This window comes from Equus asinus, chromosome 20, assembly GCF_041296235.1.
Source record: "Equus asinus isolate D_3611 breed Donkey chromosome 20, EquAss-T2T_v2, whole genome shotgun sequence".
Lineage (NCBI taxonomy): Eukaryota > Metazoa > Chordata > Mammalia > Perissodactyla > Equidae > Equus > Equus asinus.
This window is the reverse complement of record NC_091809.1, coordinates 29,555,017-29,615,754: the sequence shown is the minus strand read 5'-3', so window position 1 is coordinate 29,615,754 and position 60,738 is coordinate 29,555,017. Positions and strand designations below refer to the sequence as shown.

At 53.5% G+C, this 60,738-nt stretch overlaps 1 protein-coding gene and 1 long non-coding RNA gene across 9 annotated transcripts; one reads left to right on the top strand and one right to left on the bottom strand.

The window, feature by feature from the left end:
- Window positions 1–1,973: 1,973 nt before the first annotated feature.
- B3GAT1 (beta-1,3-glucuronyltransferase 1) lies at window positions 1,974–32,803 on the bottom strand. 6 transcript variants are annotated; one of them, XM_070489880.1, is made up of 7 exons: window positions 32,656–32,803; window positions 11,443–11,536; window positions 11,131–11,277; window positions 7,104–7,612; window positions 6,124–6,420; window positions 5,336–5,434; window positions 1,974–4,166 (listed from the first exon to the last, which is right to left on the bottom strand). In XM_070489880.1, the coding sequence occupies exons 2-6, from the start codon at window positions 11,444–11,446 to the stop codon at window positions 5,348–5,350; spliced, it is 1,044 nt and encodes a 347-aa protein (XP_070345981.1). In that variant the 5' UTR covers window positions 11,447–11,536; window positions 32,656–32,803; the 3' UTR covers window positions 1,974–4,166; window positions 5,336–5,347. The 6 variants fall into 6 exon arrangements, with proteins under 6 accessions (XP_070345981.1, XP_044608743.1, XP_014721443.1 ...); XM_044752808.2 differs by having other exon boundaries at window positions 11,426–11,536; window positions 32,656–32,786; XM_014865957.3 differs by lacking the exon at window positions 32,656–32,803 and adding an exon at window positions 32,033–32,501 and having other exon boundaries at window positions 11,426–11,536.
- LOC106846914 (uncharacterized) lies at window positions 32,437–56,070 on the top strand. 3 transcript variants are annotated; one of them, XR_006516607.2, is made up of 5 exons: window positions 32,439–32,575; window positions 33,650–33,808; window positions 35,812–35,983; window positions 36,547–36,633; window positions 40,888–41,190. It is a non-coding gene; the product is annotated as an uncharacterized lncRNA (long non-coding RNA). The 3 variants fall into 3 exon arrangements; XR_011495598.1 differs by lacking the exons at window positions 33,650–33,808; window positions 35,812–35,983; window positions 40,888–41,190 and adding an exon at window positions 54,614–56,070 and having other exon boundaries at window positions 32,437–32,575; XR_011495597.1 differs by lacking the exons at window positions 33,650–33,808; window positions 35,812–35,983 and having other exon boundaries at window positions 32,437–32,575; window positions 40,888–41,186.
- The last annotated feature ends 4,668 nt before the right edge of the window (window positions 56,071–60,738 follow it).

The following is a 60,738-nucleotide window of genomic DNA, read 5'->3' as shown; positions in this document are numbered from 1 at the left end:
AGCCACGAGCTCTGCATGTGAGTGAGCTGCAGTGGTGTTTCCTTTAAAAATAGCATCTGGATTCTACTGCCACAAATGATTTATCTTCCATAATAGTCAAAGTCAAATAGCAGACCCCTCCCCAGGGCGGTGCCTGCACCAGGAGCCCACAAAGACAGGGCAGGGAGAGGAGCAGGCCACGCGGCCCCCTGCGGCCCGCTGGCTTGCAGCTTGTGCTCGGCTGAGAAAGGGTTCTGCACAGGTGCAGCTATGGTGTGCAGCTGCTGGGCCCCAGAGCTGAGCCGAGTCAGGACAGGCAGTCACAGGGGGCTGGGCCCAGGGGTCCCACTGGGGGAAGAGAAATGGAGCTTATTAAAGTGAACGTCATGGACCATGACCAGGGGGCAAGAGGAGGGCAAAGTCCCCAGTTTTGCCGAGACTCGGCAGCTGTTCCTGAACTGCCTTGGAATGGAAAGCCCAGATCTCAGAAGTGGGTGGGGCCTGGGCTGCTGGGCATGGCCAGCGCTGGGTCTCGCTGCACCCCAGAGTGTAAGTGGGCTTCTGTTGGAAAATGTGACAGGGAACTGATATTTAAGGGAATCTTACTGTGAATCCTTTGTGAAGCGAAGAATCCCCTCAGATTACTCTCACATGAATCTGCGAAGATGCCCTGGCCCTTTCTTAGGGCAAGGTCCTCCTGCACCAACTTAATATTCTTGACCTTCTTATCTGCGAAATGACCCTGCAGCAACTCTCCATCAGAGCACCTGGAAGAGATCGTCCTCAGCTCATTCAAGGCTTGTCCAGACATTCCCACTGGACAGCCTCAGCTCAGTCTCTCTTGAAGACTACCCATGGTAACCCCAACCTCTAAATGCTGGAGGTCTCCAGAACCATTCTTGGGCCTCTTCTTCCCTCTGTCCACACCGGCTGCAGAGGGCCTCATTGACCCGGGCTTGTCAATAGCCTTGACACTAGTCCTCTGCAGTGTTCGTGTTCATCTCCATCCGAGCTCTGGGTATACTGGCCGCTGTCCACTCACTTCTCTCCTGCACATGTCTAATGGTCACATGACACCAAACTCCCCTACTCCCACGTGTCCCTCCTGCACTACGCCATATCTGGAAAGGGCAGTTCTCTTCCGTGTCTCAGATGATTTTGACTCCTCTCTTTCATATCCCACATCCCATCCATCAGCAGATTGTGCCTCAAACACTTGGAGAACCCGATCACTTTTCTCTGCCCCAAAGCTTGCACCCTCATCTTGCTTGCTGTCATCTTGTGCTGGCATCATTGAGGGAGCTGCCTCCTTGTCCCCTGGCCTGCCCTTGTTCTCTCTGTGCATTGTCAGCACAGGAAGTGGAGTGATTCTTCCAGAAGGCCAGTTAGATCCTGTCGGTCCTCTGCTCCAATCCCTGGAGTGGTTTCCCTTTTCACTCACAGTAGAAGCCAGAAGCTTTCCTCTGGCTCCCAGGATCAATGCATTCTGTGCCTCCCTGCTCCCATGTCTATCCCATCTCCCACCACCAGCACCCCCCAACTCCCCAATCTGCTGCAGTCACACTGGCCTTTTTGCTGATCTTTAAACATGCTAAGCACTCTCCTGTTTGGGGGTGAGTTCCCTGTTCTGGAATGCTCTGACGCAGATAATGCATGTCTGTGTGCTGCTCTGACCAGATGTCACCTTTTCAGAGCGGCCTTTCTGACCACCCTACACAGTCAATCAGCTCCTCTCCACAGCTGCTCTGTCTCCCCCACTCAGCCTCATGCTTCTCCTGGCACAGACTGCATCTGGACCACTGGAGATGTCTGTTGTCTGGGCGTGCCTCTCCCTGGAAGGCAAGCTCTGTGCAGACAAGTGCTTTGGTTCCTCACTGCTCTGGGTCAGCTCCTAGAATAATGCCTGTTCTTAGACGGCACCCAACAAATAAATATTGGTTGGATAGTTAAAGCAATAAATGAGAATAAAATAAGGCAGGGCTAAGGAGAATTAGGACTGTTAAAAACCATATTTGACTTTAATTTTGAAAAGAATTAAATACAGTTAAATTAAAACAGACCAGATGGTGCAGCTCACCCCAGACTCTGTTCTCTGGACTCCTAGGCCCCAACCTCACTCTTTTGCAGTGGGGAGCAGGGAATGGACTGGGTTTGGAGAACAAATTGTGGCCATGGACCCAATTCTGATTTATCACAAACTCATTCCCAACAAGGATGAAAGCTGCAGTCCACCAAGGTTATAATTATAAATAAATACACATGCAGCTGAGAGGGGATATTAGGTGAAAACAACTGAAGTAGCATCTGCCAGAAAAAAAAAAAAAAAGAATACCCCATTTTGTTGTTCATTATCAATTTCCTGAAAATGAGCCCTGGGTTTTGGCTGAGAAGGAGGCCTAAGACCAGCTGGGTTGACCTGAGCGTTCAAGGCTGGTTTCAGTGGGTGAGGCAGTGGAGTGCCTGGGCATACACTCACCCATTTGATGGGTGCCCTGGGCCCACCTCCTCCCTCCTGTCCCGTGCCACCCCACCTGATTCCGAGGGCTTGATTTCCAAAGTAACCATCCAAAGACTGAGGTTGGGAAACGTCCTGCAAGGCGGCTCAGGTCCTCAGGGATACCATCCCATCTGATGGTTTCATGACTACTGTGGGAAGTTAAATCCATCTCAAAATAGGCAGCCAATGCTATTTTCTGAATGTTAGGTCTCCCGACTGAGTCCCACCCCCGACACACCAGGAGAGGGTTCTCAGTGGTCCTCAGACAGGTACTGTGAGTTTAAACGGAGTGGGGGCTGTTAGCGGTTAAAATATAAACACCTCTTCAGTAGGCGCGGGCCTTTTCCTCCACTCGGGAGGAAAATTGTGCTTCCAACTTTCAGAGCATGAGTGGGATAACCACCAGGGGGCCACTGCAGTGGCCTGGAACCAGGGAAATGCCTTCTGTCCTGGTGGAGGGGCAGCACGCGCACACCGCTCTCTCCGGGGGAGAGGGGGCGGCCCGCGCACAGGGCTCTCTCTGGGGGAGAGGGGGCGGCTGGACAGGAGGCGGGCGTGCTCTGCATGCTCCCGACTGAGGGACAAGAGAGCTTTTCTTTCCCGTTTTGTGTTTAAAATAGAGTGATTTCCAAAGCAGTGTGTGCTCAGGTCTCCTTTCCCCTCAACGTCCAAATTATCTCTGCCCACTTTCCATCAATCCCTCTGCTAATCCAGAGTCCCCTCCCCCGCTCCCTCCAGCTCCCCTGACCTGGGGCAGGAAGGTGTCCTGGAATTGCCTGGCCTCCCTGCTCATCCGTTCTGGCCCACCCCTGGTCCCTCAAGCCCTGAGGTCTGTGGTCTCCAGGAAGAGGGCTCCTGCCCTCCCCAGTCCCAGCCGAGGCAAGGGGCCCTAGTGCCCGGTGGGCAGTGGGGATGCAGTGCATGGACAGGGCCCACTTGCTTCTAGTCCAGGTTAGTCCATGACCTGTGCTGGCTGGAGGGCCCACCTCCTTCCCTGTGCTGGAAGGAGCAGGCTTGAGGGACGTGGGGCCAGAGGAAGGGCCTCTGCTCCCACCACAGCCTGAGGTATAGGGGGAGCCTGTTGGCAGGCCCAGGCGCCCTTCATGCAGGGTTGGTTGCCTCTTAGGATCAAAGACAGCCTTATGCTCTGGAAACAGGAGCCAGAGGAAAGCTGGAAAGGTATGTCTACTTGGGAGGGAGGGGACGGGGGCATTCCCGATGCCTGGTGGGGGCTGCTCTCTGGCTTTCAGAATTCCCTGGCCAGGTGTCCCATGTAGTCGTGCTGGGCCGCAGGACCAGGAAGCTCAGGAGGCCACACTCCACTACCAGGGTCCTTTCACCTGCCTCCCAGCCTGGAGTCACTCCAGGGCTTGGGTGCCCTCAGTGTCTGCTCCCACGACCCTGCCAGTGCAGAAGGCTCTGGGGAGGCGTACTGGGGCACCGGCTCACTGGCTGGTGTGGCTTGGCTAGCAGATGTGCCCCTGGTCATGCTGCATGGAAGAGAACAGCAGGTCTGGGATTCCTGTGCTTGAAGTTCTCTGTCCTTTGTCCTGGCATCAGGCTGGGCTCTCTCTGAAGCCCCCAGAATAGAAAGGAGAGTGATGGTGATTCCTTAGGAGTTTGCCTTGGAGGGACCATCAGCTGTCGGGAGAGGATGGAAGGCCAAGAACAGGGTCTGGGAAGGAGGCTCCTGTGAAGGGGAGAGGAGGAACGGGTGAGGCCCGGCAGGGAGTGACCAGTCTGTCCATGCCGCCCAATCCTGAGCCCCCAACAGGGGTCACCCCAAGCTCTGCAGAGCCCATGCCCGAGTGCTCTGTGGACCCTTCTTGAGAGGCGGCAGGGAGCAGCTTCTTCCAGCGACCAGTGAGGGTGGAGGCAGGGGGCAAGGCTTGTATTGCATTCTCAGTGGCACTGGCCAACTTGATTTTTTAAGTTCTGGGAACAAAACAGGCAGACTGACAATGTATGGTCCCCTGTAGGCAGGGTGGTTGCAAATGCGATATAGAAGCTGAAGCTTAACTCCTGAGCCAGAGGGCAGATGTGTGTCCCACTGCCTGAGCTGCCACCACTGTGACCAGATCAGAGGAAAGCCCATAGAAAACTCCTGGCTTTGCCAATCAGCAGGCACAATTGACTTCATTTAGCTCTTCTGAACATCCTTTCTTTACCTCTAAAACATAGATAGATCCTGTGGCCTACATCAATAGGGGGTTTTGAAGACTCAAATAAAAATAGTAACACTTATATAGGACATAGTATGTGCCAGAGACTGTCCCTGGGGCCCCAACAACCCATTTTACAGATGCAGACACTGCAGCCCAGAGAAAGAAAGCAAGGTCAAACGGAGAAGAGTGGCAGACCTGGGAGGGGAACTAGGCTCTGGAGTCCGTGCTTTCACCACTGTGCTACGCAGTCACTGCCGAGAGACATGTGGACCTGTGCAGTGAGGTGGAGGCAGTGAGCGAGGGGGTCACTGTCACAGTGGCATGACTGAAGAGGAATCCACGGGGGAGACAGAGCCTGCAAGAGAGTCTACATAGCAGAGCCTTGCAATGGGACAGTGTCATGGCCAGAAGGACAGTAATAATGACAGGGAGTCAGGAGGAGGTGTCTGGAAAGTGAGGCCTTCCAAGGAGCTGTGGTGGAAGGACCCAGTGTGGGGGCAGTGGGCTCCTGGTGACCTGCAAAGGCACGAGGGGAGGGGATGTCAGCTCCACCTCTCCCACTCCTGCCTGCATTGGCCCCGTCCTCCCACAAGTGAAGACCTAGAAGATAAGCCTCACTCGGCAGGCAGATGTGTTCTGCGTGCAGACCTGGTGCCCTCACCCCGTGCACTGCCCGCCCTTGTCCCCGCCGCACCTGTATCAGGGCTCAGATCTCCACAGTGGGGTCCGTGAAGCCTTTTTTCCCCTCGTTCACCAGCACCGGCTTCTCTGTCCGTGTGTGCCAGACCAGGATCTGTGTCCAGGACAGGAAACAACATGGGGCAGGCCCCTGACTTCCCACCCCCTGCCACAGTTTCTCCTGCCCCTCTCATTCTGCCCTTCTTCCGTCCAAATTTCCTCCATTGTTCTTTATTTATACCTACCATCTCATTCTTGCTGTTAGTACATGTATGCATTCAAAATATCTGTTGGAAACAGAAAGTCTAGAGCTACAGAAAATAGACAAATCTCAAGATTTCCTCTTGCCTCTCATCCTCCCCCGGGTCTCGTGATGGGTCTCTCTAGAGAGGGAGAAAGTTCTTCAGGAGCCTTCAGCTCAGCTAAGTGATAGCCCTGGTCCTAGCCAGAGAAGTCCAAACTAGAAGCAGTGCGTGCGTACGTGCGTATGTGTTGTGCATGTGTGTGCACACGTGTCCGTGTGTTTGGCAGGGAGGTCGTGGAGCACTGCTGTTTGTGTGGGGAGGCCATCCTTGGCTCTGCCTCACGGGGCGCCACCCCCATCTTCCCCCCCGACCTTCCTGGGCTGCCCGACAGGTGGTAAGCTGCCTTCCGGGGTGTGCTCTGGGAAGGCGTGGCTCTAGGCTGGTTCTTCTTTGCAAGGCTGTTTTGAGGCCTTGATGTCCTGCTCCCTGAGCTGTCGGGCGGGTTTGGATGGGCTTGGACACACCTGTGTTGCAGCTGTCAGCTCTGCTGAGGTCTTACCTTGGTGCAGTTGGCTGCCTTGGGCTCCAGGTCGCTGAGGGAGACGAGCTCTCGGAGGAGACTGCTTTCCTGGTAGCCCCCCTTCACGCCACGCAGCTTGAAGTAGGCCTGGCTTCGCTGCAGAATGAGCCGCAGGTTGACTGCAAACCCAGCCATGTCTATTGCAAACGGTCGGTGTGGGTCGAACACTGTCTTCCAGCCAACCACCTTCCCTGCCCCATTGACCCGTGGGGCCTCGTACCGCAGGCCGCCGACGAAGGCAACGGGCCACACGGATACCCTCCTGGTGCTGCGCATCTATAGGTGGGGGATCCAGAGTCAGGACACCTAGGACTGCTGATGGGGAGTGATGCCCGTCCCCATGGAAGGTGAAATCACTGCTTGACTCTACGCAGACAGGCCATCTGAGGCCCCACTGGGGACCCAGGCCAGCCCTGCCTCGGGACGCATCTCTGGAGATAGGCAGCTGTGGAGGAACCTGCCATGGGCTGTGGGCAAGGCCTGGCCTCTCAAATCCACTCATCTTCCCCTCTTCACATGACCTCCTGCCCTGCTTTCTTCCTTGCTGCAAAACCTCCCAGTCGTCCCAATCAGAGTTCGAAATTCCCAATTCAGAGTCCCCCTCCCCCAGACTACCATGATGCACAAACCCCAGGGACACTCAAACCACAGAGTCTTCCGGCAGCCACACTGAATGACCCCACTCTAAGCCCTCATTCAGGCCATGCTTCTGAGGCCAGGACTATGGTCATGGGCTCCAACTCCAACTTTCTTCCATGTACCCAGTGGGGGCTGCTGAAACCTGCAGCGAGTTTCTCTCATCCCATCTGCACTGACCTCAGCCTGGCATCCCTCCTCTGGTTGCCCTGTGTGTATACCCAAAGGGCCCCTCCACGGGAGCCCCGGCCAGGAGTGCGCGTCTTCATCCCTCACGCCGCACGCCACAGGCCAGGCATCCGCGCCTCCTGCCCCATCCCTACCTCCTCGAAGAGCTCCAGACTGTAGGTGTTGTCGTCGTCCGCGAAGTACACCACACCGGGCTGGCTGGAGTTGCGGGGGAAGGTTTCGCGCAGCCAGCGCAGGGCCAGGTTACGCTGCATGGTGCCGCGGGGGATGCGCGGGTCCCGGGCGTCGCCGCGCAGCTTGTAGTTGCGGGGCGTCTCCACGTGCAGGTGCGTGTAGTTGAGGCCGGTGTCGCGCAGGAGGCGCGCGGTCAGCGGCGTGCGGCGCGGAGCGTCCTCCACCACCAACCAGTGCAGGTTGGGCACGTGCAGCAGAGTGTTGGCCATGCGCGTCAGCTCAGCCTTCTGCACGGGGCGGCTGTAGGTGGGCGTCACCACGTGGATGGTGGGCAGCGTGTCCGACCACGGCGGGGGCCGCGTGTACACGTACTCAGTGCGCACCACCTCCACGATGTCGCGGTCAGACATGCAGTACTCCCTGGGGTCGGTGCCTGGCGGTGCATCGCGCCGGGGGTCACTGCCGTCATCTGCAGGGTTGGGAGACAGGCAGTGTGGGGACAAGAGCGATGGCTTGGCTCTGGCCTCGGGTACTGGGCGGGATGCCACCCACCCTGCCACGACAAACCTCTCTTCTGCTCCTTCTGCAGGCGTGTCATCGGCCCCTGCCTGGGGCTCTCCCTGTTAGAGCTGCAGGTGAAGTCTGCACCCCTGGAATTCTCCCGGGGATTTTCCTAGCTCTGACCCCCAGATGACACAGAGATAACCTCTTCCTCCTCCTCACATTTGGCAGCGCTGTAGCTATTTGAGGGCAGCTGGCCATATTCCAAGACTGCATCCTCAGTTCCTAAGAGAGTTGGGTTTTATATGACAAAGCGTCCCAACCCTCACCACCTAGTGCCCTCCTCATCTGGCTGGAGCTGACCGCACTGCCCCACACAGGGTTGGGCCAGCAGAGCACAGGGACATTGGCGGCCTCTGTGGCGTGGCTGCTGCAAAGCCCAGGAGCAGGGCTAGTGTTGTGGCTGCAGCACAGTGTGGACCCTGAGGAGTCTGGGGTTAGGTCACCCGACTTTTCACAAACCCTCTAGTCAAGTGGGACCTCTCCCCTCCTGGCCTTATGTAGTCAATCCTTTGAATCTTGGTGCAGAACTTAATACATAACTACTGCATTTTATTCCAGGGTTTTGCCCATGGTTATCAAGATAATTTTGCATCCTGAATCTATCATTTCTGATTTGAGATAGTCCCACATTTTGGCATACGCAAAAGGATAGGGTGGAGGTCTGTTCCAGCTCTTCTGCTGGTTTGATGTCAATCTCCGAATCTGCACTTTCTGGACACATTGACTCAACTATCTGGAGGCTGCCTGTCCTGACCCTCAAGGTCCCAGCATCCCCCCAGTATCTACCCATCTCCACGAGGAGACCATGAGGGACCTGTGTGAAACTTTGCAGAAGCTGGCCTCTGGTGAAACACTGACAGGCAAGGGGAAGCCATTCCTTCCAGAAGGCAACCTGCTCCAACTGGGGAGCTCTAATGAGCACTCTTTTCCTTATATCCTGGACATCTTCCTCCCTAGTGAAGCTAGAAGTCCCATCAGGAGGAGAATTCAGGGCAGTTGGTTGTTTTGTTTTCTTTTTTCTGTGAGTAAGATTGGCCCTGAGCTAACACCTATACCAATCTTCCTCTATTTTATGTGGGACACCGCCACAGCATGGCTTGACAAGTGGTGCTAGGTCCACACCCATGATCTGAACCTGTGAGCCCTGGGCCACTGAAGCAGAGCGTGTGAACTTAACCATTACACTACCAGGCCAGCTCCATCCCCCTTGGTATTCTTGTTGTTAATGAGTCCCTTTTCTCCAAGTTACGTGTTTCTGTTTGAACAACTATGAGGCCCTCCTGCTCTCACTCCATTGCAGCAGGAGGTGGTGACAGAGGACAGACCTAGGAATCCAAATGCCTGGGCTCAGATGCTGCCCAGTTCTGTCACTTATTAACTATATGCCATTGAGCAGGTCATTTAGTTTCTGGTGCCTCGATTTTAGCAACTGTTAAATAGGGCTAATAATAGCATCTATTTTATTGAGTTACCATGTGGATTAATGAGTCAATACATGTAAAGGGCTCACAACACTGCCTGGCAGATTCCGTCATTTCCTCATGTAGAGAAGCAGGACAGTGTCCAGCCCTACCTCCTCATGGCTTCATGCAGCTACGGAAAGGATGACACAAGCAATCGCATGAAAGGGTTGAAGTGCAGTCCGGGGAGGACGCTGTGAATCAGCCATTCTGTGCCCTCCCCTCCTTCCCACCACTGTCATTAGCACATGGGGTGTGTGCAGTGCTTATGTGAGGGCTGACGCTGGGCTCAGGAGGAGATGCTGAGGAACCCAGAAGAAGGGAGTATGCACAAGCTAATGGTGCAAAAAGACACACAGCAACAGCGGGGAGCCTGTGATCTGGGCTGTAGACATGATGCCCATGGGCATGTGGCTGCAGGGGTGGGAAGACCAGCACAGACACAGTTGATCAAAGGCGACTTTGGGAAGGAGTTTTGGGTCAAACTGTGGAAAGAGAACAAGGTTGAGGAGCGAGAGACGGGCGATCGGAATTCTGCCAGGATATATATAAGGGTTACGTTATCCTGCGGTCAGTAAAGGTTTGGAAACCAAGGCCCAGGAAGGAGACTTGGAGAAGCTTTCCTCACCTTTTTGCCACTCAAATAATCCCTGACAGGTGGCCCTGCACCCTGAGAAAGTCCCCCACGCATTAGGCCTTGGCCTTCTCGCTGGCTGCAGGGACCTGGCGACCCTGACTCCATCTCCCCACAGCTTTCATTCAGTTCCTCTTGGTCTGCTCTGGGGAGACAGAATGCTAATTCCACATCCTCAGGCAGTGTCATCAGTGCTTAGAAAACAGCCTGACGTCCCTGACCCCAGAGCTCTGCCGAGAATGGAGTCCACACGATGTTATGTCCCTTATGGTTGTCTTAACCCCTCTGGATGTAGTTGTAGGATAACAACTCTAAAATGATAAGTGCCAAAGAAGAGATGCTGGAGTTGGGAGGAGAGGATAAATGTCAGGAAGAGAGGCTCCAGGTGCCCAGCACTGGGCAGTGGGAATTTAGCCATCTTCAGCTCAGTCCTTCCTCCCAGAAGCTTCAGGAACAGCAGGGCTGAGCAGGACCCGATGTGTAACTGTGCAGCAACCGGCTTCAGACTGTGATTTTTGGCTCCTGCCTGCATCCAAATCACTTGGGGTTACAGGCTCCATGTGCATTCCCAGACCCTACCTGGGACCCATCATCTCTCTCTGGGAGGGGCCGGAGGCCTTCATGTGTTGCCATGCTCCCATCAGATCTTATGCATGCTTCAGTGGGAGAATCCCTGCCCTAGAGAACTGAGTCTATGCGTGCACTGAGTGGGGAGGGGAGAAGAGCGTGAGACTAAGGACTAAGGAATTAGGGGGCAGGCCAGATGCGGGCCATGCAGAAGGATTTGGGGTGTAGGGAGCCCCAGTGTGGGAGGGAAAGGTAACCTGGTGGAGGGAAAACTCTGGACTCGGAGCCAGGAGGAGCCAGTTCTAACTCCAGCTCTTCCCCTGGGACTTTCCCTCTGAGAAGGAGCTCATTAAGTCCTGGGACTTTTCCTCTGCACAGGCTTGATCTCACAGAGTAGGACTAGATCCAGGCTGCCCAATTAGGAAGAGGAGCGTGTAATAATACTCTCCCTGAAAGGTTTTAAAACACAGTACAGGCCAAGAATCTTATCCATTCATCCTTCCTGCTCAGCGCAGAATGCTCCAGTCCTTGCACATCCTGGAACTGGATGCAGAGTTGTGCATGTGTGTGTGTGGCAGCATTCATCATTCCCAAAGGGGCCAAGACCCCCAAAATGATAAGCTCATTGGCCTGGATCATTCACTCCTCCCAGCTGCCTAGTAAATGAAAATAAGAACTCCATCAGAATGGCCATGGTCATTCTTATTACTGAAGCTGGGCTGGGAGACGGGACCGGGGCTGGGGCCAGGGGCAGGGGCTCACCCTTATGCGTGGCCAGCAGAGGTGTGATGGTGCTCTGGTGCCACACTGTGACGAGCAGCGTCCAGGGCAGTACGATGAGAACGATCGCAAGGATGTCCCGTCTTTTCGGCATCTCCAAGGCTGGCTGGACCCACAGCTCCTCGTTACCTGAGCGGTGGCAAGGTCAGGAGAGGGGCGGCCCCAAGGGCGGCAGCAGCAGACAGTGGCGAGCACAGGGGAGAAAAGAACAGGAATGGGCTGGGCAGCCCGGGCACGGGGACAGCAGAGAAGCCGAATGTTGGCTAGCAGGCCTTACCAGCACTCACAACCCACCCATTGCGGAAGCAGGTTTGCGGAGTCCAGCTCAACCAGAGTCTGAGAGGGGTGGCTGCCCGGGGCACGGTCAGGAGCCCTGCGAGGTGGACACCTGCAAGAGAGAGCAGAAGAGGATGGCCAGAGACCTGGGCCGGGGACGGACGCCCAGAAGGGCCAGGCCCGGCTCCAGGACACAAGCAGCAGGGTTTTCACAGTAGGGCCCAGACCACCATCTCCCTGCAGACGGCCTCTGCCTGCCGCCTGGGCGAAGTGAGGCTCTATCTCCCCAGGCCTGGGGCACGGTGCTGCCTGCTCACGAGAATCAGCAGGGTGCACAGGTTAAGGACACAGACTTCAGACACACCTGCCCTGGTTTCAGTCCCAACTCTGCCACCTTTGCCAAGTTATGGCAGCTCTCTGTACCTCAGTTTTCTCATCTATGCAATGGGGTAACATCAGTACCTACTTCACAAGGTCGTTCTGAGAATTAAATGAGTTAATGCCCACAAGCCCATAGGATGGCGCCAGATATATAGACAGCGGGGGCTCAAGACAGCTCAAGAGAGTACTCTGTGCTCCTGTGATGTCCACATGTTCGTGCCCTGATACTTTTTTCACAGCCTGGATAAAGGGGTCAGCATTGGGGTGAATGCTCTGAAAACCAAGAAGAGATGTTTTGGGGACAGGCCCTGGGAGGTGCCCTCCCTTTGTCGGCATCAGTAGGAAACTCTCGTGAAGCACCTACTGTGCATAGGGCAGAGCGTTGGGCACTGGAGCTGAGTATCAGCAGGAAGGAGAGGTGGTCCTGGTGGGGCTGCCACACCCTGGGGAGACAGTACTCAAAGTGGCAGCAGCAGGCGCCCTAGGAGAGGTACCCCCTGTGTGAGGAGGGGAGCCTGCTCAAATTTCCTGTCAGTTCTGCAGAGGGTCTGCCGGTGGCATTGTCCTCTGGGCCTTGTTCTCTCATGTGACAAAGGAGAGCAGGCATAGAGACCTCATGAACACCACGGAAATGGTCACATCCTGCTCTCTGCCTTCCTCTTCACTCCTGTGCTGAGCACTGTGCAAGACGCAGGTGGGGTCTGTGAGGGAGGACGGCAGGGAGCAGAGCCTTGGGCAGCCCCTGGTGGGTCCTGGTGTGCCTACCACCCATGCCCAGCACCGTGCAGTGATGTGCCTCAGGGCCAGCTGCCTGCCCAGCCCAGGTGGCGTGTGCCCTGCAGCTCTGCAGATTTGAAAGCCGTGGCTTAGGGGGAGCTTTGGAGACTGTGTTCTGCTCTTCTTGTCTGGCCCTATGTCCAAACAGCTCTGATGCCCTGGGGAGGAATCAAGCATTGTATTCCAGTAAAGAGCACTGTTTTCCTGGGGGGGCGGCCAGCAAGCCCCTGTCTGCCTCCTACTACCAAAGGCCCACTCTGCCTCCACAGTCTCCTCGTAGGCAGATGGTAGACAGGCTGCCCCTCATTCCTCAGGGAAGTGGAAAGCCCACCAGGGTTACAGGTTACAGGCAGAGACAAACAGTGGGGCACAGAACAAGGAGAATAATCCTGGGGCACATGCTGTGTCTCCTACAAACTCCTCTTCCACAGCCCCAGCAGGTGACAGAGCCTAGTGTCCCACCCCAGGATGCCTGTCCGGGTCTCATGTGCTGAGTATGATGAAGCAGAGTAAGCTCCTGCCACACCCCAGCCCCAGCCCCCGCCCACGCTGTGGGGCCACCGACAGGGCCACAGATGGCTGAGCTGGGGCCTTGGTTTGGCTGGGCAACCTCAGGCCACACCTGATGCAGGACTGGGGAGCTTCTCAAAGGCCTGGCTGGGAGATTGCCTCTGGTTCTCAGTGACTCCCAAAGAGCTTTGCCAAATGTCCTTCACATTGGGGAGAGTTCTAAGCTCAGGATGGAGAGGGCAGTGGCAAGGTCAGCTGCGTGCCACATGGCGCACACACACCCAGACTCTCCTGGGCACCTTCTTGCCTTTACAACTGTCACTTCTGGGCAGGCTCCTCACCTGAGCCCACACCTCTGGCCCCACTCAGCCTCTCACTTGTCTGCTTGGGCTGCCATTAGTAATAACACTGTTAGGCGGCACTGGTGGTGTTAAAAGACAGCAGCCCACACTTCCGTTCGGCATCACAGCACCCCAGCGGGAGGTGGGAGTCAGCGGGGCCAGCCCCTGAATCAGTTGGGACGTGGTGGGGCCAGACACCAATCCAGACCCTTTGGCTCGGGCTGCCATCAGGAGCAGGGAAGGGGCATGCCCCAGAGCCCCCAGACCTGGTCAGGCACAGGACGAGCATAGGGACACACACAGGCCCTGGCCCAGAGCCGCTTTAGAGCCACCCTCCTCCATGAAAGCCACCTCCACAGCGGGGTCCCAGCACCTCCCTGGACGCAGGAGCAGGAAGGGGGCAGGAGAGGAAAGTGGGGAGATGGAGACAAGGGTGCAAGGGGGCCATGGAGAGACAACTCTGATCCCATACAGTCTGTTTGGTCAAAACATCTATGAAAGCAAGGGGAAGGGAGGATGAGGGAGGAGAGCTCTAAAAATAAACTTCGCAATAAACCCAGTTGTGCATTAATTACTCTGGAAGCCATTACAGCTTGAAAACCCCATAACTTTAATGGAAGCTATTATAAGCATAGTAGCAAAATCGTGAGGCTAATTACCAGGCGGTTATTAAGCAGAACAGGGAGAGCCCCCAGACTTGGAGGAAGCCAGCTGGCCCGCAGGTGGCAGACTTGTGGGAAGTGGGGCTTGGGCTGTGTTGGGGCTGAGGCTGTGCCCAGCCCACCTCCAGAAGATCTGAGGCCAAGTCTGAGATGGGGCTGCAAGGATGAGCACCTCGCCACCGCCTGCCGCTTCTGCCTGGGAGGAGCAGCAGCTTGCCTGTGGTCCAAGGCTTGGCCCTGCAGGCTGCATCTGCCTTAGACCCCAGAATTGCTTTGGGCCCAAAACGTGGAGGCTTGGCCACACCCAGAAGCCAGGAGATAGCAGGGGGCAAGGGCAGGGAGAATGGGATGTTTGAGGAAGGGTCACGTGGAGGCACAAGAGGTGGCTGACAGGAGACTGTGCAGGCATGAATAAGTGTGGGGGCCCAGGGTCCACTGTGGTCATGACTCCTCATCAGACACTTGTAACTCATGTCTGTGACCAGCCTCAACTGTCATTTATCCCTCGGCAAGTGCAGACATGAGGACACCCTTCTGCCCCCCTGGGTGCTGTCAGGAGCCTCCACTGGACATAGACAAAGGCTACAGTGTGGGTAGAGTGTGTGAGGCTGCCTGGGGGATGGCCATTTGGTGACCGGAGCAGAGCGCTGAGAGGCAGCGGCAGGGAGGTAGTGGCCTGGACAGTGCTCTGGCCGGCTCTCCATTGGGTGATGGGATCCCACTGCTTGTCCTCCTTGATCTCTGTCCTCCTCTTCAAAATATGAAGGCTGGATTGGGAGAGTTCTAAAGAATTTTCAGTTCTGCCGTTTTAGCAACTTGAGGTTAAGACAAGTAGGGCTCTGTGAGGATGAAGCAATGTCTTACGTGAGAAAAGCAGGGGTCTGGTGGGCATTCAAGGCCAAACCTCACAGCTTTCCATGAAATTGGTCATGATTTAAAGTCCAATAAGCCATGGACATTGGCCATGTATGGGAAGATCTATTTATAAGAATTTGTCTATGGATTTTAGGGTGTCATGAACTATGCATGAGAACTAGGGAGTGTTTGGGACCTAGATGGGAGGGATCCGATGTGCCCAAGGCTGGGGCCAGGCCAGCCAGGCGGGACAGCCCAGGAGAGGCTGGGCCTGAGGAGGCAGGGCTGGGTGTGAGGTCGGCTTCAAGGATGGCTGATTCCAAACCTACAGAGAGGATTTCTTCTGAGCCTGCAGGTGTTCACACAGAAACCTCATCAGTGCCCCTAGTCCCTGAAGAGGAGGCTTATGAATTCCATTTGATAAATATTAATTCAGCATCTGTAGTGGACAGGTGCTGTGTTAGAGTCCGTGGGCAGCACAGCCAGGAGAGAGGGAGCAGGGGCTTCCTTCCAGCATCTCCCAGCCCGGAGATCTCAGCTCACTCTGAGGCCTCCATCACATCACTCATCAGTGAAGTGTGATCAGTACTGATGTTGCAGAGATGGTGTCTGTGTGTGTGTGTGTCTGTGTGTGCGTATGTGTGATGGGAGTCGGTTGCAAACAAGCTCAGAAACCATCCAAGCCACTCATCTCTAGAGGAGATAAAAGCCATGTTGCCCGGTAAGGCTGGGAACAGTAGTTAGTTGATTAGTCAAAGAAGTACGTTCACATGAAGAATCTCTCAAAACGATGCCTACATGCCCCACACATTTCAATTTGAGAAAGTAACTTTCAAAGAGCCAGGAGTTCAATCGATGATGTTCCCCACTACTGTGCAATATGTAGTCACCGTCCCCGAGTCCCAACCATGCAGCACTGGCCAGCTGGCAGCACTTCCACCTTTTTGATGCAGGCTGAGGCCTCTTCTTGGGGGACATCATCCATGCCCAGACATCATCTATGCCGCGATGCACCGCCTGTGACCTCCAGTGTTGAGTTATTTAAGATGACCTGAGACCTGAAGGACACTGGTGACTAGTCCGAGTGTAGTGTCCTGCAGAATTTTTATGGCTTTTCCCACCAGTCTTCACCTAATTTGGAGAACTTTTTTCAGACTCACCTTATGGAGTCTTTTGAAAACATTCAACTTAATTTTCATAGAAACAAGACATTTACTTCTTTCTAGATTGTATTTCATGCTTTATATGATACTCTGGGATGATGATAATAAGCATGACTGTTGTAAACAGGCTGAGAACAAACATTACAGACTCAACAGGATGCAGCTCAGCTGGTGTGAGGGCATGGCCACCAGAGGGGACCCCGGCCTTGGGCTTGCTCAGCATCCGACAGCACGCTTTCCAGAGGCAATGAAGAACATCGGTCAATGTGCTGAGTCTATGGAGGAGAGGCTGGTTAAGAGAGCTTCTGTTGTAACTGTGGAGGAAAGAAGCCATCCGTCCTCTGTCCCTGGGAGGCTGAGTGGCCCTGGGGCTGACTGAGGCAGACTCTGAAGCCTTCTCTTGCAAGAGCACAGCCAGCTCTAGCAGCTGGACCAGGAGAAGGTGGGGTGGGTGGGGCGGCCTGGGGGCCAGGGCAGCTGGAGGAGGCACCTGCTCTCTGGGCTCGGGAGCAGGGATGTGGCAGCAGAAGGCAGGAGGAGGGAAAATGTTAAAAGAAGTTAGCAGGAAGGATGCTGGTCAAGCCTCCAGCTTTACCCTCCGGCTCCAGACAGTCCCCTGGGGAAGGGAGGCACAGACTTTGTCCCAGAGATCCCCCCAGGAGCTCCTAATGGGATCAAGGGATTAGTACTGATGCCGCTGCTGCTGCTCTGGAGAAGCCCAGTGCCAGAGCTAATCAGCCCCTGGTCCAGTCAATCCATACTTCATTAACCAGCCCCAGGCCTCCTGCCAGCCCTGGACCCCCACCTGGTTTCGCTCCAGCCACCAACTCCTGCTGAAGGACACAGGCATCAGCCTCTCTCCACTCATGGCCCCTGGAATACTCCGGGGGCTCCAGGGAGCCCTCTGCCCAGGCCTCCTGCCCCTCTTCCTCCAGCTCTGCCCCATCATCTGGAGTGCAGGGGAGGGGGGGCGTCCCATGCTCACTCCACTCAGAAGTGAGTGAGGCATTTGAGGGTCGCTGGCCAGCAGCATTCGTTTTCTCATACAGCTCAGCCTTCTGTCTGCACAGCAGCCATGTGAGGCAGGCAGGGAGATTTCACCCCCGTTTTACACATGAGGAACCCGAGGCTTTGCAGGCTGCATGATCGGCCCAGGGTACTGGCGTTAGCCGCCACCAGGGCCGCTGGCGCTCAGGCCTTGGACTCTGCGTGGTGCGCCCCCACGCCCACGCTGCCTCCCACCCTGCTTCGGCTCTCCCAGCCCACCCCTCAGGCCCAGCCCAGGGCACTTCTGCCCCAGGGACAGAGCTCCCTGAGCTTGCCAGGGCCACCCCTGCCCTGCCCGCCCTGTGGTCAGCCGAGTGTCCCAGGAAGGGGCTCCCCACCCTGCTTTCCTGGTGCTCGCTGAGGAGAGAGGGGTCCAGGCAGCGGGGGAGGTCTGCGTTCTGCCTCCGGGCCCACCACTGCTGGCTCTCACTCCTGGGTACTTCTGATAGGACAGGCGGTGCAGACGGTGCGTGGATTCGCACCATCTTGCTCCCTTCTGACCAGGAAAACCAAGCCAAGTGTTGGGCAGCAGGAAGCGCTGTTCAGTTCAGATGGCCCAAAGCACATCCTCACACTCTGGTTTCCTTCCAGCCCAAGAGTGTCAGAAAATACAGCGCACTGTTGTTTGTTTTAGGTAGTTCCTTTGTTTTTCTTTCTGGTTTTTCAGAAATAGCTTTTGGATTAGATTTGGGTTCTGATTCAGTAAAAAATGAAAATTGGGGTTTGGCCTCGTGTGGTGCTCTGCAAGTGAAAATCCATGCTGGTCCACCGCAGGAACGTGAACACAGGCGTTGGCCCAGCCAGTTTTCCTGAAGTCCCCTCAATGCTGCCGCTCCTGGTCTTCAGGCAGAAGGGTGTCCACTCACCCATAGCCTCCACGAGGGAGGCCCTCAGAGCAAAAGCCCAGTGCTCCCTTTGTGGGGAGCTCACATTGCTGCTCTCGGTTGGGGTCTGCGCAGGCTGGGGCCGGAGCACACAGATGACCCACGGCTTGGCTCCTCAAGAGTGGGGACACCGGGAGGGTGCAGCAGCCAGGGAGACAGCTGGTTGGAGGATACAGACCTGACGGAGAAGTGTGGACAGATGAACAATGGTCAGCCAGGCCCGTGGAGCACCCCCATGAAGAGCCACCAGGTGGCAGTCATGAAGGGTGACCCCGCAGGACTGCGTGGGGGCAATGCTGGGTTGCTGGGTGGGGGAAGGCATTCAGCAGAAAGGTGCTGATTGCTGACAGGACAGTGGAGAGTCCCAATGAGCCAGACGGAGAGCAGCACGCAGCCCCTGGGTCCTTGCCTGCGTGACGGGGGAAGGCAGGGAGGGTCATGTCTGGCTTTGGAACTTTCGGGACTAGGGAGCAGCCCTGCAAAGACGCCTGCAGCCCAGCTCCCAACTTTGGCTCAGGCTGGGGGCGAGGAAGGGCGTGGCCTTCCCCACCTCCACTGCCCTCCTTCCTGGCTGTCTTTCCATCCTTGCCCGGGCCCATCCTGGCAGCCATGCCAGCCTTTTGAAAAGAATGTCATTGCTCCCAAGACAAGTGTGTTAGTTTTCTACTCCCAACAATCACACACTTAGCAGCTTAAAATGATACACATCTTCAGTTCCTCAGTTCCTGTGGGTCAGGAGCCCAGGCACGGCTGAGCAGCATCATGCTCAGGCTCGCAGGCTGCACAGCACTGGCTGGGCTGCGCTCTCCTCTGGAGGGCTGACTGGGAAGGACCTGCCTCCAAGCTCAGGGTGTTGGCAGAGTCCACTGCCTCTCTGCCGTAGGACTGAGCGCTGTGCCTCCTGCTGGCTCCTGGCTGGGGGCTGCCCTCAGCTCCTAGAGGTTGCTTACAGTTCCTCAACACATGGGTTTCTCCAACACAACCACTTACTCCCTCAAGCCAGCAAGGAGGGAGTCTAGAGCCAGGCTGCTAACAAGATGGAGGCCGGGACAACAGAATGTAACCGTGGGAGGGAACATTGTCTGCCACCTTCTGCTGATTAGAGGGTAGTCACAGGTGCCGCCCACACCAAAGAGGAGGAGGTCACACAAAGACATGAACAGCAGGAGTCACAGACACCTTGGAGTCTGTCCACCACAGCAAGGAGGCCAGGTCACATCATGCCCCTCAGCTCCCATGTGATCCCATAGCCCCTGAGGGTGGGGCAGCATCTAACCACAGTCACAGCCTTCCGTTACCTCCCTCCCATCTTCCTTTGCTCTCCTCTGCCCGGAGGAGTGGCACATGGAAGGACAGTGCAGTAGTGGAGAGAGGCTGGGCCCTGGAGTCAGGCAGCCTGCACATCATACCACAGGCTCTCCTCTGCTCTGTGACTCGGGCAAGGTAATGTCTCTGGGTTTCGGTTTCCCATCTGTAAAATGGGAATAAAAATGGTGCTTTCCCTGCTAAGGTTGTTAGGGTGATTAGAAAAAAATCAACATAAACTCTCTGGCACATGGTTGGTACCAATAAACAGAAGCTGCTGTAATTGTCAATGTTGCAGCCCTGGAGAGGGCCTGGAAGGGGCCTGCTCGGCCTTGCTTCCCTCCAAGTCCCTCCAGCGGAACTTCTGGCTGCTGGAAGGCAGGATGGAAGCCCCAGACCCTGAAAGCCCCATATTGCCGCCAAAAGAAGAGGTAATGAGGAGCAGCAGCTGAGACGGTCAGAAGGGACACCTCTCCATCTCAAAGGCTAATGGCAGCCTTACACAGAGCGAGCCCTTTGATTTCTCTTTGCTCAGTGTCTCCATCTCCAGGGTGGAGCTGTCAGGCCTCTTTTATTGTCTGGCATATTCCACTGTGGTCGTAAATTCAACATGACTAAGACCCAACCATCGTCTTTCTTCCTAGAGCGGCTCCCCATCCAGGCTCCTTCTTTATGTTGTCCGTCTTGGCAGCCGACGTGGAATCCCAGGGCTGTCCTCAATCCTTCCTCCTCTCTGCATCGGTGCCTTTGGCCTGGCCGGCGCCCAGGCCTTGGGCTGCATCCCTCCAATACTGGTCCAGGTCCCATCTGTGCCTCCATGGCCTCCCATTGTGATCTCTCTTCAGAGTCCACCCCACTGCCTGACCCAACTTACTGACTTGCTCATGCTCAAAATTTCATGTATCTCCCCAACTGCAGCTTACTGAGCCTGGCATTCAAGGCTCTTTGCCATATGGCCCCCACCATACAGCTCTAACCACATCCTCTCCTGTTTCATACCCACCTCTGCCCAAGACAGGCTCTGACCTCTGCAGCCCAGCCCAGAGCCTTCTCCTCTCACTGCAGTGCCTATGAGAGCTCTGGAAGCAGGCAGACCTGTGTGGTCCCTTCAGATGGTAATTCTCTATTCCCACTCAGAGCCAGGGTCTGGGCCAGCCCCAGGGGAAGAGGGCTCAATGTCGAGTAAGATGCCTAAAGAACACGCCAGGCCTGGCCCTTGCAAGCTGGCTTCTCTTCATTCCCTTCCAGCTGCAACCTTGCTTCCTCCCCTTGGCCTCTGAGCCCTGCTCTCCTCTTTGCCAGACCTCTGCCATCACCCAGTGTGAGAGTGTGTGTGTGTACCTGGGCCTGCTGGCTGAGGCTCAGTTTGGGCATTGTGCCCTTTGCTCCTCTTGCTCATCACTCTCTTGATGCTGTCTGATTTGGCAAGATGTCAGCCTGGCTAAAGCGACTGAGGCACCCTGCTCCCCATCCTCCTGGATGTGGAGTTTGTAATTTCACTCAAAAGAATGGCTGGGGCTGAGGCTTCCATTCTGACAACTCATCGAGGCTGTCTCAGCAACTACAGAGCCCCCTCCTGAGTGATTTCACAGGGCCACGCATGCACGTGTGTTCATGACCAGAACCCCATCTGAACGAGTGCATGTGTGTTCATGGGCATATGTATGGCATGCCCTTGGCTGGGCCCTGGCAGAGAATCCCGTGACTGGGTCTCTGATCAAATGACGATTATCTCATGTGCTCTTGGCATCCAACAGCCTTGGATCCTAAAACACAGATGGGGTGAGGTGAAGAGGCCAATTCCTTTCTCTGGGTGCTGGGGGTGGGGAGCAGCCACCCCTACAAACTACTGATGACACAGTGGCTCACACTCAGTAGTGATTTGTGGCTTCCCAAATGATTTCACATTAGTTATCTCACTACACTCTTGTAATTCCAAAGCCTATTCTTGTTTTACAGGTGAAGAAACTGAGGCACAAGGGGGTTGAGTGTGCCCACTGTCCAATCATACAGTGGCCTGGCCACACCCCTGCCTGAGGCCTGCTCCCTACTTCCCTGGGGAGCGGTGGACCCAGCAGGGGCCCGGGCAGTGCAGCCAGTACAGCTCTCCTGGCCTGCACTCACTGCTGGCTCCCTCCCAGGGGAACTCTCCTGCCTCCATGCTGGTCCTCCTCCTGGCCTGTGCCTGGTGTGGGCGTCTGTCCTGAAGTGGCCCTGTTCATCACAGTGGGTATGACCACAGACTTTATCCAAACTAGGGCGGCTGAGAGTGCGCTGGGGTGATAAAGCCAGACCTGGGAGTCAGGGCATCAGCAATGGGCACGATCTGAGATGACCCTGGGTGCAGTCGGTGGCCCCAACAGACCCTTAGAGCCCACGGCCACCCGGTGGGCCAAGTGCAGACCGGGAGCTTCTCCCCTCTGCCCATTCCCAGGTTTGGTCTTCACTCCTGCATGAAAGCTGTGCTGCCAACCTCTGTGAGCAAACTAAGGATGGCTCCTGGGCCCTGCCCCACAGCTCTGGGAGCAAGGGGTCCTCGCTCACTGCCCCACCTCGCCTCCCCCTTCGAGACAGGCTGAGCAGAACCAGGGGTGCATTTCATCCTAGCGCAGGGCCTGCCCGATTCCACATATATTACAGCCAATCACTCTTTCCCAACCTCTCCCACTCTGCGCCTGCCTGCTGCAAATACTCAGTGCCATGTGAGATGCCGGCAGCTCAAGACAGCGTGGGTGGAGCTGCCCCTCACATGGTGCACATCCATGGGGTCGGGCCACCACAAGCACCTGCCTGAGCTGAGGGAGGGGGCAGGAGTGGATGGCTTGGAAGATTCTGATACAAAATGAACAGCAAGGGCTGGGGGCCACACAACCGCATCAACAGCCACTAGAGAAACAGGAGGTCGAGAGCCATGCGATAGGTGGGCAGCCCTCCTCTTCTGCCAGGCTGCCCGGACGAGCAGTGGGGGTGGCACATTCCCTGACAAGGCTGAGGTTAGAGAACAGTCCAGAACCCAGAAAGACTGGTACCCTAGCATCCTGGGCTCTGGGAGCTGAGCTGAGAGGAGTGCATTCCTGTCTCCTCGACTCTCATCTACAGAGGAGGTCCAGAGAGGCTAAGACAGGCCTAAGGCTGCACAGCCCAGGGTAGGTGCCCAGTGTTGGTTGCAACGAGGGTCTGCAGTGTGGAGCCAGACACAACTCATGGAGATTGTTTTGGTACCCATGGGACCCTGGCAGGCCAGCAAGCAGGGCATGTGGTCTTGGCAAGGCCTGGGGACAGGGACCAAGCAGGCCAGGTAACCTGGCGGGCCTGGCCCTGGGACCAGGGGTCCATGGGCAAGGCTGGGGTTTGGAAGCCCTGGAGGGTGGGCATGAGCAGCCAGTACCAGTCTGTCCCTACACTGCTGTCCTCCCACCCTTGTGTTGTCCAGGCTGCTCTCTGCCTCGGTTTCCTTTGGTGCTGATGTCCATGTGGTTGTGGATGAGGGGGCTGACTAGGGGAGACTGTCCTGAGCTCTGCATGGTCTCCTCTTGAAGCCTTCCGCAGCGTGCCCCTCCCCAGGCCTGAGCATTCACTGTGACCATGCAGCAAATGTCCAGCCCTGTGACCTGCTGGGCACTTGCTGGTTTCCAGGTTTGCCCTCAGACCCCAGGCCATGGGCTCCTCTAGGGCACCAGGCCCTACTCACCTCGATCCCACCACAGGGCCCAGGCCCTACACAAAGCAGAAGCTGCACCAATATCTCAGACTCAGTTTCCCCATCTGCAACACTTACCAGGCTATTTTTGGGATCAAATGAGGGAATCCATGGAAAACATCTAGCTTGGGGCCTGGCACACAGTGAACACTAAAAATGCCCGAAAATATAAAATATAATAGTAACTGTAACAGCAGCAACCACCTTGTTTTAAAATTCAGGTGAATCCAAGTGCCAGCAAGAGAAGGGAACAAGCAAGAGGGCGCCTGGCTGCTTCCTGGGGGCCAGCTCTGAACAGCCTCTGGGGCAGTTCTTCTGGCAGACTCCTCCCTCCCAAGGATGCGGCTGTGCTGAGCTGGGCTCTGTGGAAAGCAGGCACGCTGGCATGTGGTAGTGTGATAAACGGGGGTGTGTGCACGTTCCTGGAGTGCCAGCAGCTTGCCACACGCAGGGCAGCCATCCCCCTAAACCCTGGAACTCTGGCCCAGCTCTCCCTGCCCTGCTCTGCTCTCCAGGCTGAGCTGGCTCCCTTCCTCCAATCACGTCCACAGCTTCCCCAGCGCAGCCTCACACAGCCAGGCGGCACTGCTTCTGTTGTCCCTCTTTTACAGATTTGGACACCAAGCTGGGAACAGAAAGGCCTTGCGACAGGCAGACAGCTGGGCCTGTCCTGATGCTGGACGCCTCCCTGGGCTGCCTCCCCTTGGCCCTATTAGTCCTGTGTCCCTGCCCAGGCCCCAGACACGCACTCAGGGCAGGACTGGGGACTGTGGAAGGTCAGGCGTGCCCTCTCCTTCTCTTCTTCAGCCTCCAGACCTGTCAGAGAACAGAGACTCTCCTCTCCAGCAGTCTTGGGGCTGAGACCTGGCCATCGGCAGGGGTCTAGGCCATGTGCCCCTGGGCCCCATCATTTCCGGCCCTTTCTCTCTGGAAGCAGGCCGGGTTCTTGGAAAGTTCCACTCTCACCACCTCCCACCTCAGAGGCTCCCCCACCTCCTCTGTTCCTCCTGCCCTATCCCTTAGCCCCTCCCCTGTGGTGTCCTTGAACCCTATTGCCTGGGTGAGAAATGATTAACAAAGGTGTTGCAGGGGGTGGGTGGGGACCTCAGTCTAAGAAGGCCCCTGAGCCTGGGGTGGGCAGCCTGTGCTCCCCACAAGAGCAAGCAGGCAGGGATGTGATGAATTGAGGGTCCCTAAGTCTTGGTCCCCCAGATGGCGGATCACGCTGACAAGATCTGTACGGTTTACGGGCCGTGTGTACAGTTAGCGACAGGGCGCCCGCCCCGAGGAGGAGCCTGCACAAGCGAAGGCACATGCCGGGGCACGCTTGCCACATACACAGGGGCTCCAGGCCATCCAGGGCTCCTGCCCCAGGGAAGGGCTCTGGATAAGGGGCAGCGTCCTCTCCAGGGACCAGGAGGCGGCAGGGCAGGGAGGGGACAGGGTGCAGGCAGCCCTCACTGGCCTGTCCCTCTGCCTGCAGTGCTTGTCCCTCACCGTCCCTCCACCTGCTGAGCTGCTGCTCAGCCTTTGAGGCCGAGGCCGGGCCCACTCATCCTCGACTGGCACACGGGGCTGGTCCCTGAGGACACGTGCTCGGTGCTGGACGGTGACGGAGCAATCAGAGGCCCAAACCAGACACTCTCCTCAAATTCGATGGGCTCCTTCCCTCTGTTCTCCTGTGACACCTGGTACGGAGGTCGACTTGGAGCAGGGATGTACCTGCTGGGCCCTCCACTAAGGCAGCCCCTGCAAGGGAGGGACGAGCGGGGAGAAGCACCATTACTGAGCACTTTTTTCTCCATGGCCTGGCATCAAAGAACCTGCCAGCTAGGTGACTGGAAAAGCAAAATGTGGCACATGCCTGCAACAGGACACTATTCAGCCAGAGAAAGGAAGGACATCCTGACACAGGCTACAGCACGATGAGCCTCGAGGACACGATGGTAGTGAACTGAGCCAGTCACAAAAGGACAACCACTGTGTCACTCCCCCTCAATAAGGAGGCACCTGAGGTGACCCAACTCAAAGACACAGGAAATAGAATGATGGTTACCTGGGGCTGGGGGGATGGGCTGGGGAGTTGTTTAATGAATACAGTTTCCAATTTGCAACACGAAAAAGTTCTGGAGATGGATGGTGGCACGATATGAATGTACTTAATACCACTGAAAACTTAAAAATGGTTAAGATGGTAAATTTTGTGTTGTGTTTTTTTACTACAGTGAAAAAAGAACCCATCATCCACAACGTCTGGCTGGATCGATCTGTCAACAATGACACAACCCTTAGGGCTGGACCTGGGGCTGGGGGGTCAGAGGGCTTCCCTTGCAACAGGGCTGGGTGGGCACCTGTGTGTGGCCTCAGGTGGGGCTGCTGGGTGCACCTTTCTGCTCGTTGTCATGTGAGCGTGTCACCATGAGAAAACAGACACAGGGCACGTCTTGGGGAAGCACCCCGCCTCCCCGAGGTTCCAGACATGCCTCTTGGAGTGAGCAGGATGTGGCCGGATGAGTGTGGACACACACACGACAACACATATGCTTGCACACACACAGGCATGCACACACAGGGCAGCCTGCTGTGTCTCCCAGTCCTGGGACCTGGGGAGGGGTGGGCAGTGAGAGCAGGTGGGACACTTGTTCCGAGAGAGAGAGAGAGAGAGAGAGAGAGAGAGAGAGAGAGAGCGAGCAAGAAAGAGAGAGAGAGAGAGAGAGAGGGAGGCTGATTTGTAGGGTAGAAGAACGTAACATCAACAAGTGATGAGCTAGGCGAGAACACTTCAGCTTAAGTTCAGAAACTCTTGGATGGAGAAAGAAAATAGCACACGGAGAGGCTGTCCATCAACCTGAGCAGGGTGGTAGGGGGATCGACCTGGCACCCGGAGCCGGGGTTCTGGGGCCATGAAGGTCAATCTCCCTTGGAGCGCCAGCCAGTCCCTCCCCTTCTGTGCTCTGTGCCTGAAGCGGGCAGGGGAGAAGACAGCATGGGGCTGAGCTGGGAACTAAGGACGTGCCCAGGAAGCCGTGGGAAGGAGGTGTCCCCTCATGGTCCCTGGTGTGGGCTGCTGGCACTGGCTGCATCATTCCAGGCACTTTGTCTCCAGGGGACACAGTGCTCACACCTCTGGGAGTCGGCACTTACCTCAAGGGTGTCAGGATTCTGGTGATGGGTGAGGGGTGCTAAGGACGAGACCAGGATTTCCTCAGGCTTAGAGGACACCCCCAGGGAGTCCCCAGTCAGCAAATGGGGACCCTGAGGGCTTCAGGTCTGGGCTGAGCGGGAGCTGGGCAGTCCCAGAGCCCAAGTCTCAAGCCATCTGGGGTCCCAACAGTTCCCCCAGCCTGAGGAGCTCCAGGCTGACCTGTTCTCCCGGTCAGAGTGTGCACGGACACAGCATAGCAGGCCAACGAGTCACTGATTTAATTAAAGTTTTGTATGTATTTTTAATTCATTGCCTGGGGCCTGAAGGATCTGACCTTCCCCAGGGCGATGTCAGAGGTAGTGCAGGCTGGTCCTCCTGGGCCAGCTGTCAGGAGAGAGAAGGCATGTTCCAGCCTGGGCAAAAGGGGCCCTGGGGTCTCAGCGCCGGCTGCTTCCCCTGACCTGGGAGGCTGCTCCTGCCGCCCTGCTACACTGCTCTGTCCTGCCAAGAGGGAAGGCAGCTGGACAGACAGCCAGGACAGGGAGTCGGGAGACTTAGATCACAGTCAGGACACAGCACTAAAGGGCTGTGTGACCTGAGACAAGAGTGGAACCTCTCTGGGCACCGGTTCCCTTATCTATGAAAAGTAAGAAGCCACCTAGAGTCACAGAACCCTAATTCTGGGAGAAGCCTTGCAGGCCAGACAGCCTCCTGTGTCCATCTCTAGTTTGTGGCTAGGGACGGCCAATTCTTGATCTCGGTTCATTTCCTCTCCCCGTCTGCCTTCCAGCAACTTGGTTGGCAGGCTCCCTTCTCTCTCTTGCCTCCCTCTCCTGGGGTGTTCTGTGGATTGCATACCGAGGTAAGTGGTATAATTTGGGAGGGAAATGTTCACGTGGTTCATGCTCCTCAGAGTTTAGACGAGACTGAGGCTCAGGGAGACTCCCTCACACAGTGAGATGCTGACGCTGCTGTGCCTGTACCTGATCGGCCAGCTGATCTCTGAACCCTGGTAGGCCCAGGGCCCTTCTCCCTCCTGGCCACTTCCCTCTGCTGAGCTCAGGGCATCGGACTCCTGGCTTTCTTTCCCTCAGGACCAGGGAGGGGGTGAGCCCAGCAGAGGGCCCCTCCAAGCCCCTGCTCCATCCCTACTCAGCAAGATGCTGGTCGCAGCTGGGACCTCATATGCTCCTTTTATTTTGAACTTCCAAGGACTTAGGAAATGCTTTCTGGTGAGAGTGATTCCAAAAAAACACAATTTCAGTTGCATCCACTTCTGAACATGTTAGCCCCTGTTTACATGGCAGTGTTGACTTACAAAGGAGGACACACTCGTCCTGTCCATTTCTCTCCCCAGGGCTGAGTGGTGCAAGTTATCATCTGGCCACGTTGCCATCACAGGTGAGAAAACTGCAGCTCAGGAAGGGTCAGAGATGTAAGCAAGGTCACATGCCCATTACTGACAGCCTGGCACCTGGCTTCGTGCCTGGCACAAAGCAGGCTGTTCAATGAGTGTTTGTGAAGTGAACTGTTAAACGAGTAATAAACGCTGCTGAGCAAAGCATTCACCGTCGCATGTTCCAGTGATTCACACAGTCACCTGTCATGGCCTAGGCCCGCCTCACAAACATCCTGTTATCAGCCCCCTTTTAGAGACGAGAAATCTGAGGCACACAGAGGTTAAGGAATGTGCTATGGACACACAGCTAGTAAGTGACAGAGCTGGGAGCCCCGTCAGGCTCCAGAGTCCATGCTCTTTGTCCCCTTGCTAAATCTAGAGTCCAGAGCAGCACTTTCCAGTAGAACTTTCTGTGATGCTGGGAATGTCTGTATCTGTGCTGGCCGATACGGTAGCCGCTGGCCACGTGAGCTCTTGAAATGTGGCTGGTGTGACTGAGGGACTGCCCCTTATGGGAAGAAAAGCAGCCCGTCCCACATCTAGTGTTGGGCTCTATGGTTTCTTAATGATGGTCAAAGCAACAGCCCAGAGTCTTGAACCCAAAGACACTCACAGCCTCAGAGGCCAGACTGCTCAACTGCCTTGTAAAGAGGCAGGAAGATGGAGAGAAGCGAAGGGGAGAGGTGAAGGAAGGCACCCAGCCACACACAGTCACCCAGCAAGGACCCACAGAACCAGGTCCCCAACCTCAGGTCCTGTCCACTCCTAATACCAAGGCCATGCCCTCTTGTCTCTGCTCCCTCTGCTTCCTCCATCCCTCTCTCCTTCGTGGAGCAGTAATGATGGTTCACATTTCCCACTTTAACAAGAAGAGAGAAACCCTGCCCACGGTTCTCAGACTGAGCCGTGAGATCCACGGCCCTGCGGGCTAGGTTCACCCCCAAATCCATTCAACTCTTGGTGATCCAGACCAACACTCTCCACTCTGGGCTTATCAGTGGCAAAGCTGCAATCCCTGCCAGGCTTGTGGCCGGGAGGCGCTGCCCTGCTGTCAGCTGGAGTGTACAGGGAGCGCAGGCTTGCGGGCTTGGTTTAACATTGGCTGTAGCTAAACCTCATTAGAAAAGTAAATTTGCTGTAGCTGCAAAAAAAAAAATGCAGCAACCCACATAACCCTTCCAAAGCTAAACAGAAAACTCTGTTTCTGGATATTTGATGCTTTATGTTCCCAGCACTGGCCCAGAGCCTGAAACACGGTAGGCGCTCAGTCAGCATGTGCAGAAGCAAACGGAATTCTGAGCGATCTCTGTCCACCTTGCCGTCTTTCAGCAGGAATAAGAGGCCACAGAACTGGAGTTCTGGTAAATTGCATGCATTTTTAGACAGCCGTTGCCTGATAAACTGGGACGATTACATCGACCACTAATTAGACATGGAAAGTTGTTGCTGTCGCTCGGCAAGGAGACACTAGAGTGTCCTTGCAAAAGAGTGCACCCCAGGAGGGCCTGGACGAGGCCCAGAGTCTGCAGGTGGGGGAACCAGATGGGGGGCCCCATGGGAGACAGGAGAGACTGCAACGATTCCCACGTGATGACTCCAGGGTTGGCCAGAGAATTGCTACTCCAAATTCTACAGCCATCCAGATCCTGGAAGAATGTGGGGGAGGGTATACAAAATAAACACATTAACATTCAACTAGCACTTCATGGGAAAGTGGCCTGGTGAGAGGAGGGCTCCTCGGTTTACAGCCTGGGAAACCAAGGCTCAGAGGCTCCGTCTCCCCAAGTCCACTCAGCTGGTCACGAAGGGAGCAGAGACGGATGCCCTGGCCCGGCTGCCAGCCTGTGCTCCATGCTGCAGTGCTTCCAAGCTGGATGCACTTCAGCAGGGTCCCCAGAGGTCTTCTTGCCTGGAGGCTTGGGGTGTATGAAGGGGGTTTTTCTTTTTCCTTCTCCCCAGGTGTCAAGCCTCCTCGGAGCCCACACCCTTCCCCACCCCACTGCATCCCAGGACCAGGAGGGTGGTGGGTCAGGGGCCAGGACATGTGGAGGAGCCCTCAGCACTGGGGAATGGGCCTGGGCAAGGGGTCTCCATGAATATCCTGCTCTCACAGCCCGTCCCCTTCTGCCTTTGGGCCTCCCTCCCACCCACCTGCATTCCTCAGAGCCACAGAAAGACCCTTCCTCAGGAGACCATGCCACTGCTCCACTGCGGGGCCCTGCAGGCGGATGACTGCCAGTACTGGGGATCTTGGGAAGCAGGGTTCCTGGGCTGGCTCCCACAGCACCACTGGGCGAGCCAGACTTCTGCCTTGGGGCCTCCCTCCTTCGTTCTGTGAACGTGCTTGTGTCTTTGTCTGTGGTCTCATGCTGGCTTCTTTGCCTGCCTCAGACACTCTCAGATTCTTTCTCTTCCTGAGCCCTGCCTCTCTCTCCAGTTCTCAGTGGAAGAGTGCTCTCAGGCACCTCTGTGCCAGCTCACTCCTCTCTTCCAGCCAAACTGAACCCACATGCCCCCTGTCCTAGAGCCCGACTCCCGCTCAGCTCGCCTGCATCTCTTACCCGTGCAAAACTCCCGCCCTGCCTCATCGCCCTGTGCTCTGCAGCACGGAAGGACAGTGACTTGGTCCCCCCGCCCCTCAAAAACTACTGTGGGACAGTCCACGCCTGTCCAGGGGCCTGGGGCAGGGACTAGGCTAGTCCTACCAGCATCTTCCTCTGAAGCCCCTGGTCTCTGCTGCAGGATCCAATCCTGTTGCTGGAGCTGTCCCACCTCAGTGATTTATCTCGCCACGCTTCAGGAGGACCAGTCAGTGCCTGCTCCCCTAGAAATCTATATGCACTCATCCAATCCAGCACATATGAGCTTCTGATACGCCTGCACATGGATGATTCCCAAGCGTCTCCAGATCAGGCACAGAAATGGCTCCTGTGCTGAACGGGCACAGACCCACCGCCCCTCCCTGTTCCACTAACTCTAGCAAGCCTTCTTGCTCCCACCAAAAGGGGTAGAGGAAAATGGCACACAGCTCCAAAACCTTTGGGGGTGTTGGCATGGACGGGGCAGAGTGGACAGTCTGTTTGAGGGTCTCATGGGGAAGAGTCTTCATTCCGTATTAAGGAAGGACTTGATGTTTGGTCCAGCAAGGCCAATACTGGTCACTAGCTAAGCAGGTTCTGGGAGGAAATGTCTCAATCCCTGTGGTGGCTATTGGCAGAGGCAGCAAGACATGAGGCACAGAAGACAAATTTTAGAAACTCTAGAGCAATGGTCCTGCAAGGCCACCTCGCTCATAACCCCAGTAACTTAGGAAGCTGTGTGCCTCTCATCTCCACACAAACATACACGACAACTTCACAGTGCTATGCACTAGAACATCCCTACCCCATCCTTTTACACAGCGCATGCCACACAACCCAAGCTCAGGGTCCCAATGGATACTCCATCCAGATTGGTACCCTTGCAGGTGGAGCTGCACCCACCAGCATGGGGCTAGCAACTGTCAAGGCCCCCTTTAGAGTCTGTGAATTAGAAATCCCCAGAGTTCCTCAGCTCCAGCTTCTACAAGAATCCATGTACATGGTGCATGGCTGAGACTAGGCCCTCCTGGGAGAGAGAAAGGGGAAGGGGAGGCTGGTCAAGATCTTGTTTATGTGTGTGTGAGGGGAGGGGGGCTCTTGACTCTAGCTGCTTGGTACCAGGCTGTCACCTCCTCTCCCTGGCACTGTTGGATCCTGTGGTTTCCTCCTTTCTTCTTTCCTGCCTCATCTCTCAGCTTCCTTTTCGGAAGCTGTACCCTCTAACTCTGGGGGATCAGGATGTCAGGTCTGAGCTCGAGTGCGGGAGGAGGGTGGGGAACTTGACCATGCCTCCTTTCTTCTCCTCGGTACACTAAAGGTCCCAAGGACCCTTTGCCCCCTTCTTGCCACCTCTCAGCCCCTTAGCCTCCCCAGCAGAGCTGCAGAGCCTGGGTCCCCTGAAGAGAGTTAACTTGCCAGTGCCTGCAGCTCAGAGCCGTTGGGGATGACTACTGGGAGGCAGGGGTGCGGTGGGGGTGCTGGCCCCTGACTCCTCTGGACCCCCAGGAACTACCTGCTGAGATGGAAACGGACCAGCGAGCTAAAAGCCTGGCCAGTTGTTGGAAGCTGCTGAGAACCAGCTCTCCCCTAATGCAGCCCAAGGAGGGCAGGCGGCGCCCAGGTTTTGTTTCTCAGCCCCTTGGTGGCAGCGCCTCCCAGCCCGGGCCTCCTTCCTGGCCCCCTTTCCAGCTGCTTCCACTGTGCGCACAACCCAACCCAATACACAGACACACACACACACACACACACACACACACGCACCCGGGAGGACACGGCGTGGTTACTGATGGGGACGCATAAAGGGGCTCTGTGCGCGGCCGCGGCGCCCGCGGGGGCGAAGGCGGCGTTGGGGGCACTGACCTGCGGCGGCGAGTCCAGATCGCTCCCGGCGCGGTCCATCGCGGGCGGCGGCCGCTACGCCCCGACCCCGGCGTCCCCCGGCTGCTGCCCTGGGCCGCGCGCACCTCCCTCTCCGGGGTCTCTCGGGCTCCGGGCCCCGGGGGGCCACTTCATAGCCGGGGTCCGCGGCCCGCCCGCCTGCAGCCCCCGCCCGGCCCCGCAGCCCCCGCCCGGCTCCTGGTGGACTCCGCGAGGCGACGGCCGGAGCCTGGGAGCGCGCGGGAGGGCGCGGGCAGGGCGGCGTGGGGGGCGGGGGAGACGGAGAGGGGAGGCGCGGGGGGCGGGAGGAAGCAGGGGGCCGGCACCAGGGGCGCGGAGAGGGAAGCGCGGGCGGCCTGGGCGCGGGGCCGGAGCCTAGCCGAGCGGGCCGGCGCGGAGTCCCCTCGGCGGCGGCAGATGCGCCGGGGCCGCCGCGGCTGTGACAGCGCCTCCCGCCCCGCCCCCACGCGCGCCCGCCCCGCCCCGAGCGAGCGCGAGCTGCCGGCGGGACCCGCGCCGCTAATGGTCGGTACCAATCTCGGCCGCAGAGGCGGGGGGCGCGGGGAGGGAGGCCGGCGAGGACCCCCTGGGATTGGTATCATCACCTCCGCAACACAGCCTCCGAGCGGAGGAGGCTCTTGCTGTAGACTCCGGAGCAGGGGCTGCGCGCGGGGTCCCGACGCCCCCGGGCCCCGGCTCGCTGGAGTTAAAGCTCGTCGCTCCGCGGCCTGCACCCCCATCCCACCCCGCCTCCACCCTGGCTGTTCCTGGCGCCCGGCTTGGCAGCCTTTCTCAAAGGATGATTGTTTCCGGGCTGGGCAGTTGGGGGGCGGTTCTCTGGGACCGAGAGCCAAGCTGGGGAGCAGGGAGGATGCAGATCCGTCCTTGGCTTCAGGCGTCCCGGGATGGGCGATGGCTGGTGGGGGCGGATGGTATCTGCCCGATACAGGGGTGCCTGTGTGGGGTGGAGATGGGGGTCCTCAGGTGCCGGCCTACAGGGCGGCCCCACCTGTCAGGTACTGCTGCCTGGTCGAAGGGCGTGGCAAGTGTCGGCCTCAGCCCACCTCCCACAGTGCCCTGGTTGTTCCAAGGAGCAGGCAGGGAGCAAGGCTGGGGTGGAGAGGGAGGTGGAAAGGGATAACGGAGAGGCAGGGATGGAGCAAAGCGGGCCAGCGGGCTATCCAGGAATTTACCAGGGATCTTGGGCAAAGAAGCCTCTGCATGTTCCTTGCCTATGTGAGCCGAGTGGGCTGGGGGATGTGTGACCAGTGAGTCCGTGTGTATGCACATGTGTGTGCACGTATGTGTGGGGGCAGGTGTAGCCACGGCATGTAACCACCTATGGAGATACTCCCAAATGCTCTTTTGTCAAGTTGCCAGAGACTTAGAAGCTACCCTTGTATGTTTTAAGGATTTGTACCCCTGACTGGTCCTCCTCCTGCACACCTGTAGGCAGAGACACCCTTTGTCTTCTTCCGAGCCACAGGAGAAGGCCAGCTCCTGTAGCTGAGGTTCTGTTCCCAGCAGGGCCCAAGGATGTCAGTGCTTTTTCCTAGCTCAAACCCTCCCACCAGGTCTGATGCCTCCTTCTCTTCTCAGGTGCCCAACTGTCAACCTGCCATCACACATTGCTAAGTCAAAATTGTGCCACCAGGCAAGGTGCTTATGTCCTGTAAGCTGATGCTGAGGACACAGGACCCCTCCTATCACATTCTCTGCTCTCGTCACTACCTAGCCAGGCCCTGCTCCTTCTGCTGAGTATGTGTGGTGGGTGTGGGATGGGGGGAGGGTAGGGGCAGGGCTTTAGAATTAGCCAATTTGGTCAAGACCTTGAGATGAGGAAGGGATGCCACCATCCATACCACCTCACAGACATTTGAAACTATAATTAATTGCTGCCTTTAGGGACAGCTGTCCCTCCCTCTCACTCTCTATTCCTTTCCTGTGTTTAATAGCCCTCTTTGCCAGAGAGGAAGTTCTTCCAAATCTAACCTGAGTACCTCCTGCCCAGTGCAGGATCATTTCATTATTCTCTTAATGCAGGATGAATTACAGCAAGCCCTGCTTTGCTTTTTCCTTCCCTTATTGGAATAACCCTTGCTCCTTTAAACTCTGCTAAGAGAAACTTTCCTGAGACCATGTTTTCCTTGCCTCCACACTCTGCTTCTCCCTAGCACTCTACACCATCTGGAGAGAGGGGAAGAGCAGTGCAGGAACAGGAAAGGACAGCTCAAGAGAGTGCAGAGGAGGGACCTGCCCATCAGTGTGCATGGAGTACCAACTGCCTCTCTCCCCACTTGCGCAGCCAGTCCCAGTCACAGAGTCACCAAATGTCAGGGCAGATATGACCTTGGAGAGTTTCTAGTTCTAGTCCCCCATTTTACAAACAAGAAAACTGAGAACCACAGAGGGGATCATCAACAGCATGTGGTGTGTGTGTGTGAGGGTGTGACAAGTTTACACCCATTTCTCCATCAGTTTCCCAGGACAAGGTTCAGCCCCAGGTGCTGAGCTTGGGGAGGGAGGCAATGAGAAAGCCTGGGTTTCAGGCCAGTTCTGAAGGCACCACCTGAATGGCCACCTCCCTTCAGAGCCAGTCTCTTCAATAGTAAAACCAGGGTTGGACTAAATCACCTAGAGTCCTGCCTGGTCCCCAACAGGCTGTGGCCACTTGGACCCTCTCTGCAGGCATCTCAGGTTCTCTCCCTTTAGCTAATGGGAGGCTAACCAGAGGGAGCACAAAGGGCAACAAGCTTTACCCTCACCATACTCTAAGAACAATAGTGGTAGTAAATCCCTTTCTAGGGACCCATCTTATTACTTAGCCCCAGGCTCTATTTACAGAATTTTTTAATATTAATTTTTTGAGCCAACTTAAAACAATAATGTGGGATTAAAATTAGTGTGATAAGCCTCAGTGAACACAGAACAGCCTGCCATTACTTTTGGTGGGAAGTTTTGGCAACACCCCAATTGCATGGACACACACAAATATACAAACAGCTATGTAGACACAAAACACACACACAAAGGCAGATATGCATGCAAACACACACAGCTATACCCTCCTATACCTCGTGTGTATGTATGTGTGCATGTACGTGTGTGTACTTGCAGAGACCCGCACATCTACAGACACATGTGCACACCCCCCCCAGTCCCCACAAGGTGGTTGGACCCTAAGTGGTGTCTTTCTACCCCTTTTCTCTGTCTTCCTGCTTGGCCTCTGCAGGTCTGTAGACACCCTTCGCTTCCTTCCACATCTGGATTTAGTGGATCCCCAAAACTTAGCCCTTGCTCCAAACGCAAGGAGCCCCTGGGTCTCCCTGAATGACTGATCTTTCCCTCTTCCCTCTTCCCCTGCCAAGAGTGAGCCCCTCTTCTCAGAGGCCCCCAAAGCCTAGCACCAAAGTGTTTAGTATGCAAAGCCCAGATCTGTCCTCTGGGACAAGCTGCTATCTGTTTATTGTGTAGTTAAGCAGGACAGCAGCCCTTCCCCCACTCTAGTCCTGGCCCAGCTCCTGCCATCTGATGCCCAGCAGGGTCCCATAAAACTGTTGTCTGCAATGCAAATCCAGCAAGACATCTGGGAGGGTCTGTAGGTTTTCTACAAATCACCTGTGCCCTAATTTAATATGAATGACAATTAGTTGACTCTTATTGGCTAATTATTCCCCTTGTGAGTTCCCTCTGCCTTGGCCTGTCTTTTACCAAGGAGCCTTGGTCTGCTCCTGATTTGTAATGGTGCTTCCTTTTCCAAGGAGCCCTTCCTTCTCAGCTAACCACCCCAGAGAGGAATCGGAGCACAACTGAGCTGCCACCTGCCTGTCTGGGATTCGGCGCCTGTCTTAGCTGTCCAATTGTTGGGGCCCCACTTCTAGGGAGCATCGGATGCCCCCCTGGAATCTACAGCAGTGATTTTGCTGTGAGCGGGTAGGTCCAAGGAGAACGCCCTCATTACATGCTGTGGGTGCACACCTGTCGTTGCACAGCCCCTCCCACACCAGAGAGTGGGGAGCAAGAGGAAGGAGAGAGCCACTCTGCTAGGCAGGCAGGGTGAGCTCCTCAGGGCTCAGTCATGCCTCCAGCATCCGCAGACACACGTGAAATGCTCCTGTGGTGGCTCTCGCTGGATGTGTGTGCATGTGTGGTTTTGGGTGGTTGAGCTCAGGGCCCAGGGACTGGAAGGGGAAGAGACCTTTTAGCTCTTGCCTTTCATCAGGAGGCTTCTGGTCAGAGCTCTAGATCTTGAACATGCTTGTTTCCCCATAACAAATTGAAATGGTCTTTGGTCACCAGGACTCTCAGCCCTGGTCTTTTCCCCCTCCCTCCCACCCCAGCAGGGCCAGCATTCCTCCTGAGCTGCAGCAAGCAGGCTGACTCCTGCCTTCTGTCTCTGCCCTCTCTAGCCTCTGTGTCCACAGGAAGGGCACAGTTGCATGGCTCTAGACGGCTGAAGTGATGTAATTTTTGTTTTGTTTCTCCTGTGGCTGAAGGAGGCATGAGACGCGATGGGAGAAGAGCCCTGCGGTGTGGGGGAGCATCTCCCTGAGGCGAACTGGGACCATTCTCTGTCGCCTTGGGTAAGTGTAAACAACTCAGGTTGCCCCTTGACCTCCCCAGCCACTCCCTCATGTCTCTCCAGAGCCCATTCCTCCCAAGTCCCTCTAGAGCCCCTTCCAGCCTGGGCCTGAGTCAACTGTAGAGCAAGCCCTAGGGGCTCCCTCAGTTCCTTCAAGGCTGCCCTGGCCCTGTTGCCCTCTTCCTGCAGCCTCTCCTTATTCCCAGGCACCTCAGGAAGCAAGCTGCCTTCGCTCAGTCCCATGGTGCTTTCTCTGGATGCTCCTACTCACATGTGCGTCTTTCACTTGTTCAGCTAATAGTATCTGCAGGTGACCAGCTCCTGTTATGTGGGCTCCTGCTGTAGACCAGGCTGTGCTGGACACCAGGCTATACGGTAATAACAGACAGAGCAGTAAAGAACAGCAATTAGAAACGTTAACTTTCTATCTACCAGGTGATGCTCTAAGTCTTCCTGTGCGTTAACTAATTTCACAATGTTTATTTATGAGGGACTGTGTAAGATAAGGTTCTATTATCAATTCCATTTTATAGGTCAGGAATCTGAGGCGTGGTATTCAGGTAATTCAGTCAAAGTCACATGTATACTAGGTGACAAAGTTGGCTTTGATGCCGGCAGTCTCGTTCCGGGACTCGTGCTGCTCATTGTCTGAGTGTACCTCAGAAGCCCGTGCGCTAGCAGCTGTAATAGGCAAGCAGACAAACAGGATAAACACAGGTGTTGAGTGAAATGTTGGACGGGGAATCAACAGGGTGAAGAGCTAGGGAAACTCTTGGGAGGGGCTCTTTAGAGGGGAGGATTGGGAAAGCCTCTGTCAGGAGGTCACGTTTGAGCTACAACCTGCAGGATGAGAAGGGCCTGGTTCATGAGGAGCTGGAGGACAGGGGCCGGGCCCAGGGAACGGCAACAGGCACAGCTGGGAGGCAGGAAAATGCTCGGTGTGTTTGAGAAACAAAAACAAGGCAAGTGAGGCTACAGCATGGAGAGAAGGACAGTGACAGGTGAAGTGAGAACGTTCTCTCTTGGAGTTTAAGGATTCGTGTGCATGACTGACCTCCACTCTAGTGTCTTCTAGAGAGGAGCTGTTCAATAAATATGATGGATGTAGTTGCTTAATTTCCTACCTAGGCTCCCCTCCACAGCCAGGGTGATGGGCAGACATCTTGGACCTTTGGGTGTTAGCAGAGCTTCTGCAGAAGTAGCTTCCTACCCCTGAGCCTCTCTCACCCTTTCTTTTTGAGATTTGGAAGATGTAAAGGAGGAGCCAGGAGTCTTCCCTTGTGGGTACTTTGATTTCATTTATTTGTTCATTCATTCATTCAACCCAATTTCTGGGAGCCTCCTCTGTGCTAGGAGCTCTGCTGGGTGCTGAAAATAGAGAAATGCAAAATCCAGCTCCTGCTCTCAGTCCAGTGGTCCTCTCACCCAGAGGTTTCTGTGTTTCAGTTCCACCATCTGCTTTTCTTCATGTACCGTACCACTGGATCCTTCTGAAGGAAGGAAGAGATGGGCAGGGCATTGGTTGTCTATGGGCAGACCGAGACCTGGTCAAGGGCTGCTGCAGATGCTGAGGAGGAGGGGAAAGCAGTGGGCAGTGGCCGCTGAATTCTCTTTGTTATCACCCAGGATGCTGGTTATAATGACATTTTTTGAGTGGGAAAGGAGGAAGAGGAGGAGAATATAATGGTTGCAGGTAAATTTCAGACTTAGTGATTTTTGATCAGGCACATTCTGAAAGAAAGATTTTATGTTAAAAGATTTGAGAAATCTTTTTTTGTGCTGCATGTATCAGAAGCAGGCCTCTCTCCTTCCTCTCTAGATTCCTCAGTCCTGTGATTTTCTTTCTTTTTTTTCCCCTAGAGCCAAGATGATGGCAGAAGGTGGGGAGGGATGATACTTACAATTAGCAGACCCTGATGATCTTTGCCTAACCTGCATGTGGCCTGATTAAGTGTTATGGCAGATGGGAAAAGAGAGAACCCACACTAAACACTACCTGACAGCCTCCTTGATCATAGGAAGCTGAAGGGGCCGAGGAGCATTTACTTGCTGGCTTTATGGAATGAGTAAGGGTCTGTTAGGATCTCTGGGCAGTGAGAAGGAGGAGGTATGGACATATGAATGGAAAGGATGCTGAATGTTGGAGACAGCTTTTCCTCAGACTTCAAGAAGAAATAAGGGGGACAAGGCCACTTGAATGCCTTGACACAGGTCAGCAGCAGGCCCTCTGGTGATATTCCAAAGCTGGCAGTCCTGAGCCTCCTGCCCAGACAATTAGCCCCCTGGCCAGTGTGGCTGCTCACAAGGTGCCATGCCCTAGAGATAGTTGCATACAGACGTGCAACTGAAAATCTGCCCTTCATCTGACAGCCACTTCCTGGCTGCCTGCATTCAGGGTCTCTGCAGGGGAACTGGTGATCTGTCCTCTCATAGCCTAGTGATGGAGAAAGGGTGTCAGGAGTTAGGGAGAGCTCTAATAGGACCCTCTGGGTTAGAGCACGCATCTGACAGTTGTAATTCTCCAACTCCATTTTCTGCAAATGGATGGTCATTTTGGGTTTTCTGGTCTCTAATCCCTCATTCAGCAAAGCAAACACCCTAAATCCTCTATAATGTAGGTTTTACAGTCTCACATCTACAGATCTATGTTTCAGCACCGAGGCCAGCGCCACTCATGAGAGGCATATGTTCTCGCATCTGGACACAGGCAATATCAGGACACTGGAAGCCCAACTTGGGCTTGGCAGGAGGGCATCACATTGTGGAAGCTAGGCTGACATCCACATAGAGCCTTGTTTCCAGGCCCTGTAGCTGTGTTTCTTTGAAAAAGACAGGATCTTCTTTAAAGTGGCAGCTAGATAAGGCGTACTAGTAAAAACAAGATTTTTGGGGGAGGATCAGAAAAGGTAAGACAGCCCATGGTCCAAATGAGGGGACTGAGCTAGATCAGGGATGTCAAATGAATTTTATTTGCATTCCAATTTCAGGAAATTGGTTATGGATGTGTGAAGCGCTGTGTGAAGTGTTCTGAGGCTATGTGTGTGGTAAGCAGGACACAGTGTAATGACCCATTAGTGATGTTTGCCTTGAGTGGGTGGTGCTGGCCATTTCTGCTAAGTAGTTGATATCTAAGATCCTTTTAATTTCTAGGATTATATGTCTTTAAAAATCAGTGGTTCTCAGTATTCTCTTCTTTAAGTTCTTTTTTAAAAAAGAATCCATTCATTTGTTCACTCATTCAGTTAACGTTATTGAGTGCCTGCTAGGTGCTTGTTACTGGTCAGTACGTTTTCCTTATGCTCATGAGCTTACAGTCTAAAGAGATTCAATATGGTGAGATAAAGATAGTGTTCTATGGAAGTGTTGATATGTTCTGGGTGTAGTGAAGGTGTGATGAAGTCCTGGTGCAGTGGGTCCCCTAAATCAAATTGTAATCCTCCCTACACATTGGTGGCCCAACTGGCATAACTTTATAGTGAGCTTTCCACAACTTAGCTCTGAGATCCAGAAAAGAGGTCCCAAAGGCTGGGTCATCAGTTTTTTGGTAAACCTACCTTGTTACTTGACACTTGCCTATTTACGTAGCCAGGGCAATCACAAAGCCCTCTCCTAGGCCTGGCCTGGCTGTCGTCACCTGTAGACTACCTGGTAGAACTCCACAGTTGATGCACAGGAGGGCCCAGCATTTCCCCCATTTGAGAACACCTTTAAAGCTCTTAACATTTTTTTGAGGGGCGATCTGGAACGTCCACATTCTCAATTAAGGATTGAGGAGAATGATGGGAGTGTTCTGACAATGCGAGGACTGAGGATATCCCTGGAGATGTAGGTCAGACCATTTCCAATGACCTTTTCCCTTGTTCTCTAGTAAACTAATGTCATCTTTGTGAGTCTCAGAAGATTTGTTTGTGATAAATCAGGCTCAAGGAACCTTAAGCAATGGGAAAGTGGATGTTTTAGTTTTATACCTGGGCACACTGGGACTCAGGAAGGAAAGAAAGCTGCCCAGGCCACATTACATGGCCACGAGCCCACCTGCATGCTCTGACCCCCAGCAGACCTGGAGAGCCAGGACATTACAGTGGTCAGGGGACCTCCTGAGGCTGAAGGCTGAAACTTGATCCATTTATCTCAGTGGTGAACAGTGAATCTCTCTGCCTTTCTTGAAGATCCCACAATTAAACAGGCAGAGAAATGTATTTCATAAAATATGTATATTGTTTGCCTCATACAAAAGCATTTTAATTTCTCTTAGCTCATAGCCAAGATGAGCGATGGGAGGAACAATCTTTCACTGCACATTAAAATCAAGTACTGGCCAGCAGAATCTTCTGAGGTCGTCCTCGTCATCATCATTACCATCACCACCACCAGCATCTCTGCTATCTATTAGTCAGCATAATTCCTCCTGAGTTCCATGGGAGTTCAGACTGTGTCTTGTTCATTAAATCAGCTCTTCCACCCAGCCCAGTGTTTGGTACCTGCTCGATACCTAAAGAATATTAGATGTTATAATAGTTTATTAAAAATGAATGAATAAATAAATGAGGTTTCAAACAAACTGTGTTGTTTGATTTTTCCTAAGTATAACCTCATGAGATGGGCAGTGGAGGTCTCATCACTCTTCAATTATGTATAAGGAAACTGAGGCACAGATGGGTGCCTTGTCTTGACCAAACCCTATCTTGGGGTCTGCTCTCACAGAGGAGATTGTCCTGCTCTGCTAAGGTTTTCCTCCTTGGGCAGAATCTAATCCTTGGCCCCCTTGCCCCTGCCTCCCTCCTGGCTTAGCTGGGTGCCTCTGCTTTTGCCTGAAGCCAGTCCTCCAGCCATTTGCCTCCTCTGTTCCAACAGACTAGCCTTGCTTCCTTGAGTAATGGCTTCCCACCAGCACTAGAGCCTGAGGAGCAAACTCTTCACTAGTGGATGGAGCTGACATGCCAGAACAATTGGACTGAAGTGATTGTAGTTCTCAAATAGTTGCCCAGCTTCTAATTCTATCTGTGAGATGGACTAATTTGAACAAGAATTAGTTTCTAACTTGAGAATCCAAGCCCTGGACCAGGAAGGGAGAGAAGGGCTTTGTGTAGTCCAGGCAGGAAAGAGGTTTGTGGCCTGCAGGAGGCCCAGGGGCTTTCCCAGAAAAGGTCTCTTGTGAGGAGGGATGGGCCTGGTCCCTTTCCTCTGCCCCACTGCTCTCTTCCACCAGTATGTCTGTGTCGGTGATGGTATCTCAGAACCGGCTGAGTGGAGTAGTGTGCTGATGTTCTGGCTCCCCTGGCCCCTGGGTAGAGCCGAGGCAATGAGCAGAAGTAGAATCTAAAAACCATACAACTCAGAGTTGGAAGGAACCACAGCTTATCCATCCAAACCCCTCCAGGATACTCCATCCCCCTGTGCAACATCCCTGGGAGGGACCTATCCTATTTCTGTTTTGCCAGAGACCCTTGTGCCTTTTTACGCATCCCATTCCATTTTTGTTCTGCTCCCTAAATTAGAAAGTTCTTTTTACTGAAACTGAAAACTGCTTCCCTTGACATCTTTGGGCTGTGTCCTTTAGGGTGGTGACTCAAACTGTAACGTACTTAGAAATCTCCTGAGTCTGATTGGCATCTGACTCAAATGTAGGTTCTGACTCAGTGGGCCCCAGACCCATATTTCTAAAAGGTCCTAAGGTGATGCTGATGCCGTGGGCCCACAAGATCACTTTGAGTGGTAAAGGCTCATGGGCACAAGACAGGGTAAAGTTTTAAAGGCAGTGATAATGTCCATCTTTTGATTCCTCTTCACCAAGATAAACATCCTACATTCCATTAAATTCATAGTAAACAAGTTTTATAAATTCATAGAATGTCAAGTTTAGAAGAAAACTTCTCCTTTGAAAGAGATCTTGTCTAATTTATTTTCATTTTACAAATGAGAAAACTGAGGCCCAACAAGGTCTGGAAATACGCCTAGAATCATAAGGCTGGCAGAGCAAAGAATAGCTAGAATTAAGGTTTGTTGAGCCAGGAACTTTTTCTCTTAAACTGTGCTGCCTTCAGATATGGGAAGTAAGAGGAGCAGGTAAGAGAAGATGACAAGATGTGGTTCCCCAGCTGCTGAAGGAGGCAGAAGCACAGAAGAGGTAGTCCTGTCAGTGATGCTCCATAGGGTTCAGAATAGTAGGGTGTAGTGGCTCCTGCCAGGGAAAAGGGGAGGGAACAAGAGGGAAGTGTAATAAGAAGAAGGCAACAATCAAGAGAGGGATAAATACCCATGGAGAGCAGAGACAGGAATAATGCAAGGCTATTAGACACGCTTGTTGAATAGGAAGAGATACTGAAGGTGGAGGGAAGAAAGAAAGGATTGGGCCCCTTAACAGGTGTCAGTGAAAATGGGCACCCATCCTCCCCATTCCCACAGGACTCGTCCCTGTTCCCACACAGCACAGAGCCCTCTGCACAGTATTTCCTGTTTACGTATATAGAATAAGTATCTTGAGGGTGAGGACCACGATTTGTTCACCATTTGTTCACTTAGTGGTCTAGTGGTTAAGATGCTCTTACTACCATGGTGAGGTTCATGTCCTGGTCAGGGAACCACACCATCTGTCTGTCGGTTGTCATACTGTGGCAGCTATGTGTTGCTGTGAAGCTAAAAGCTATGCCACAGAGATTTCAAATAACAGCAGGGTCACCCGTGGTGGACAGTTTTCAGCAGAGCTTCCAGCCTGAGACAGGTTAGGAAGAGGGACCTGGCCACTCGCTTCCGAAAAATCGGCCATGAAAACCCTGTAAGTAACAGCTGGGCATTGTGTGATACAGCACCGGAAGGTGAGAGGATGGCGCAAAAGACTGGGCAGAGATGTATTTGCTAGGCACAGGGTTGCTCGGAGTCAGAATCCACTTGTCAGCACCGACAAACTTTCCGAACCTAACTCAGGGCCTGGCATACAGCAGGTACTTAATATATATTTTTCAAAAGCATGAATGCCTGAATAAATAATTAGGAGTAGGAAGCAAAAATCTAGGACTGTACAACCTAATAGAGGAAATCTGGTTACTGTGGACATAAGAAAAGTGTCTTGTCAGAAAGATGTGGAAATTAGCCCTGGGATAACCAAGAAAACTTGGCGAGTTTGGATGTATGTGATGAGGATCAAGGGTAACTCCTAGGTCTGTGGATCAAAGAGGTAGGGAATAGTGGGCAGAGAATCAGATTTCTTAGGAAAAACAAGAGTTGTGTTTTGGACGTTAAGCTTGAGATGAATGTTGGGTACTTCAGGGAACATTCTGAGTAGGCAGTAGTATGCGGCTGGCGTCGCTGAACCCAGAGAAGCTGCTGGAGACTGTAGGGCTGCGCTGAGTCCCTCCGCACTCCTGGAGCTGGAGAATGTTACTCTAGCAGCCATGAGGGTGGAAGCAGAGAGTCTCCCCTCTGCAGCCTCAGTGGAGGACGGACAGCTGACCGCCAGGACTCACAGGCGTCCCGGTGTGCCACTGCTCAGGGAACTCCAACAGCTTGAAAGGGCCCATGAAGTAAATATGGGGCAGCAATGGAAAACTGAAACACAGTGAAGGGGACCCTTCAACACGAGAGAGAACAATTGGAACGCCCAGCGGAGGCAGCTCCGCTGCAGGACGCAGATGCAAACCAACAACAGGAGTGACCAAACCAAGCCCCCAGGGGATTAAAGCACAGCATACATGGAACTTTCCGGAGCTAAAAGGCACACATTCCAAGTGGAAACATTAAGTAGCTGAATTAAAGAAGAAGGTGGCAACTCCTGAAAAGTAAATTGTTGACTTAGAAGATCAAGTGGAAGAAATATCTCAAATATGGAGCCAAAAATATAGAGCTGGAAATTATGAGGAGAAAAGAAATAAGATATTTGGAGGATACATTCTGGTGAATTCACATGTAAATAGTAGGCGTTCCAGAAGGAGAAAAAGGAACAGATGGAGAAGCAATAAATAAAAAATAATACAGGGAATTTTTCTTGGTTTGTCAAAAACTTGAATTAGGAGCTTAAAAAATCTCACCGAGTTCTAGGTGAGACTGACGAAAATCTCCCCACCAGGCACGTATTAGGGACCATGAAAGACGCACGTCTTCATCTTCCCTGCGTCCGCCTCAGAGAGATGACTGCCTTTGTCTAAGCGTGTTGACGCCTTAACACTGGCCCTGAGAGGAGCTCTGGAAGACTCCTTTCCGCGGGTCCCGTCTTTAGGGCACAGAGATGATGGGGAAAGCGAGCGGCTCTGGACCGCTCTCCTGCTGTGAAGGGCAGGACTCAGGCCTGATCGCTGTCTCCACAGAGACATACACGGAAGCAGACCTCAGAAGCACACTGAAGAGCGGGGTGGGCCTAGGCTCGGTGGACCGAGGGAAATGGGCATTTCCCAGACCTGAGGTTCTCTTCATCCAGACCACACCCTCACGTTCAGGTGTGCGGGTGCCAGTGTCCCCAGGTGGCCTAGTAGCAGAGCACAGTGCTGTGGGCAAGGCTTGGTTAAGAGTGGGCCATGCTTCCATGCTGCTGGCCTAGCATGGTTAATGTACTAGGGTGGAGACACCACAGGATCAGTGTAGACACCACAACAAATTCACCAAACAGAAGAGGGCTTTACCAAAAGTGCAGGAGCTTTGGGCATGCTGAGAGTGATACAGCTGCTGACCAGCCAGGATCTGTACGTTCCTGCAGTGTAAACAAATTAAGAGTCTTCAGGAGCAGAGGTGTAGGGTTGACTGGTGATGGAATGTTGGAGTTGTGTGCATAAAGGAAAGGTTCTGGAGCCGCAGGGCTGTGTGGCTCTGGCATTTAGAAATTTTGATGTAATCTCTTCAGCAGGAGGACTTGGGCCTACCAAGGGGAGGCCTCCTGTTGTGGTCTTTACTGTGCTGGGAGCAGGTCGAGTGAAGAAGTGAATAAGCACATGCAGGCCATGCAATCCAGCCTCGTGAGGCAGATGTGGAGGACCTGTCAGGACGGAGAGGTGCCTGGTCTGCCCCTGTCCTCCACCTCTCCGAGCTGATGTTTAGGAATGATGGTCATGGTGGCTAATGTGCGCATCATCTCACGCGGCTCAGAAATCACTGTGAAAGTCGTGGTCTCCTTACTGCGATGATGACAACGGCGGTGGGCATATCCTTGCCACACTTCCATGGGGTATGGAGGGGCAGGGATTGTTATGCACCCGTTCTACAGAGAGGAGAGTTTTGTAGATAAAGAAAATAAGCAACTGTGAGGACGAGTGGGCCTCACTTCTTCACCCCTCCCTGAGTCCACGCCCCTGTCACAGTTTCATTGTAGGCTGTGTGCAGTTCCTTATTCTGTGACTCTGGGCCTATCCATGTAATTTACTTCGGACATTGTGATGGGGTGGAAGTGACAGCAAGCCATTCTGAGACCAAGCCTGAAGAGGCCTTGTAGGTCTCTGCCTTTTTCTACCTTTACTGTACTAGGAGATGCGTTGCTGCCCCCTCAGCCTTGACCCTGGAATAAGTGGATGTGGAGCAGCCCCCATACTCGCAGACCTGCAGCTGGAATTTGAGCTGCCTCTGTTGGCCTGCTAATCTGTGAGGGCAAAGAAGGTGGTTTTAAGCCACTGAGGTTTTGTGGGTTTGTTTCATTATGCCGAATTATTATAGCAATAGCTAACAGATGCTCTTATAGACAATATGTCACTGAGTGCTTCCTCAAACTTTGTGTGCAAAAGAATCACTGAGGTTCCTGCGAAGACACCTTCACAGGACAGTGGGAGATTCTGATTTACCAGCTCAGGAGAGGGCCCCAGGAATCTTCATTTTAAATTGGTGCTTCCTGATTCTGTGGTGGGTTGTTTGCCTACAGCCCAGGGAATGGGCAGAGCGATGCTCTGTGTCTCTGCTCACTGGGGGCTGCTGGGTGGGAGGGTCGGGGTACATCTTCAAGCCTAGGATGTTTGACTCTCAGAGTCCACACACTTCCGCGTGAGGCCAGCTCTGACACGGGAGTGTGCGTGTGCGTGTGTGTGGTGGGAGCATGTATGTGGGTGCAGCCTATTCGTATTGCAACTCGGGACCGTACTGTGTGTGCTGTGAATGGTGTGGCTCTAATCTAGCAGATTGTTTCAGGAACGTGGTTAATGCTGTGCTCTGAACTGCTCGCAGCTGCAGCTTCTTGAAGAGTGCTGCCTCTCTCTGCACACACACACATGCACTCGCAAGAAGGCATTTTTCTTTCTGCAAAGATCAAATTGGCCTCCTTGTTGCCAGCTCAAAGCAGCTGTTTATTTGTTGTTTTCGTGTTTTCAACTGTTGTGATGAGGTTTGCTTCCTTCTCCTTTAACTGAATTACGTGTCATTTAGCTCTTCAGAGCAAGCTGCAGAGTGAGCTAGATCCTTCTGTCATGTGGGGCTTCAAATTCCTTCTGTCCTACACCCCGATTAGACCAGCACAGCCATCAGCACTCGGGCCCTGAGGCACTCACAAGGAAGAGTCCAGAAGCTCATGGTGTTCCCTCAGCCCAGCTGGAAGCTCCTCCTCATCCTGCCTCCCTGGGAGCTCAGCTCTGGGCCAAGGACCAGGGCGGAAGCTGGGTTGCTGGGAGGAGGGCATTGTCCCTCCCAAACTTCTCCTCATGCCCGCACTCTGTGAGGGTTCAGGAACGCAGGAACCCAGCTCTGGCTTGCCTTGGGTCCCTTGGCCCCGTTGCAGTGGCCCACATTAGCTGAGTCGAGTAGAAGCAGAAGAGGAGAATGGAAACAAGTTTGCAAGAGAGCTTGTGAGCACAGAGATGGCTGGAGGCAGTGGCGTGGATGGAATGTTTTCAGAACCTTCCTTTTATCTCTTGGTAGCCAAGTTCTGTCAACACTGACCTTGAAGGGCCAGAGAAGCTCACCATTAGCCAAATATCCTTCCATTTTCCTGCTGCTGAGCTGTGGCCTCCACTCCTGCATTTAGTCCTGCTCCTCTCTCCAAGCAGGACCACACTTAGACCGCCTCCATCACCCCACTGGGTCCACTGTTACCTTTATATGTGATTGGATTGCTGGGTGGCCACTAGCAATCACTTCCCCTCTCTGAGCTTGAGTCTTTTAACCCTGAAATGGGGTGGTTGGGCTAAATGAGCCAGGTCTAAGATTTTTGTTAATTCTGTCTTTGATTTGCATGCATGCCTATGAGTAAACTTAGTTCCTTCTTAGTAATTCTGCAGTGAATTAGTGTAGCATTGTCAGTTTAGCATCATGGTGATAAAGAACCTTGATCCTCAGGTAAATTGGTATGGTGATGGGCTTGATAACATCCACAGGGAACTGGAACTGACCTCTCAGACCTCAGGTGTACTTGGCTGCAACTACAGCAGCTTGGCAGGCGGGGGAGCTGGGCACAGAGGAGACCTGGAGAAGGTCAGGCTGGTGGGTGGCTGATGCAGAAAGTCTGGCAGCTGTAGAGGGGGACCTACTGTGTGGACCAGTCCGTGGAAGCAGCGGGTGTCCCAGCCCTAGAGGAAAGTAAGCACTGGGCAGAGAACAGACAGGGACTACTCCAGGAGGGTGAGGCATGAGCTGCTGCTGAGTATACAGTGTACAGGGCCTGCGGGTACTAGTACACGCCTACCTGGGGTTGCTCATGGGACATAAGCATCCTTAGCTGTGGGGACCTCACACACTCCAAGTGAAGGAAAGACCAAGCTCACCTTCCCTTTCCTGGCTGCTTGTCAGGCTGCAGTCCTGTTGGGTGAGGCAGGGGTGGTGCGTACCCAGGACGCTGGGTGGGGGTTTGTGGGGGCAGTGGACATGCTCCTCCTGGCCCTCCCCTGCACCCAGCATAGCAGCAGGGACTGTGGCATGCTGGCTAGGAGCCAGGAGCCTGGAGGACTTATGGACCAATGATGACTCTGATCTGGAGGTCCAATTTGCTGTTCCTGAGCCCCTCCCAAATAAATTGCAGCTCTTCACAGCAAGATTAACTGATGCTTTTAATAATAATGCAAGAAGGCTATATATATTTTCTTCCCAATTAAGCTTTTATGAAGACATCAACCAAACACAGAATTCTGAACTAAGGCATGCTGTTTCTTAGAAGCAGCCAGCCAGTGTCCTCTCTTTCCTGTAGAAGAGGGAGGGGCCCTCCCCCAGAGGCTCTTGCATGTGTCAGCATGGCAATTCAGGGAGGCGTTTGCTTCTTAGTCAACAACAGAGGAGGAAACTGAGACTCAGAGTAGCTGACTTGCTCAAGGGCACACTGCTGTGGTGGGAGGAAGGGCAACAGGTCCTGTGTCCTTCTGGTCGGAGCCAGGTGGCTCCATGGGGAAAATGTTCTCTCACATCCTGGCCCTCTCCTTCCACCAGGGGAAGTCCACCTCCCCCTGCAAGGATGGCTCCTCGTGGGGCTGCCCCGAAACCCACTTCAGCTAGGCTCCACTGTGCTCTCCAGTTCCACTGAGGAGACCAGATGCGGGAATGAGAGCCAGCAAGATTCTTAGAGATCCTCCAGGCCAGCGGTTTACACACTTGATTTTTCCAAGCAAAGCTCTTGGGTTTAGAAGATCCCAGAGTTGCTGTTCTTGCGTGGGGAGAGGCGAGGCCACGGGGCCGGGGGAGTAAGGCCGGGTGGGCTGGGGCAGGCTTGGAGAACCTCCACATGGCTTCCCAGGTACTTCGGGGGAGCTCTGGGCTCCTCGGAACACGAGGAAAAGCCATCAAGAGGCCCGATGCCCCCATTTTACAGACAGGAACCTGAGCCTCGAGCTGGTTTGCCCAAGATGGCACAGTGTCTGAGAGCTCCGAATAGAACCCTGGTCTCCTGGTTCTCAGTTCTCTGTCCTTCGGTGCATCCCACTGAGATGGGATCGGAGGATTTCTTCTCTCTGCAGAGCCCCTGGGGCTTTGGGAAGGTGAGTCCGCAGCCCTTCATGGCCCCTGAGGCAGGGTTGCCCCAGACCCAGAACCAGCTGCCAGCACATTAACCTGCGAAGCGCTTCATCAACTTTGCTTAGGATTGCTTCTCAGGCCCCCTGAGCGCGTGACGCTGATTGACCCCTCCCCCGAGACTCTTGTCCTGGTGTAGTTACAAGTGCTGGGTCTTGCAACTTGGTTTCTCGTGATTGTATTTACTTCAATAAGAGGGAGTCCTTCAATGGGCCACCATTTGCTATTTAATTTTTATCTTCATTTTCTAGATTTCTAGAAAACATGGTTGCTGTAGATAGAAGAATTCAAAATTTAGGAGTCCTCTGGCAGGAGCAGGGCCTCTGTCCCCACAGAATGTAGGGTGGCATTCCAGGGTTGGGGGGTGCCTCACCGCTGAAGCCCTCACTCTCCTGGCAGTTCTATTTCCTTTTCTTTCGTGGTGCCTCCGGGGTGTCGCGGCACAGGGCCCTTCGGCAGAGCTCAGGTCTGTTTCAATGTGGTTTTCACTGAAGGCCTGGCACTGAGTCACAGACACAAGGAAGGTGCAGTCGGCCTCGAGGCTTCAACCTCCTGTGGGGAAGAGGACATAGGAACAGTACAGCATGGTAAGCATGGGAAGTGCTGGCGAGAGGGTTCTGGGCACTTCGGAGTGCGTCTTGAAGGAGGAGAAGAGCTCCATGGAGGAGGGCCTGAGAGGAGGCGTCCCATGCACAGGGACAGCAGAGGCCCAGAGGCCCGAGGGGCTTGTCATCCACAGGTAATTCTTCTCAGAGAGTCAGCAAGTGTATCTGAATCCTCTGATCCTATTTTCTTGGAAAATAACATTGCAGTGCAGGAAAACCACTGTAGGAGAGTCCAGTGGTTCCAGCCTCAAGGCGGCTGTCCAGCTGTGAGAGGCAAAGCGAAGCCAGAAAGTAGCTTGTCTTCTGGCTGCCCAGTGATGGAGAACAGCCCCGGGGAAGGGTGACACGGCAGCAGAGTCACTACCTTCAGCAGGCAGCAGGCTCGTCTGTGAGACCCAGGCTGCCTGCCTGGTCTGCTCTAATGATGGGCACTGGGTGCTAATAACGATGAAGTGACCCCATGTGCAGCCACACAGCGCCCTTGGGCTCACGCAGTTGTTAGAGAGGTCCTCTCCTCCTGCATTCTTAAGCGTTAGAGTCTTGGCTTACCTTCTCATGCACTTTTCAGTGGATAAAGAACGTCCACGGCTGTGTGCTGAGCTCTCACGTGCTGCGGACATTAGCACTCCCATTTCACTGGTGAGGAAGGGAACATTCAAGAGAGGGCCAAATTGATTTTGTTAATAGGTGAGGAGCTGGGACTTGAAATTGTTTTTTTGACCATATCTCTTTCTAGTTTATCTCTGCTTATGAGTTGGGGAAAAGGAAAGGAAGAAAATAGCATTATTGATTACTTCCTATGTGTGAAGCACTTTATCTATGCTAACTCATTTGACCAATAATACCCATTTTAAGGTGGAGAAACTGAGGCTCAGAGAAGTTAAACAATGTGCCCAGTGTTGCACAGCTGGTGAGTGTGAGCTGGGCTGTAGCTTCAGATCAACTTCACTACCTCTTTCCTTCTCCTGTGGCGCTCCAGTTATATCTGGACCCGAGACAGGGCTGGGTTCCTCATCACTCGGCCCTCTGTGGGTTCAAACACTGTGTAGCCACCTCAGGTCTGCACAGTCGAACCTTGTGGGGCAGTCAGCTATTTTGTTTACTTGTTTATTTCAGCCTAGCCGTGCCTGGTGCCCCTCTGCAAAGCCTTGTCTCTTTGGTTGGTGGGTGTCTCAGAGTTAGAGCTCATCTCTGTAGCTGTGAGGACTGGGGAACAGGACCTTCCCCTAGAAGTCACTAGACGTCACTGCACATCTCACCAGTCTTTGTAGGAGTTTGGAGGCTTACCCCTGAGGCTGAGAGCCTGTCTGCAGTGTCCACAGCACTTAGCACCCTCAGCCTACTGCCGTCCTTCAGTGATAAGCTGTCCCCGCTGCCTGCTCCCCTCAGAACCTCCTGAGCCCTGTGGCTTTGACTGTGGCCCTCATTCTGGTCCCATTCAACTGGTCATGGAGGAAAGGACACTGGCCAGACCACTGTATCCAGCTCTGACCCCACAGACCGGTGGCCAGTGGGGGAATCCTCAGACTCTAGTCCCCATACCCAGCTTCAACATGCGGGCAGAAGCCCTAGGAATCTGACCCAATGCCCTGTAGGTGTCTTAGGTTTGACACTAAATGTCATAGATAGGAATGCCGAAGTTAGATCATGTTTTGTGGAATTGGAGTTAGGGGGCCAGTGAATAGGATCTTCCAAATTTTGCTAGTAAGTCAGCAAATGTAGGCACAATAGTTTACAAATTGGCTAGTAGAAACTCAGAGAACAAAAGAAATTTCAGCATTATCCAGTCCAACTTATTCACTTCACAGGCGCAAAAACTGAGGCCCAGAGAGGGGAAACGATGTCTCTGTTATGCACCTGGCAGCAGAGCTGAGATTAGGGTTCATGTTTATGGGTGCTTTTTTTTGGAATTATGCCATAATATTGCTACTTTCAACATCCTATTTCTCATCTTCATTTTGGCCCAATTTAGCAAATTATTTTAGATCAAAATGTTCATTTTGGGCTGTAAATTAGCTGAACAGTCGCTGCATGGATCTCATACCAACAGCTACAGCGAGCCCTCAAAGCCAGCACAGGCCTGGCTCTGCCCTGCACCCTCTGCCTCCAGGGGAGAGAGCCCTGCCAGGGAGGCCTGGTGCTCCTAGAGACTGGGGCGCCCACCGCCTGCCCTCAGGCCCTGCTCAGCAAAACACGGCACACACAGGAAGGGCCTCAGAAAGAGCTACGAGAGGGCTAGGTGTCACAGAGATGTCAGTTCTTCTATATCAACGTGTAGGCTTGATTCTCCTTAGTCAAACTCTGATGTTTTTCAGGAGGACTTGACAAAATAATCTTTAAATTCATTTGAAACAATGTTCAGGTGAAAATAGCTAAGAGTTATGACAGAGAAGTTGAATGAGGGGGCTTGTTTATTATATATTACAACATATCATAAAGCGTTGCTAAGACGGTACAGTAGTTAAGGGAGAGGAGAGAGATTTACAGCCCAGGGTGGCCCAGAGCAAGGCCTTTGCCACAACACAGGCAGTGGTGCATCTCAGTGTGGGGGGCATTGAATAAATACTGTTGGGAAAAATGGCTTGTGCTTTAGGAAAGATAAGCAGTTTAGAACCTCACTTTATACCATATATCAAAAGGGATATATGTTAATGGGAAAAAATCAAACCATATTGCAATTAGAAGAAAATTTAAGTCAGTGCTTACCTCTAAGTGAAAAAAGGTAATCTAGGCATAAAAGTGGTGGAATAAATAACAATGGATTTGATTATATCCAAAATTCTGGGGGCAGGCCCAGTGGTGTAGTGGTTAAGTTTGCCCACTCAGCTTCCGTGGCCCGGGGTTTGCAGGTTCAGATCCTGGGCACAGACCTAGCACTGCTCGTCAGGCCATGCTGTGGTGGCATCCCACATAAAATAGAGGAAGGTTGGCACAGATGTTTGCTCAGCGACAATCTTCCTCAAGCAGAAAGACGAAGACTGGCAACAGGCATTAGTTGTGGGCCAATCTTCCTCACACACACACACAAATTCTGTACAGCAAAAGTGTTCTACAATAAAAAGCCAAATGTACTGGAAAAAGTTACAGCTATCAAAGACAAAGAATAAATTTTATTTGAAGAGCTCATGGCTATGAGATAAATACTAAAGAAAAATACTAAGAAAAATACAAAGACCCAAAGAGGAAAATGGACAAAGATCCTACAAGAACAGGTTGAAATACTGATGACTAAGAAGCATGTTAAAAATGTTAATTCTGCTTAGAAATAAATAAATGAAAATTGACAAAAATGAGATACTATTTTCACCTACCAAATTAACAAAGGTTTGACAGATATGCGTTTGATGCGCTTCAGCGAGTTGAGGACGGGCCAGTAGCCTTCTCATACACCGATTGCTGGTGGGAGGCTGTCTGGTGTTACCTTTACCTAAAAAGGTCTGAGTACAGGTACTAGAAGGCTTTGTGTACATTCAAACAATTTGATTAAGTAATTCTCCTTTGTGTTTGAGATTCATGCACAGGATGTTCATCATACTGTTGTTTGTTAGAATTGTAACCCAAATGTTCATTCATTCTTTAAATCATTTATTCAATGAATATCAAAATCTGTTATGTTCTAAATACTGTGTTAGATATTGGGGAGACACCGATGAATAGAAAGTTTATGGCTTCTGCACTTTGTGGAACTTAGAATTTAATGAGAGAGACGAGAAACAAACAACTAAGAATGGTTAATCATCACAAGAAAAAATTGTAACTATATGAGGTGATGGATGTTGTCTAAACTTATTGTTGCAATCATTTCACAATATGCACATATATGAAATCACTATGTTGTATACCTACAACAAATACAATGTTATGTGTCAATTATACCTCAGTAAATTTGGAAAAAAAAGAATTATTCAACAATTATAATTATGGTGTATCCTTACAATAAAATATTCTGACTATTAAATGTGACGTCTGTAAAGAAGGATATCCATCCAACAAAATATTTTTCGAATACCTAATATGCACCAGGAACTGTGCGAGGCATAGAGGATACAATTTTCAAACAGACACATTGCTGCCTTCGTGGTTCTCCCATAACCAGGAAATTGTAATGCTGTTGATAAGGACTCTGGGAGAAGCAGCGCAGGACTGAGGTAGCTCAGGAGAGAGGCCATTTCCTGAGATTGAGTGAGTGGTCAGAGAAATCTTTCTGGAAGAAATGCCATCTAAGCTGGGACACCAAGAATGAGTAGGAGTTAGTCAGATCAAGAGATCTGAAGAGAATAGTGTTACAAGCAGACATGGGGAGGGGCCTTAGAAAAAGCAACGGTAAATATAATATGACGTCAATGGTGTAAAATCTGTAAGGACACGCTGGGAGGAAATGTACTAAAATGTCAGCAGTGGCTGGTGGGATTATATGTGGTCTTTGTTTCCTGCTTTATTCTCTTCTGCAGATTTTTGAACACTGCTTTCTCCTCACAGGTCTCCCCCAGTAACTGCTGGCCAGTCCACAGACTCGGCCACTGGGCACTTGGCTGCAGTAGCACAAAGCACAAGAGGTGGTCATCTGGGCTCTGAAGGCTTTAAGAGAAAGGACACATCTGACTCGGAAAGTGCCCAGAGCAATCAGGGAAGAAGGGAGCCCTTACACCCGCAGAGAGAAAGGGGAAAGTTGTATTTTCAAGATAAGCTTTGTTCAGGAGACCTTGATGTTTCCATTTTGTTTTTGATAGAAAAGCCTCTCTGAATAAGGAGCAGCCCGCGGCCCCACCTGGTGCAAGAGACGCTGGAGGACTGTGCCAGGGCTCGCTCTCTGCGCAGCTGAGAGGCAGGGAGTGCTTCCTCTGGGTGCGGGCCCAGCTGGGCCCGGAGGCCGTGCTTGTCCTGCCGGCCCTCAGGCCCTCAGAGCTCGCGTGTGCCCGCCTTACACACCACCGCTCAAGGACCTTCTGCTTCTGAACGGGGAAACGCTCCTTCCCCAAGCTGCTGTCTCAGATCTGACACTTCCTGACTGCCTATTTCCAAGAACAGACTCCCAACGCTGTGGCCACGGGTCCCAGGCATCCTGAAATGTGGCCCTACTTGACCTTGTCCTCCATCTGGACTGAGCTCCCCTTTCTCCAGCTGCTCAAGGAAGGCCCACTCGTTTTGTAAGATCTTGTTAAAAACCTCACCTCTCTGTGTAGCCTTTCCTGATCACCCCAAATCAAACAGGCGTTTTTCTCTAACTTGTCTGGCATCTACTTTCAGAAACACTCATTTGACGTTTATCACATTCTGCCCTTTAATTGCCAATTATTTGTTGGTGTGTCTGCAGCTGTCCTCCCAGCGTGTCATTCTCTTCTGTTTACTTAGAAGGCGATCCTTCCCTTTCCTGCCTGTGGAACTCCTACTGAACGCTCCCGGGCCCGGTCAGGGGTCACCCCGCCATGGGCTTCCACTCTGGCTTTTTGTGAATCATAAATCATTTTTATCCACTAGAACATATTCCCTGTAGAGCTAAAAACTACATCTGACTTATCCTAGTATTTCCCAAGGTGCCCAGCTCAGCGCTGGGGCCTCATGGGTGATGCAATTAAAGGATGAGTCAGTGAGGGAACAGACGGAAGCGAGCTGAGCGCTGTCTGAAGACTGTTCTGGCACGTCACAGGTCATAGGCTGGCTGTGTTATGCTTCTTTTTTTTCATATTCTATAGAAAGTACTATGCATGTAATGGGTGTTTAATGAATATGAAATGTTTTATTAATTGCTATGTATGTGTTGACAATTTTATTATTAATGTTGTTAGTCAATACTGCCATCACTGAAAGAAGTGTGTCAGAAGGAGGTGGGTACTTGACCCCCGTTCCTCTCATCCTTGGGTAGGAGAACTTCCTTTTGGAGCTTTCCTACTAAGAAGGTAAGATCCTTATGGTCAGTAAACAAGGTATTTAAATCCAACTCTTGTCTGCGTCTGGGGAAGGGTCCTCTGACTAGCGTCCAGCTGCTGTCTTCAGGCGAGGTGCTTTTACAAAGCTCCATGACAGGAGATATGCCTTCCATCCAGGCCCGTCAGGCCCTGTGAGGGCCTCGGGTGCAGGAGTCATCTTCCTGTCTGCCCGCTGGCCCACGTGATGCATTCCACTGAGGATGTGGAGGCAGGATTAGAACAGCGGTCAAAATGCCTGAACAATTCTAGAGGACGCAGAACTGCTTACCAGTGGGGAGTCCCTATTTTCCACTCCGACTAGTCTCCCCCTAAGACTGGGGTCTGAGCTCTGGGCCGGATATCAGCCTAGGTAGTTCCCATGGTACCTTTTTTCAAAGCTGCATGGCAGCTCTTCTCTTCCTTCTCCTGCAAAGCATGTTAGTGAGAGGAACTGTCTGTGCCCCACAGCATCTCCACTACACATCTTAGCAAAGAGAAAAGAAAAACAAGACAAAACCCAAAAAACTCCAGGTCAGCAGAGCAGTGCTGTCCAACTGGCTGTATTTTCCTGACAATTTCTGTGCCTTGTTTTTTTCTCCTGAGTAAAGCCGTTCTTTTGAGCCCAATGACTCTCAGAGAGAAGCATGACACAGAGATAATTAGTTTTTAAAGGTGCTGAGGCGTCACAGCCGCGGACAGCCGAGCCTCTCTGGGCCAGCGGATGATGCTGTGGGAAAGTGATGCAGCCGTTCTTCCTGATCCTTGGAGCAGGGCGCCTTGGTTGTGTGCCTGGCCTCAGGCAAAGGTGAGATGGCAGGTGGCCCCAGGCAATCCCAGCCCATGGGCCACTGCTCAGACCCCGGTCAGTCCTGGATCTCAAGAAAACCCCCATGTGAGGGGTCTGGGTCATGCTGTTCTTGCACAAAGCTTTGTTGGGTGACTGCATTGTAAAAGGACCTGGGAGTAGATCCAGGACCACTCGGGGGAGGGGCTCGGGATGGAGAGACGAGCAGAGAGAGTGGGCAACACCAGTCACCAGGTGGGAGAACTCAAGTGAGAGACAGATGGATATCTGATTTCGTAAAGAAGCAAGCTGGATAGGGCTGGGGGGTCGAATGGGAACTGGGTTTCTCAACCCACACAACTCTTCCTGTCAAATCCGCTGTCGCAGAGAGAGAAATGGATGACATAACATCCATTTGGGTCAGGCAAGATCTGGGAGGCCCAGATGGAACACAGATCCCACTCCTGCCTGGGTGCACTGGGCTCATTCCTGGACCGGGTTTGTGGTGAGGGCTGCGCCTTCCTGTACCCTAGGAGGGCCTGGCTGGGAAGGCCGTCCTGGGGGTACAGAATTCGGCAGGCTCTCCCATGGTTCTGAGGCAGTGCTCTTCTGAGTCCCTTTGGCTGGGCCCCCTTTCTTTGTTCCTGAGCCCAGCCCCTGCCACACAGGCTTCACAGTCACACAGATCTGGGTGGAAGCGTGGGCTTGCCCCTGTTCCTGGGCAACTCTTCAGCCTCTCCGAGCACCTATTTCCTTGTGAGTGCAGTCGGGCAACCTGGGTGAAACTCGGAGTCTCTTTCCTCAATGGGCCATCCTGCATGGAGGGGTCCGGGGTGTCCTCCCAGAGCACTGAGGTCACTGGCTAGGTCCCCTCCATCCTGCTGCCCAGTTAGCGGGCTTTGAATCCTACTGGTTCTGGGGGTGCCAACGTGGCATTTGGAGTGACATTTCTATCTGGTACCTTCTGAACCACCTCTGTGATTCTGAGAGCATGAAACACAGAACCTCCGTGCCTTGAGCAATGGGGCCTGGCTGGGCCCTGGGTCGCAAGCCAGGATGGGGAGCAGCGTCTCCATAGTCACAGCCAGCTCTGTGGTCAGGGCACTTGCTGGGGTGCATTTGGGTCAGGAGATCCAGACTCTGCAGTCCTGGGAATTTGAGGTCTTTACCACAGCCAGCTTCTCGAATCCCCCTGAGATGAGAAAGCCCCCCTCTAACCTCAGCATTTTCCCTGAGGCTTTTGCTGCTCTTTGCTGTGGCCCCAAAGCCGCACTAGTGAGACAAAAGCTCCTTTATGAACTGTTGGGGACTTCAGAGGTCTGCTGTCTGGTGGGCCATCTATTTGGGGGATTGTCAGTGGAGGGGGCATATCGGAAGCTTCCGGAAAATTTCTGATGTGACTGTATATGCTCTGGCCTCTATATTGTAATCATCACATTAGACACCTCACACACATGGGCTGAGGACACAGAGAGGCCCCGTTCTCTGGATGGGTCTTAACGTCACGCACAGCCTGCCTGTCCCTTGGGTCCTCAAAAACCACGACCCTCAAGACCTGACTCCATGGCACAGTGAGGACACACTGGAGCCCTTCTATTCCAGAAGGGAGTGGCTGTCCAGGGGCTGCACTCCCAGTGGTCTCGGGCGGAGTGGCCTTACCATGCCCGCCGGCACCCTCTCAGCCCCGCAGTTTGCTGCAGGGACCACCTTGCTTTCGCCTCTAAGTGGTGAGTGGAAAGTGAGGGTGGATCTGTGTGCCCTGAAGATGGATTTAAGGAAGGGACGAGAAAGAAACTGAGATAAACTGTACCTCGCAGGCAGAGTCCTTCACAGTCCACAAAAGACAAACAGACCTAGGGTCCCAGGGTAGGTGACAGAGCTGCTCAGAGGGAGGACAGGCCCCAGCCCTGTGCTAATCTCTGGGCTGCCCACGGGTCCATTGCCAACCTTTCCATCCCTTTGCAGAGAATTTGATGGGAAGAACGAGTTAATCCAGTTCTGTGTGCCTTAAAAGGATCATTTCTGTTTTAGCGTGTTAGCTGGATCTCCTCTGCCAAGACGATGGGTGGGGAATGCCCCAGCGGTGCTCAGGGGCTGGCTTTGTGCCTCAACAGCTGCTCATGGCAGCAGACAGCAATTCTTGTTTGCTTGTTCTGCCCCTGACATTTTCCTTCCTGTCTTCCAGGGGTGGGCAGCGTGGAGGACGTCTCCTCACGGTCCTTGTCTGTTGTCTGTGCCCCACACAGAGCTCATCCCCTCCCTGCTATATCAAAGGCTTCTTCCCTTAGCAGATGCCTCCTGCGCTGAGAATACTACAGTCAACAAGGCGTGAACCTTCCCCTCAAACTAGCATCAAATCCCGGTTCCTCCTTCTCTCCTAAGTTCCAGGCTGGCCTGTGTGTCCAACTCATACTATTCAAAATAAAACCCACCGTCTTCTAACTTTTCTATGGGTTTCTGGCACCGCCATTCTCCTGATCACATCTCAAACCCTAGAGTCACCAATGACCCCCCCTTACCCCTCACCCACGTCCATCCCCATCTTCATGTCCTGCTGGTGCTCCCTGTCCACATCCTTCTGGCCGGGGCCAGAGCCCTGACTTAGGCCCTCTGGCGGCACCTCCAGGCCCCAGAAATAATCCCTGCCTGGGCTCCCTGTAGGCTGCGGGCAGATTAATCGTCCCAAGGCTCTGCTTTGATGATACACTTTTACAGTCACATAAAAAGAAGAATTTAGGCAGTCAGTCGTGTTAAATCTTAACCGTCTTTACACATTTTTTAGTGCAGCCCGTCAAAATCATCACCAGCCTTGTAGGTCCCCCAGTTACAGTGTCCATGATAGTACCTCCTGTGGCAGCAGGTAGCAGGCCCCTGGAAATGCAGGGCACTGAGCTGATGCTGTGGAAGGCGTCCTCTCTCAGGGCTGATGTCACACGGCCACTGCCGGCGCCGACTTCGCCCAGGCCGTTTCCTGCTGGGTACCACCTGGGGCTTGAGGTTGCCTCCCGCTTCTGTTGCTCAAGAGGGACAAGAGGCACTCCCTGTGGCACCATCAGCCTCCGTCCCCAGAGGCAGGTATCACAGCAGTTAACGAGGCAGCGTCATGTATCGATCTCTTAGTTGCTGGATGCGGGGAGGCCTGGGGCTCTTAGGGGAGTGCTGAGGTGGGCAGAGTGGACAGGCTTCGGCAGCAGCTGTTAACCAACCTGTATGGGAGCAAATATGCCATCTCAGTGGTGGGGACTAGAAGGAGGCAGGAACACGACCCACAGTTCCGATTTGCTGGGTTGGGCTATGGGTGGTTGTTTTCTGTTGAAGCCCGGTTGATGTTGCTGACATGTACAGTAATAATTAAAAAGACAACACTTCTGAAGAAACAAAGGCAGTGACAAACAAAAACAATTTGGTAGGTTCTGAATCCAGATTCTGTGAGTTTAAAACTTAGCTCCAATACTTAATGGCTGCGTGATCTTGGCCCAGACACTTGCCCTCTCTGGGCCTCAGTTTTCTCATTTGTATAATAGATATAAAACGGCCTGACTGGCCCCTGGAGGGAAGCACCTCTCCTCCCCTCTCTGTGAAAGCAGAAGTGTCTGTGGAGTGGATGGTCCCACCGAGACAGCACCTTCATAAGAGTTTGCCCAGGCCAATCATTTTCAGTCTTTGCCTTTCCTGGATGAGCCCCGGTGACAATAGAGAAGGCGACCTGGGAGCTGGGCAGGTGTGAAGTGCTGGAGGTGAGACACAGGCTGGATGGACTCTGACGGGGCATTCAGTGCCGGCTTTAGAGGGTGGAGGGCTTCTCCTCTGGGAGGCTGGAGTGAGGTGGGCATCTCCTCAGGCTTTCTCTGGCATTCTGGGCATTACCATCCTTATGAGGGCTCAGAGGAGAAGCCAAGAGAAGAGCCAAGGGC

Excerpts from the sequence above, each read along its gene's own strand:
- B3GAT1 (XM_070489880.1), bottom strand. Across the intron at positions 7,613-11,130 it reads TCTGCTGGCCACGCATAAGG|ATGACGGCAGTGACCCCCGG; the intron begins GTGAGCCCCTGC and ends CCAACCCTGCAG. Across the intron at positions 6,421-7,103 it reads GTCTGGAGCTCTTCGAGGAG|ATGCGCAGCACCAGGAGGGT; the intron begins GTAGGGATGGGG and ends CCCCACCTATAG.